General features: G+C 52.5%; 3 protein-coding genes across 3 annotated transcripts in view; all 3 read right to left on the bottom strand.

Annotated features, from left to right (window-relative positions):
* Positions 1 to 630, bottom strand: part of LOC127582261 (apical endosomal glycoprotein-like) — an 8,887-nt gene extending 8,257 nt beyond the window's left edge. The window contains exon 1 of the mRNA XM_052037427.1: positions 522 to 630. Coding sequence (XP_051893387.1) covers positions 522 to 599 — 78 coding nt within the window. The 5' untranslated portion in view covers positions 600 to 630. The remainder of the gene's footprint in view (positions 1 to 521) is intronic.
* Positions 631 to 4,822: 4,192 nt separating this feature from the next.
* LOC127582309 (apical endosomal glycoprotein-like) lies at positions 4,823 to 10,540 on the bottom strand. Its single transcript, XM_052037487.1, has 4 exons — positions 10,505 to 10,540; positions 7,651 to 7,741; positions 6,871 to 7,017; positions 4,823 to 5,001 (listed from the first exon to the last, which is right to left on the bottom strand). Exons 1-4 carry the CDS (start codon positions 10,517 to 10,519, stop codon positions 4,823 to 4,825), a joined length of 432 nt encoding a protein of 143 aa, XP_051893447.1. The 5' UTR covers positions 10,520 to 10,540.
* An 810-nt stretch (positions 10,541 to 11,350) lies between these two features.
* On the bottom strand, positions 11,351 to 33,565 carry LOC127582310 (apical endosomal glycoprotein-like). The gene is made up of 5 exons (XM_052037488.1): positions 33,484 to 33,565; positions 21,249 to 21,386; positions 20,438 to 20,572; positions 18,852 to 18,979; positions 11,351 to 11,614 (listed from the first exon to the last, which is right to left on the bottom strand). Exons 1-5 carry the CDS (start codon positions 33,563 to 33,565, stop codon positions 11,351 to 11,353), a joined length of 747 nt encoding a protein of 248 aa, XP_051893448.1.
* Between the last annotated feature and the right edge of the window lie 27,831 nt (positions 33,566 to 61,396).

Below are 61,396 nucleotides of genomic sequence, written 5' to 3' on the forward strand. Positions count from 1 at the left end.
GGCAGTACTGAGGAAGCACTGCACTGTTGCAGGGGCAGTACTGAGGGAGTGCTGCACTGTTGCAGGGGCAGTACTGAGGAAGCGCTGCACTGTTACAGGGGCAGTACTGAGGAAGCACTGCACTGTTGCAGAGGCAGCACTGAGGAAGCACTGCACTGTTGCAGAGGCAGCACTGAGGAAGCACTGCACGGTTGCAGAGGCAGCACTGAGGGAGCGCTGCACGGTTGCAGAGGCAGTACTGAGGGAGCGCTGCACTGTTGCAGAGGCAGCACTGAGTGAATGGATGCACAAATAAAGTGTACTTCAGGAGGAGACAATGTGGGGGAAAGGGTTGGGTAGATGGTGAGATGGGGGGCTGGGAAGAGGGTGGGTGGGGGGATTTGGTGGGTGGGGTTGGGGGAGATGGGGGGATGATGGGCTGGGTTGGGACGACAGACACATTGGACATATTTGTTCTGAGAATACGTTGTTTTATTCACTTAAAGACTTTGGGGAACATTTGGGGGAAAACCTGGCCTGACCTGGAACTCCATGGCACTGTCCACGGTTATGTTGACAACTCGCCATTCCTTCTGGTCATCCTTGGCCTCCCACAGCATGGACTCCCGATCAGGCACATACTGGACGACCTTCAACGGCCCGTGCACTGCAGACAATTCACACAATTCACAGGGATCGTCAATAGCACTGGCGAGGAGCTGGGGGCTCAGGGCAACAGGGGGATGGCTTCCTGTCTGATATTTACTTTTACAAATTTAGTTTCACTATTAGATTGTCATAAATTTTTTTCCCTACTTGCAGTGGTAAATAAGTTGCCTGGCAGGTAGTTAGATAAACAGTTACAGCTGGTTTGCTGAAGTCATTGTGTGTTTTAGCACAGCTTGCCCCAGGGGGGCTGTGTTGTGTAGGGTGGACTTTGGAGAGTGAGGGACTTTAATGAGAAAAGCACAATGTTGTGGCTTTATATCTAAAGGATTTATTAATACAGGCTTGGCAGGGCAGCTGATGTTTTGCAACTGTAGTAAACTCCATTGTGATTCATCATGTAGTGTCTGTGGCTCAGAGTTGATGAGCTGGAGCCCAAGATTCGGGCACTGTGATGCATCGGTGACAGTTGGAGGGGCAGTACCAAGGGAGCACCGGACTGTGGGAGGGGCAGTGCCCCTCAGTACTGCAGAACTGGTAGTCAAGAAGGGCAGGAGGTGTGACTGTGAGTCAGGCAAGAATGGAGTTCCAGAGGTAACATTTGGAGGAACCTCACCCCTTGCACCTGTCCAACCTGTGTGGATGAGAGCAGAGGACAGGGTGGATGAGATCCACGGTACAGGGGGTTGTTCTAAATGGGAGAGAGAAAAGGAATGAATGATAATAGGGGCAGTACAGTTAGGGAGGTAGCTCTCTGCAGCTGTGAGCAGGAGTCCTGAAGGTTGTGTTGCTTGCCTGGTCCCAGGATTAAAGACATCTCCTTAGGCTGGGGGAAATGACCATGTGGAAAGCACTGACATAGAAAGTACAAAGGAGGAGGCTCTGCTGAATGAATAGCAGCCGGCGTCCAATTTGTAAAGCTGAAACGTAAAGTTAATAATCTTTGGACTATTCCGTGAGCCCCATACAAGTTGGCCAAGGGTCAATAAGACCAGAGAGTTGAATGTGTGACTCAAAGATTGGTGCAGGAGAAATGGGTTTCAATTCGTGGGACACGGGTGCCAGTCCTGGGGAAAGAGGGAACTGGGATGGTTTTTTTTCTGGAATTGGACTGGGACCAGCTTCCTGACGAATTGAATAACTAGGGCTGTGGCTAAGGCTCTAAATAGTTGGGGGCTGGTCAAAGTAATAGGTAATGATAGCCAGAGTTTGTCGGGATGGGTCAGAGCATTCCCACAAGAGAGGATACCTCCAATGGGAATCAGAGCAGGGAAGAGGGTGCAATGGCCAAATTGAAAACACTTCATATGAATTTATGCAATATTTATAACAAGGCAGGTGAACAAATAGAAATAAATGGGTACATATACCCACTACAGGGACCTGGTCACAGTGACAAAGGCCAGGAATGAAATATCCTGGGATACTTAATGTTTAGAAGGAAAAGGCAACATGGAGGAAGAGCTCTGATAATGAAGAATGGTGGGGGGGTGGGGGGGGGGGGAGATCTGAGCTCAGGAAATCGAGGCAAAGGACAGAAAACACTGGTGGGAGTTCTCCATTAGCTTCAAGTAGCTGGTGGGGCACAGAATAACTCAGGGAACTGGAGATGCAGCTAACATGGGTAATACAATAATCACGGGAGACCTTAATCTGCAAATAGACTGTGTGGGTGTGTGGGTGTGTGGGCGGGGGGGAGGGGTGAATTCATGTAATATAGAAGAGGTGGCTTCCTATATCAGTATATCAAGGAACTATCAAGGGAACAGACATTTTCTTAGAGCTAATAATTGTGCAATGGAAAGGGTGAATTAATAGGAAAGGGGTAGTTCAGGGGCTTTAGGGGTGAGTGATCATAATATAATAGATTTTATATTAAGATTTAAAGTGATTTGGTTGAATATGAAACCAGGGTCTTAAATCTAAATAAAGCAAACTATAAATTGGATATGGTAGATTGGGAAATTCCACTCAACGTAAGCGAGCAATGGCTAACGTTTATAAATGCCTTTAAGGCACAAAGGCCCATCAGGGAAAGTGGCCCAGCCATGACTTTCAAGAGCATTAAAGACAGTATCAGGTCCATGGAGAAGGCTGATGATGTTGTCCATAAGCATAGGAAGCCTAAGGATTGGGAAGACCTCAGAACTTAGTAATGGGGGGCCAACGCTTTGATAAGGTAAGTAGACAGAGATAATGAGATCGATTGATAAAAACAGAACGTTGAAGCGTATGCGGAAATGGAAAATGGAAAAATTTGCAGAAGTTAGTGATGATCCCTTAGAAACCAAGATGGAAGAAATACGTATGTTGTGCCTGACTTCATGGAAGAAGACACAGTAAATTTCCTCGAACGAATAGGGAACCACAGGTCTAGAGTGAATGAGGAGCTCAAAGAAATGAGCATAAGTAAAAAGTTAGAGAAATTAATAGATCTAAAAGGCAATAATTCACCAGGACACTCTAAGTGGTTTACAAGGCAGTGGCTAGGGAGATTGTGGATGCTCTGGTTGTCCTTTCCAAAGCTCCACAGATTCTAGACTGGTCCAACAGAAGGAAACTGTTACCCCACCATTTAAGAAAGGAGAGGGAGGAATCAGTAAACTGCACACCAGTGAGCCTGGCATTAGGACAATGCTGGAATCTATTGTTAAGGAATTGCTACCAGGGCACTTAGAAAATAATAATAGGATTGGGCAGAGTCAACATGGATTCATGAAAGGGAAATGATGTTTGACAAATGTGAGAGTTTTAGAAGTTGTAACCAGCAGATTAGGTAGGATGAAGTGGTGTATCTGGATTTTCCGAAGGAGAGCACGTGGTGTCAGAGTTGGGGTGAGACACTGCTGTGGATTGAAAGTTGGTTAACATTCAGAAAACAGCATGAGAGAATGGGTAATTTTTGGGTTGGCAAGCTATTTGGATTAGGAACTGGTGCTGGACCCAGCAGTTCCCAATCTATATCTATGATGTGGATTAGGGAATCAAGTGTAATATATCCAAGTTGCAAAGCTGGCCGGCAGTGTGGGTTGTGAGGCGGAGGCAGAGAGGCGTGAACGCGACAGGATGTGCCAGATGCAGAAACATTCACCTGTCAAACACAGAGTTCAACTTCAGTGGAAAAAATAGAAAGCAGAATATGTTCTTAAATGCTGGGAAATTAAAAAGTGTTTGTGTTCAGAGGGACCTGAATGTCCCTGTATTCCCGTCACTGAACGTTTACATGCAGGTGGAGCAGGTTAAGAAGTCCTTCACTGCAAAGAGACTTGACTGCAACACTAGAGATTATTTACGGTCTGAGGAAACTGTCTACAGGTCCGGTGTCCCTTCCTAAGGAAGAGTGCAGCAAAGTTTCACCAGACTGATTCCTGGGTTGGCTGCTTGGTCCAATGAGTTCAGAAGAATGAGGGGTGATCTCACTGAAAAATGCAACATTCTTACAGGGTTTGACAGGGTGGGTGTGGGGATTATGTTTCCCCTGACTGGACTGTCTAGAACCTGGGGTCAGAGTCTCTAAATAAGGGGTCGACCATTCAGGAAGAAATGCCTTCTCACAGGACGTGGTGAAAGGGATTCTCTATCCAAGAGGAGCGGGGAGGCTGAAATACTGAGTATGTTCACCAAAGAGGCTGACAGACTTGCAGATATTGCAGGAATCAGGCGATATGAGGCTAGTGCGGGAAAATGATGCCGAGGGAAAGGAGCAGACATGATCGTACTGAAAGGCAGAGCGGGAGCAAGGGATCAAATCGACTCCTCCTGCTGGTGTTCTTACGTTCTTGCGCAGGTACACAGGCCATGAGCATCCAGATTGGATTATTCCCTGACCAGCTGCACTAACAAATGCATCAAAAAAAATGACAAGATACTTCCCCTCTTCACATCTGGAATAAGGGAAAACAGTCCCACACACACTGACCCTCACTGGGGTACAGTCCCCCACACACACTGACCCTCACTGGGGTACAGACCCACACACACTGACCCTCACTGGGGTACAGTCCCACACACACATTGACCCTCACTGGGGTACAGTCCCACACACACTGACCCTCACTGGGGTACAGTCCCCCACACGCACTGACCCTCACTGGGGTACAGTCCCACACACACACTGACCCTCACTGGGGTACAGACCCACACACACTGACGCTCAGGGTGTGGCAAGGATTAGTGCTCAGGGCTGCTGTCTGGTGAGAGCGAGGCCGTGCGGAGGGAACTCACTGAGCTGATTTTTGACGTTGGTGTGGTAGTGGAAGGTGAGGCAGGACCCCTTCGTCGGAGGCAGATGTTCACTCAGGAACCTGGTCCAGTTTTTAGCACTGATCACCTGAGTGTCCACAAACATGTAGTGACCTAGAAAGAAAGGAAGTCTTTTATTTATATTGAACCTTTCCCAACCCCAAGCACATCCCATTGAACCTCTGGGGCTACAAATATAGTAAGGAGTACGTGGTGTTAGCTCGTAGGAAAAGTGTCAACAGCCACATCCCACACAGAGCCGTGTGATAACAGCGGGAGCGCTGGCACTGGACACAGGACCTGTGTCTCCACCTCTCACTCAGTCTGCACAGGGTCTGGGTCCACGCACGAGGGCAGCCTGATCCCAGAAGACGGAGCGCCCCACAGCTCCCCAGACTCGGCAATGGCGGGTCAGGGTGAAGGGTGAGAGGGCTGAGGCTGTGACCCCCGAGGCTGACACCATGCATCCCACTGGCAGCAGTCCTGCTCTGGACCAGCTAGTGGGGGGACTCGGCAGGCACTGGAGCGACTGCCAGGATCGCTGTGGGCACAGGGGTCCGGCTGACCCTGACATCAACACATCGCCATGGCAGCTGTGTGTCAGCACCATCGCACCCGTTTCATCCCTCTATCCCCACCACACACTCCCCACCCTCTGGGAACATGCCCTTGCCCCTATCACTCCACCTCCCCGCACCGCCCCCCCCCCCACTCCACCACTCCTAAATATTCCTCCCTCAGCAATCAGCCTGAGAGAGAATCCCCCACTGACCCCGGCAGACTGTGACCCCCACTGACCCCCCAAGCAGACTGTGACCCCCACTGACCCTGAGCAGACTGTGACCCCCACTGACCCCCCAAGCAGACTGTGACCCCCACTGACCCCGGCAGACTGTGACCCCCACTGACCCCAAGCAGACTGTGACCCCCACTGACCCCGGCAGACTGTGACCCCCACTGACCCCGAGCAGACTGTGACCCCCACTGACCCCCCCCGAGCAGACTGTGACCCCCACTGACGCTGGCACACTGTGACCCCCCCCACTGACCCCTGCAGACTGACCTCCACTGACCCTGGCAGACTGTGACCCCCACTGACCCCCAAGCAGACTGTGGCCCCCACTGACCCTGAGCAGACTGTGACCCCCACTGACCCCCCAAGCAGACTGTGACCCCCACTGACCCTGGCAGACAGTGACCCCCACTGACCCCAAGCAGACTGTGACCCCCACTGACCCCGGCAGACTGTGACCCCCACTGACCCCGAGCAGACTGTGACCCCCACTGACCCCCCCCGAGCAGACTGTGACCCCCACTGACGCTGGCACACTGTGACCCCCCCCCACTGACCCCTGCAGACTGACCTCCACTGACCCTGGCAGACTGTGACCCCCACTGACCCCCAAGCAGACTGTGGCCCCCACTGACCCTGAGCAGACTGACCCTCACTGACCCCGAGCAGACTGCGACCCCCACTGGCCCCGGCAGACTGTGACCCCCATTGATCCCTGAGCAGACTGTGACCCCCAGTGACCCTGGCAGACTGTGATCCCAACTGACCACCAAGCAGACTGTGACCCCCACTGACCCCCCGAGCAGACTGTGACCATGAACACAGACTGCAACTCCCTCAGCGACTGTGGGCACAGACTGTGTATTGCTGGGCATGGACCGCATGTTGCTGGGCACGGACCGTGTGTTGCTGGGCACGGACCGCGTGTTGCTGGGCACGGACCGTGTGTTTCTGGGCACAGACCGCGTGTTGCTGGGCACGGACTGTGTGTTGCTGGGCACAGACCGCGTGTTGCTGGGCTCCAAGTGTCCCCACTGACCCTGGCAGCGACCCTGCTCATTGCCCTGCACTGCTCTCGCCACAGAGCTCTCCTGAGGTTGGATGGTGAAGAGGTTGAAGGAAGACGTCTCATCCAGGGGCCGGTGAGCCCTCTGCCAGCACCGTTGGCCACCCCACACCCACCCACCCACCTTCCGCGGTGCCCAGCGTGTGGTCAGTGGATGGGGCGGTGAAGTGGCTGGGTGCCTTCCCACTGCTCCAGGTCCAGTCCGTGACATCCTTGCTGGGGTCCAGCACGTTCCTCCAGCCACACAGGCCGTCCTCAAAGTTGCACGCACCTGCAAAAGGAGAGGGAGCCACTGACTCCCGACCCACCGCTGACCCGGTGTCTCCCCCCGACCCACCGCTGACCCAGTGTCTCCCCCCGACCCACCGCTGACCCAACCTGCTCCAGTGCCAACATCCTCATCGGTGCCCAGTGGGGCTCCAGCACCATCACAAAGAGGCAGGGCTGGTGCATCCCCTTCCACGGCTGACCCCACTACACTGCCCGTGTTTATACTCCTGGGGTGAGGTGGGGCCCCCACCCTGGTGTGCTGCCCCCACCCCACTTGGCTCTCTGTGTGCTGTGTCTCCTTCCAGCTCCCAGCAATGACCTTGAGCTGGTCGGAGCCAGCACGGGATCTGAGGTGGCTGCAGTTCCCAGAGCCCTGGGGAGGAAGGATGCTGGTTGTTCAGGGCCTGTCACTCCGAGGTGTGGGGGATCTTGCTGGGACATGTGGGGACCCCGAGGTGTGGGGGAGCCTCCTGGGACACGTGGGGACCCCGAGGTGTGGGGGAGCTAGCTGGGACACATGGGGACCCTGAGGTGTGCGGGAGCTTGCTGGGACATGTGGGGACCCCGAGGTGTGGGGGAGCTTGCTGGGACAGGAGCACGTCCATGGCTCACTCACCACTCTGGCATCACTCACCCATCCGCGGACACTCCGTGTGCATCAACATCACGTCATCGATCGCAATGTACGACGAGGATGATCCTCCGCCGACTGCTTCAAACACTAGCTATAGAGACAGAGCATCAGTGATCCCAGTGACACCCCTCCGAGTGACACCCCTCCCTCCAAGTAACACCCCTCCAAGTAACACCCTTCCCTCCGAGTAACACCCCTCCGAATAACACCCCTCCCTCCGAGTAACACCCCTCCGAGTAACACCCCTCCCTCCGAGTAACACCCCTCCGAGTAACACCACTCTGAGTAACACCCCTCTGAGTAACACCACTCCTGAGTAACATTATTCCCACCGAGAAACACCACTCCCACCAAGTAACAACCAACACACAGAGTAACAATATTCCCTCCAAGCATCACCACTCCCAGAGTAACAACTAAACCACCCCAGTAAACCAGTGAGAAGGTCAGGGCTCAGGGTGCTGGATCTGTTACCTTCCAGCTCTGAGCTGTGTGTATTCTCACTCTGCCGAGCCTCCATGTCAGTAGTGGGGCTATCACCGCACCCCAGACCAGCCGCTTCCCCTGCAAGTCTTCTTCCACATAGATATTCAAAGTACCTGTGACAGAAGGAGGCCAGGATGGGCAATGCAGAGGGAGCTCAACTCTGTAACAAATCCTCGTCTTGCTGCATCAGCAATATTGGGCAAGACAATGTAAAGGGAGGTTCAATCTAATCTAATCGCAGTTGAGATCTAACTTTATCTGCCTTGGGAATGTGTGACGGGACAGAGTACAGGGTGTTTTATTGTATTGAACCTGCACTGACAGTGAACCTGTGTCTAACCGGTTGTTTTTCTCTTATCTTTCTTTTTCAGTTTCCCAGTCAATCAGTTCTGTCCCGAGAGTGTGTGGCTGGACTGTTCAGGGGGAGATTCATTCTAACCCTCCGTCCCTGCCCTCCGAGTGTGTGAGGGAACAGTTTGGAGAGGGGTCTCACTCTGTGCCTAACCCTCCATCCCTGCCCTCTGAGTATGTGACAGGACAGGGTGGAGGGAGCTTCACTCTGTGTCTTACCCTGGGAGTGTGTGATGGGACAGTGTAGAGGGAGCTTCACTCTTTGTCTAATCCTGGGAGTGTGTGACGGGACAGTGTGGAGGGAGCTTCACTCTCTGTCTAACCCTGGGAGTGTGTGACGGGACAGTGTGGAGGGAGCTTCACTCTGTGTCAAACCCTGGGAGTGTGTGACGGGACAGTGTAGGGGGAGCTTCACTGTGTGCCTAACCCTGGGAGTGTGTGACGGGACAGTGTGGAGGGAGCTTCACTCTGTGTCTCAGTGTGTGGAAGTGGTGCACACTGGGGTGGAGCCTTGACATCCCAGGTGAAGCTGCCAGAACCACCTACAAATTCAGAGACCAGTTTTAATTCATTTGCAGACTAATCCTCTCCTCTGCTGAATCACTACCCCTCTCTGCCTAAACCCATGTACAGGACCAGTTACAGGTTCACTGTCAGCATTAGTGCCAACCTCCTGATCACTGCCTACCGTGTTCCCACCCTGCTGCTGTACTGCCTTAGAACCAGCTCTCCTCTAACTAGCGAATGTCATATAGCAAGCAAACCCAACTAACTGCTCGTAACTGTAACACTTTATTCTGCATTGTGTTATTGTTTTCCTTTGTACTACCTCGATGTACCGATGTAATGGAATAATCTGCATGGACGGCATGCAAAACAAAGCTTTTCACTGCACCTCGGTACATGTGACAATAATAAACCAAGTTAGTGATTTGTTTAGTGAGTTGCTCTAACCTAGTTCCCATTCTATAACCGGCTGTAACACTGACATGTACTTGCCCCGTGGGCCGCGTGCTCTGGTTCTACATGTGACGGTGACTGGGAAGAATGGGCTCAGGCTGATTCTCTTGCGTCCGGAGAAAACCCCCACCCCCACACCCTCCCCCATTCCTATCCCGTGCCGGGAGAGCTGAGGGGCAGCTGCCGTCCAAGCCTCAGGTCATGTCCTGCCACTGCCCCTCTGTACTCCTCCCTTAGACCCATCGCACAACCCCAGCCCACACCCCCTCACACTCCATCCCAGACACACCACCCACCATCCTGTCCCCCAAGTGTCATACTCAACCCCACCACACACCCTCAATCCCCATGCGCCTCACACACTCCCCCAGAGCAGGACCACACTCCCCATTCCCTGCATCCAAACCTACCCTACATCCACCCTCCCTCGCCTCCCCCTCCATCCCACCACAGCCTGGGGGGAGGGGAGTTGGACAGTCGGGCACCTGGGCCAAGCTCACCCCCTGCCCAGGCCCCAGCAAACAGCTGCCGCCCCATGCCAGGGCACAGTGGTGGCATCCTGAGGAGCGTGCACAGGATGCACAGGAGGGTCTGCTCTCCGAACTCTCCAGGTGAGGCGAGGCAGTTGGGCGGAGTCCCGTTGGGAATGGGACGAGGGAAAGCTGTGACCAATGGAAGCTGTGGGCTTCTGGGAGTCTCCTGTCAACGGCTCCATGGCTCATGAAGTGGGAGAAGGTAGTTGGCCACCTCTGGGCGAATGTAAAGGTGAGCAAGCAACACTGACATCTCCCACAGTGGGACTGACAGCGCCGGTCCGGGGATCCGCTGGCCGGGATTTGAAAGCTCATGCCCCTGGGCTTGGTTATGACGGTCCCTCAGTGACCAAGCCTCAGGTCTCTGACACCCCCTGCACCAAAACGCAGCGACAGGTTTCATGCACCGACAGACACGTGACCAAGAACACACTTGGAGTGAGGGGTGGGGGTCACAGGCGCGGCCTGGCCTGGGCCATGCTGGAAGGACGCAGAGGGAACGGGGGCTGGACACGATCCCTTACCTGAACTCTCGACATTCGCCTGCATCCAAAACTGAAGGCAAACTACGTCCCGCGGCACTTGGGACGGTGACACCAGGAGCACCGCCTGGCCCCTTGGGAGAGTTCCTTGACTGGTATCAGCCAGCATGTAGTGTCCTGCAACGACAGATCCAAAGACCCACATCTGATTAAGCAGCCACACAGACACTCTGACGACCAGAGCAGGTCAGTGGATGGCTGTGGCTGACACCCCAAGGCCACCTCACCCCCGACCAGGCACAAGTCAGGAGTGCAGTGGAACACTCTCCATCCATCTGGGTGAGATACTTCCCAGGACAAAGCAGCCCCTTGACTGGCAGCCCACCTTCCATTCTCTCCGTTCACTCCCTCTGTCAGTGGCACAGTGTGTACCATCCACACCGCTGCAGTTACCCAGTCAAGCTCCTCCTATAGCACCTCCCAAACCAGTGACCAAGAAGGACAAGGGCAGCGGGCACAGGGCAACACCACCTGCAGGTTCCCCTCCAAGTGTCCCACTGTCCCAGTGCGAGGACAGTGTGTGTCCCACTGTCCCAGTGTGTGTCCCAGTGTGAGGACAGCATGTGTCCCACTGTCCCAGTGTGTGTCCCAGTGTGAGGACAGCGTGTGTCCCAGTGCGAGGTCAGTGTGTGTCCCACTGTCCCAGTGTGTGTCCCAGTGTGAGGACAGCGTGTGTCCCAGTGCGAGGTCAGTGTGTGTCCCACTGTCCCAGTGTGTGTCCCAGTGTGAGGACAGTGTGTGTCCCAGTGTGAGGACAGTGTGCGTCCCAGTGTGTGACAGACAAATAGACTACCAATTCTTGGCCTTGTTTCAGGACGTGAAGAGTTGCTAACGCCGCGGGCACTGGGGACGGGTGAGTTTAGTGCTGTCACCTTGCCCCGTCTCTGTGGTGATGTCGATGGCCGGCCTGTTGGTGGTTTCCCCGGAGTGTCCCTGCTCTCGCCGCCAGGTCTGTGCCCCCGTCGAGGTGAACTCACAGCTGTTGGCTTCAAAGTTGCACATCTGCTGGGGCTCACAGGCCCCTCCCACAACGCTGATGTCATCGATGGCGATATCTCCGCCTCCGTCTGTCTGGCTTGCTTCAAATATTAGCTGCAACCACAGGAAAGGTCAGCTCAGCGTGTGAGCACTGGTTATGTGTCAGAGGTCAATCTAGGCCAATGACAGAATGAACACAGTCGCGGAATTGTCCCAGCACTGAAGGAGGCCATTCGGCCTGTCCAGTCCATGTTGGGCATTGGAGGAGCAATCCCATCAGCCCCTCTCCCAGACCCCAGCCTGACTTATGGGGATGCAGATACACTTTGGAGTAATTAGTAACCACGGGCCCTGATGGGGGTCACTGAACCAGTCGAGGATCAACATTACTCTTGCTATGAGTGATGGCACATCGGACTTGGTCGCATTGGCCCATTCACCCTGCACCCACAGCTCTGAACCCTCTGAACCCTCCTCTCTGAACCCTACACCATGGTCCCTGCAGCCTGGTCCCTGAACTGAACCCCACTCCCTGCCCTACACTGATCCCAGTTTCATTATCACAGTTTTAAAATTCCCACCCATGTTTCCCAATACCACCATGGACTTGGCTGCCTTACCTCCGAAATGGCCGCCTGCTCTCCTCCAACTCTGGTCCCTGCTCAACCCCAGGTTCAATCAGTTCAGCTGATGGGGCGCTAATTCTGGAATTCCCTCCCTCCCTCCTTCCCTCCTGTGTCCTTGGCTCAAGCACCTTCAGCTGCTTCATTACCTTCCTTCCATCATGAAGTGGGGATTTTCAATGATTGACCAATGTCCATGCACAACTCCTCAGTGAATAAAGCAGCCCATCCCTACAGCACATTCGAGACAACATTCACGCATGGGCTAATGAATGGCAAATAACAAAAGCACCAGGCAATGACCGTCTCCAACAAGTGAGAATCTAATGACCTACTCTTGATGTTCAGTGGTATTACCATGCTGGTGGGGATCACCATTGACCAGAAACTCAACTGGAACAGCCACATAGATACCGTGGTGACAAGAGTAGGTCAGGGGCTGGACGTCCTGCCATCTCCAAGTCACAAGTCAGGAGTGTAACTAGCCTCCATTTGCCTGGGTGAGCGCAGCGCCAACAACCCCAACACCATCCAGAACAAAGCAGCCTGGCACTTCATCAACCCACCTTAACACTCAGTCCCTCCACCACCGATGGACAGAATGCACGGCAGCTCCTCACCCAGGCTGTTCCCACGCTGGGACCTGCACAAGAGCAGCAGGCGCATGGGAACACCACCACCCGCAGGTTCCCCGCTAAGTTGCACACCATCCTGACGCGGAAATATATCGCTGGTCCTTCAATGTCACTGGGTCTGGGTCCTGGAACTCCTTCCCAACAGCACTGGCAGTATTTAGATGAATGCTTGAAATGCCAAGGCACAAAAGCCCCTGGTTGAGTGCTGGAAGATGCATTTAGTAGAGATGGGTACTTGGTGGCTGGAGCAGAGCGTTGCCATGCTGTACACCCTGTGGCTCAATGAGCACTTTGGGAACACCTTCACCAAAAGGGCTGCAGCAGTTGTACAGAGGCACTCAGCCATGGGCATCAAACAAAAAGGCAGTGCCCAAATGAGAAAAATAATTCAAAAATAACTTGTATAACTTGGTGTCAAATTTCACGCACTGTTATTTCTGTGAACTGACTTTACTTTGGTTAAGATGTCAAATAAATACAAGTTACTGTATAACTGGGACATGAGCAACACTGGGGAGGACAGAAGCCTACACACCCTCTGGAGTAGCTGTGCAGAGCTGATGAGATTCTCCAACCACATGTGTGTGGGGAAGGTTCACCCTCAGTGCAGTCTGTGTCAAGCTGTGTGACTCAGTGCCAAAGAAGTGTGGACTGCTGTTGGCGTGACTATAGGTATGTGGCTGCTGTTGATGGCATCCGATGCCCCGGGCAGGAGCTCAGTCCCCACTGCTTGCCTGTATTTTGATGGTGGGTACAGGCTCCTTCACTGCTGACATTTAGTGCAATTGCAGCTGGTCCTTAGGTATTGGTGTTTATAACACAGGTCCTGGATAACGCGCTCCCTCGGCACCACCCGTCCCTCAGCACCACCCCTCCAGTGTGACGATCCCTCAGCACTGCCCCTCCCACAGTGCGGTGCTCCCTCAGCACCGCCCCTTTTTTTTAACATATAAACGTTTATTCTGTAGCGGTTGCTACCGCGGAATAAAACAAGACTCTACTCGGAGGATTGCCAAACAGAACTGGTTTATTTTCCCGCCTTGCGCGGGCCCTTTAAGGGAGAATGTTCCCGCCCAAAACAACCGGCAATGACGTAAGTCCTACGTCATCAGGACTTTCCCGCGCGTGGGTTCTCCCCGTCGCTCGGAAAGCCGAGGCCCGCCGCCATCTTGGGCCTCGTCGCTCCGACGCCGTGCGACCCGACTGCCGAGCCGGTTCACCCGACTAGACGGTGAGTCGCCACACAACCCCCCCCCAGAACCGGCGAGACAGTCCCCAAGGTCCGTGGGCTGTGCCAGCTGCCGCTTAGGGGGGCGGCCTCTGCGTCGCGGCGTGGCAACCTCGACAGGCTGTTGCAGATCCGAATGGGCCGGTTTGAGGCGGTCCGCCGTGAAAACCTGTTCCCTGCCTCCAATGTCCAAAATAAAAGTGGATCCGTTATTCCGTATGACTCGGAATGGTCCCTCATATGGTCGTTGCAATGGCGCCCGAGGTGTGCCCCTGCGAACGAAAACAAACTTACAGTCCCGTAGTTCCTTGGGCTGGCAGGATGGGGCTTGACCGTGCCGTGAGGTGGGAATCGGGGCCAAGGCGCCAAGCTTCTCACGCAGTCTTTGTAGGACTGCTGGGGGTTGTTCCCCTTGGTCCCGAAGGACAGGTATGAAATCCCCGGGGACAACTAGTGGCGCCCCGTATACAAGCTCAGCTGACGAAGTGCGGAGGTCTTCTTTGGGGGCAGTGCGTATGCCGAGCAGGACCCAAGGCAGCTCGTCAACCCAGTTAGGACCCTTCAGGCGGGCCATCAAGGCCGATTTCAGATGGCGGTGAAAACCTTCCACCAACCCGTTTGATTGACGATGGTAGGCCGTGGTGGTGTGCAGCTGCGTCCCTAGCAGGTTCGCTAATGCAGCCCAGAGACTGGAAGTGAATTGGGTGCCTCTGTCTGAAGTTATGTGGGCCGGAACGCCAAAACGTGAGACCCAAGTTGTGAGCAGCGCCCGGGTGCAGGAATCAGTTGTGATGTCAGTCAGGGGGGTTGCCTCAGGCCACCTCGTGAACCGGTCCACGATGGTAAGGAGGTACCGGGCTCCTCTTGAAACCGGCAGAGGGCCCACGAGGTCGACGTGTATGTGGTCGAACCTCCTACGGGTAGGCTCGAACTGCTGTGGTGGGACCTTGGTGTGTCGCTGGATTTTTGACGTCTGGCAGTGCGGACAAGTCCTGGCCCACTCACTGACCTGTTTGCGCAGGCCATGCCAGACAAACTTGCTGGCGACCAGTCGGACAGTAGATCTGATGGACGGGTGCGCCAACCCATGTACCGAGTCAAAAGCGCGTCTCTGCCAGGCTGCAGGAACTATAGGGCGGGGCTGACCAGTCGCAACGTCGCAAAGTAGGGTCCGCTGACCTGGACCAACCAAGAAATCTCGGAGCTGCAGACCTGAGACTGCAGTTCTGTAGCTGGGCAGTTTGTCGTCGGCTTGCTGTGCGTCAGCTAGTGCCGTGTAGTCGACACCCAAGGATAGGTTGTGGATGGTTGGTCTGGAAAGTGCATCAGCAACGACATTATCCTTTCCGGAGACATGTTGGATGTCAGTTGTGAACTCGGAAATGTAGGATAAATGTCTCTGCTGACGAGCTGACCAGGGATCGGAGACTTTGGAGAAGGCAAAGGACAGAGGCTTATGATCGGTGAAAGCGGTGAAAGGCCTGCCTTCTAGAAAGTATCGGAAATGCCGGACTGCCAGATACAGCGCTAGAAGTTCCCGATCAAAAGCGCTGTACTTCAGTTCGGGCGGTCTAAGGTGCTTGCTGCAAAATGCCAAGGGTTACCAGCGGCCTTCGAGTAGCTGTTCCAGTACCCCACCCACCGCGGTGTTGGACGCGTCTACCGTGAGGGCAGTCGGGACGTCAGTCCTAGGGTGTACCAGCATCGTGGCATCTGCCAGGGCGTCTTTGGCCTTAACGAAAGCAGCCGCAGCCTCGTCAGTCCAGGTGATGTCCTTGCCCTTACCAGCCAGCAGCGAGAACAGAGGGCGCATGATACGGGCTGCTGCAGGGATGAAACGATGGTAAAAGTTGACCATCCCAAGGAATTCCTGTAGGCCTTTGACTGTGTCGGGGCGGGCAAAATGGCGGATAGCATCCACCTTGGCGGGTAGGGGTGTTGCCCCGTCGCTGGTGATTTTGTGGCCGAGGAAATCGATAGAGTCAAGTCCGAATTGGCACTTGGACGGGTTGATCGTGAGGCCGAAATCGCGGAGGCGGGAATACAGCTGGCGGAGGTGTTCCTGGCGGTTACGGCTGGTGATCAGTATGTCGTCCAAGTAAATGAACACGAAGTCCAGGTCTCGGCCTACCGCGTCCATCAGCCGCTGGAAGGTCTGCGCGGCGTTCTTAAGGCCGAACGGCATCCGAAGGAATTCGAACAGGCCGAATGGGGTGATAATCGCAGTTTTGGGGACGTCATCCGGATGGACCGGGATTTGGTGGTATCCCCTAACGAGGTCCACTTTGGAAAAGATGCGGGCCCCGTGTAAGTTCGCTGCGAAGTCCTGGATGTGAGGGATGGGATAGCGGTCTGGGGTGGTGGTGTCATTCAGCCTGCGGTAGTCGCCGCAGGGCCTCCACCCTCCGGTGGCTTTGGGGACCATGTGCAGGCGGGAGGCCCAGGGGCTGTCTGACCTGCGAACAATCCCCAGCTCCTCCATGTGACGGAACTCTTCCTTTGCCAGGCGGAGCTTGTCTGGAGGTAATCGTCGTGCTCGGGCATGAAGGGGTGGCCCTGTGGTAATGATGTGGTGTCGTACCCCGTGTGTGGGCCTAGAATTTGTAAACGAAGGTGCCAAAATCGATGGGAATTCGGCTAGGAGCTTGGCGAAATCGTCGCCAGAAAGAGAAATGGAGTCCAGGCGCGGGGCTGGTGGGCTGATTTCTCCCAGGGGGTAGGTCCGGAGAGTGCTAGAGTGGACTAACCGCTTCCTTCGCAGGTCGACTAACAGGTTGTGGGCCCGAAGGAAATCGGCTCCTAGGAGTGGTCGGGCAATGGTGGCAAGGGTAAAGGTCCAGGTAAAATGGCTGCCGCCAAAGTGTAATTGAAGCGTACGGGTGCCGAAAGACCGTATCGTTGTACCGTTGGCGGCATTGAGTAGAGGACCTGGTGGCCTGTCACGAGTGTCGCGGCCTGTCGGGGGCAAAATACTGACCTCCGCTCCAGTATCAACGAGGAAATGCCGTCCAGATTTCTTGTCCTGAACGAAGAGGAGGCTCTGTCGGCGGCCAGCCGCCGTAGCCATCAGCGGCGGCTGGCCCTGGCGTTTCCCTGAAACTTGCAGGGTGGGCGGCATCGACGGGCCTCCGCACCCCACCTCTGATGGTAGAAGCACAGCTGGTCACCCGTGTCTTCATCTGCGTTCCTGGGGCGTGGCTGCTCGGTTGCTGGGGCCGGGCAAGGCGGGCGTTGGGCTCGCGGCCTGGTAATTTGACTGACGGATGAACCGCCCTCGCGCTTGGCCCTCCACAGGACATCTGCCCGGGCGGCCACCTCACGGGGGTTGCTGAAGTTGGCGTCAGCTAACAACAAGTGGAAGTCATCGGGGAGCTGTTCGAGGAAGGCCTGTTCGAACATCAGGCATGGCTTGTGTCCCTCGGCCAATGCCAGCATCTCATTCATTAGGGCAGATGGGGATCTGTCCCCCAGGCCATCCAGATGAAGCAGGCGGGCGGCGCGCTCACGACGGGAGAAGCCGAAGGTCCGGATCAAAAGGTCTTTGAAAGCTGGGTATTTATCTTCCTCCGGAGGCGACTGGATGAAGTCTCCAACCTGGGTGGCTGTCTCCTGGTCCAGAGAGCTAACCACATGGTAGTACTTCGTGGAGTCGGAGGTGATCTGCCGAAGGTGGAATTGCGCTTCGGCCTGGTCAAACCAGACGCTGGGCCGAAGTGTCCAAAAGGTGGGCAGCTTGAGGGCCACTACGTTGGCTGCTGCGCTGTCGTCCATTTCGCGGGTCCAAAAGCCGTTTGGACCGTCGGGGTCACCAATGTAGCGGTTGCTACCGTGGAATAAAACAAGACTCTACTCGGAGGATTGCCAAACAGAACTGGTTTATTTTCCCGCCTTGCGCGGGCTCTTTAAGGGAGAATGTTCCCGCCCAAAACAACCGGCAATGACGTAAGTCCTACGTCATCAGGACTTTCCCGCGCGCGGGTTCTCCCTGTCGCTCGGAAAGACAAGGCCCGCCGCCATCTTGGGCCTCGTCGCTGCGACGCCGCGTGACCCGACTGCCAAGCCGGTTCGCCCGACTAGACGGTGAGTCGCCACAATTCGCTAAAAGCACTACAAAAGGACAAGTGTCAATACACAACATCTAACACAAAGAGAATAAGCAACGACATAACTACAGTAGATATAGCAAACTAATACTAACAAAACACACACGCAACACTACATCCGCTCACGCAACACTTCAAATAAGAATTGCATCCGTACTACCCACGACACACGCGATCCCCTGAGGGGCCCACTGAGCGCGGAACTCAGCCAGGGTGCCTGCGGAGACAGCGTGTTCCCTTTCCAAAGACACCAGCGCGCGCACGTAAGCACGGAAGACCGGCAGGCAGGCCAACCGGCCGGAACATTGGCCGCCCGCCGCTGCGTCCCATGGATGGCCAGCTTGGCCAGGCCCAGCAGGAGACTCACCAGGAGATCCTCCGCGTGCCCCGCCCCGTGCTGCACCGGGTGCCCGTAGACCAACAGCGCCGGGCTGAAGTGCAGCCAGAACTTAAGCAGCAGCCCCCACAGATACACAAAGAGGGGCTGCAACCTCTCGCACTCCGCGTACGCGTGGTACACCGTCTCCTCCTGGCTGCAGGAGTGACAGGCAGCTGGGGTGTCGGTGAACCGGCTCAGGAAACGGTTGCACGGCACCACCCGTCCCTCAGTGTGACCCACCCTCAGCACCGCCCCTCCCACGGCACCACCCTTCCCTCAGCACCGCCCCTCCCACAGCGCAGCGCTCCCTTGGCACTGCCCCTCCCTCAGCACCACCCCTCCCACAAGGAGCATGGTCTCCGAAGCGCGAGGGGATTCATTACCTGGAAGTGTTTGAGCTGCGAAGCGATGGTCTGGAACCCGCGCTTCCACTCGTTGCCTTGCGTTGCTGTCCTGGTCCACAGGAGCTCCTCCCTCCGGCCTTGTTGCCGCACCTTGAGACTCAGGTACCCTGTGGGGGAAGCTCAGTTTTATTCACAGACGCTCCCCTCCCGACGGGCTCCAGATTACCGGCGAGCAGAACACCAACACATACAGTAACCTTGTGCAACATGGCTGGTTGAGGGGGGTGGTGTGCAGGGTGGGGGACTGAGGAACAGTTTACGGGTTGTGGCGGGGAACTTGTCTGTGAGGGTCAGTGGATAACCTGCAGAGGGAGACACAAGGGACTGCAGATGCTGCAATCTGGAGCAACACACAAAAGCACTGGAGGAACCCAGCGGGACAGGCAGCACTTATGGAGGGAAATGGACAGTTGACGTTTCAGGCTGAGACCCTTCCTCTGGACCCAGAGTGTCCGGCTATCCATTTCTCTCCACAGATGCTGCCTGACCCGCCGAGTTCCTCCAGCACCTTTGGGTATTGAAGCTGCAGAGGGAGTGGGTTTCCAAGGTTCACGTCCAGCACCGTTGCAATGGCTAGCCCAGCCGGATGTCACGGAGAGGGGCTTTCCTCGATGACCCAGGCTCAGAAAGCCCTAGTCCCCACGACAGCCAGGGGCTGCAGAGCGAGGTGGCCCCGAGGGCACAGGAGCGGCGGGGTCTGAGTAGCAGACTGGGTCAGCCCGCAGGCCATTAATGTGCCAACAGGTCACACAGTCACACTAAGACTCAGCTCCCAATCAACGTTCACTCAGAGACCACACAGCCCAACAGGTCCTGACACAGGAGCCCTGGGAAGGGGAGGGGTCAGCAGGGGGCAGACGGGGCTGACACTGAGCAGGAGGAAAGGACAAAGCACAGAAAAATCCTCCTCTCCCAACTCAGCAAAAACAGACCAATCCCTTCCTACAGATCTGGAGCAACATTCATAGATCCTCACCCCAACTCACAGTCAGTGTGTGTGGGACTGAATCCCAGTGAGGGTCGGTGTGTGTGTGACTGTAACCCAGTGAGGGTCAGTGTGTGTGGGACTGTCCTCTGGTGAGGGTCAGTGTGTGTGGTACTGTACCCGAGTGAGGGTCAGTATGTGTGGGACTGTCCCCCAGTGAGGGTCGTGTGTGTGGGACTGTCCCCCAGTGAGGGTCAGTGTGTGTGGGACTGTCCCCCAGTGAGGGTCAGTGTGTGTGGGACTGAATCCCAGTGAGGGTCAGTGTGTGTGGGACTGTCCCCCTATGAGGGTCATGTGTTGGGACTGTACCCCGGTGAGGGTCGGTGTGTGTGGGACTGTACCCCGGTGAGGGTCGGTGTGTGTGGGACTGTAGCCCAGTGAGGGTCGGTACGTGTGGGACTGTACCCCAATGAGGGTCGTGTGTGTGGGACTGTACCCCAGTGAGGGTCAGTGTGTGTGGGACTGTACCCCAGTGAGGGTCAGTGTGTGTGGGAATGTACCCCGGTGAGGGTCTGGAAACTGAATACCACCTATTGATTGAAGTGCAGTTACTGAATGAGGCAACTTATTGCTGACTTACCGATCTTTGGGCCGCACATGTGGTACCAAAAGGAGAAGCATTGGTCACAGGCGGTGGCTGTCTGTAGTATGGAGGTGAGCCGTGCAGGACCCTTGCTGCCACCCGATGGTGCAGGGCTAACGAACAGGTAGTGACCTGCAACGGGGGGAATGCTGCCTGAGTGAGTGGCTGGCAAAATGAGGCTAGGCAGGATGTTGCAATCCTAACTAACTAGTGCAGAGTAACTCTCCAACAACCTGTCTAGACAGCTCCTCCCAGACTATCCAATGGTCTGGATTGGGAGATCCTTTATTCCATTTTCTTCACTTTACCAATGATTTATTTATTCTTTGGTGGTTTCTAAAACTCTCTCAATCCTCAGCATCCTTTGTGTATCATAACCCTTTCCTTTCAATCTCAATCCACTTTTACCTCCGTGGTTAATAGTGGACAGATCAGTTTGCTTGTGCACTCTTCATTTGTCAATAGAATATATTCAAGTATTTCTACACAAGTCCTCCACCGACTTAACGTTTAACTTCTGTTTCCACTTCCATTTATACCTTTGAACCTGCCTTTAAGACCCTAGCTTTACACTGTTTGTCTTTCTGCAATTGAATGTGAAATTCTGTCACACTGTGATCACTCTTCCCAAAGAATGGTTTACCATAATAACACTAATTAACAGAAGGCCCTTCCATGACTGGTATTTCACCCTGTAAAATCTGCTTTGCTACTCGGGGGAATGATTTACCCAGTAAATTTGCTCTGACCTCAGCTGGAGAGCCTCTGATTGTTTATAACGGAGCCTGGGCTGGGTCCTCCAGCTTACCTCTCTGATTGATGGTGTGATCGTACATCAGGCCCTGGTTGGTTGAGTTTGGGCCTTTCCAACTGCCCTGAATCCATTGAGGACCAACCATTCCATTTTCCCATTCACACAAATCGATTTCAAAATTGCAGGAGATTGCTGCAAGTCAACGGGAACAAGAGCTTTAGTGCATACTTAGTACATGTCAGTCCTCGTAGAGTGCCCACTGCTCAGTGTACACACTCCTCCGTGTGTATATCCTTCAATGTACACACTCCTCAGTGTACACACTCCTCAGAATCCTCAGTCCTCAGTGTACACACTCTTCAGAGTACAAGTATACACTCCATGGTGTACGCACCCCTCAGTGTACACACTCCTCAGAGTACAGAGTATGCACCCCTCGGTGTACGCAGACAGTGTACGCAGCCCTCAGTGTACGCACACCTCAGTGTACACACTCCTCTGTGTACACACTCCTCAGAGACTATACACTCCTCAGTGTGTGCACGCTTCAATATACGCACCCCTCAGTGTACACACTCAGTGTACAGAGTACACACCCCTCAGTGTACGCACTCCTCGGTGTATGCACTCCTTAGAGTAGAGTATACACTCCTCAGTATACGCACCCCTCAGTGTAAAGAGTACACACCCCTCGGTGTACACGTTCCTCAGTGAACGCAGTCTTCAAGTGTACACACTCCTCAGTGTACTGTATGCGTCCCTCAGAGCGCCAGCTCCACTGTGCTAATTGTTCACCTGACGAATGAACATGTGTGTCCCGTTATAGCTTAACGGGCGGCTGTTTATCTGCCTATCACGTGCTCTGGATCTGTGAGACCTGCACACATTCTGTCTTGCACACCAGTCACAGAAACAGGCCCTTTGGCCCAACTGGTCCATGCCGACCAAGATTCCCATTTAAACTAGTCCCACGTTTGACCCATATCCCTCTAAACAATTCCTAACCACATACCTGTCCAAATACCTTTTCAATGTTGTTCATGTACCTGTCTCAACCACTTCCTCTGGCAGCTCATTCCATATATGGACAACCCTCTGGGTGAAAAAGTTGCCCCTCAGGTTCCTATTAAACCTCTCCACTCTCACCTTAAACCCATGCCCTCTGGTTCTTGATTCCCCAACCCTGGGAAAAAGACTGTGCACTCACGCTATCTACACCCCTCATGATTTTATACACCTCTATACCCTATCTATACACCCCTCATTCTCCTACACTCCAAGGAATAAAGTCCTGGCCTGCCCAACCTCTCCCTACCTTTTTTGACTTCCCAAAATGCAACACCTCACACTTATCTGAACTGAATTCCATTTGCCATTCCTGGGCCCACTGACCCAGCTGATCAAGATCTCGCTGGAATTCTTGATAACCTTCTTCACTGTCGATAATACCACCCATTTTAGTGTCATATTCAATCTTAGTAATCATGCCTTGTACGTTCTAACCCAAATCATTGATGTAGACGACAAGAAGCAATGGGCCCAGCACCGAGCACTGAGGCACACCACGAGTCACGGGACTCCATTCCGAGAAACGAGCTTCCACCATCACCCTCTGCCTCCTACCTTCAAGCCAATTCTGTATCCAGTTAGCCAGCTGTCCCTGGATCCCATGCGATCTCACCTTCCAGAGTAGCCTGCTGTGTGAAACCTTATCAAAGACCTTACTGAAATCCATATAGACCACATCTACCACACTGCCCTCATCAACCTTGGTTACTTCTTCAAAAAACTCACTCAAATTCGTGAGACTTGATCTTTGACACACAAAGCAGTACTCACTATCCCTAATCAATCTCACTCTTTCCAAATGTGTGTATATCTTATCCCTCAGAATCCTCTCCAATAACTTGCCTACCACAGATGTTAGGCTTATTGCTCTACAGTTCCCAGGTTCTTCTTTCCAGCACTTCTTAAAGGCACAACATTAGCCACCCTCCAGTCTTCCAGCACCTCACCCGCCACTGATGATGATGTGTATATCTCAGCCAGGGCCCCCGCAATTTCTTCTCTAGCCTCCCACAGTGTTCTTGGATATACCTGGTCAAGCCCTGGAGATTTCTCTACCTTCATAAGCTTTAAGACGTCCAGCACCTCCAATGCGGACTATCCCCAAGACCTCCCCATTTACTTTCCCTAGTTCTGAAGTCTTCATGCCTTTCTCCACTGTAAAATCAGAGGAGAAATTCTCATTAAGTACCTTGCCCATCTTCTGCAGCTCCACAGAAAGGTGTCCACCTTGGTCTTTGAGGGGCCCTATACTCTCCCTGGTTACTCTTTTCCCCTTAGTATACATAAAATCTCTTTAGATTCTCCTTAATCTTCTGCGTTAAAGCTATTTCATGCCCTCTTTTTGCCCTCCTGATTTCCTTCTTAAGTATGTTCCTGGATCCCCTTAACTCCTCCAGGGATTCACTTGTTCCAGCTGCCTGTACCTGAACCAAGCCTTGTTCTTTTTCCTGACCAGAGCCTCAATATTTCTTGTCATCCAGGGTTCCCTACTCCTGCCAGCCTTGCCCGTCACTCTAACAGAAACACGCAGACTTTGAACTTTGACTATCTCACTTCCACTTACTGGAAATCCCTTTGCCAGCAAACAAGCTACTCCAATCAACCTCTGCAAGTTTCTGTCTAATACCAGCAAAATTCACCTTGCCCTAGTTTAGATTTGAACTTGTGGACCAGTTCTGTCTTTTTCCATAACCATTTAAAACTAATAGAACGATGGTCACTGGTCCCAAGGTGCTCCCCCACTGACACCTCAGTCATATGCCCTGCCTACTTCCCAAGAGTAGGTCAAGCTTTGTCCTCTCCCTCGTATTGCCTGAGGAAACACACTTAACAAATTCCCCCTCATCTAAGCCCTTAGCGCTATGGTAGTCCCACTCTACTATGATAAACCTATTATTCTTCCAACTCTTCGCAATCTCCCTACATATTTGTCCCTCTAATTTTTATTGACTATTTGGGGGCCTCTAATTCCAACCAGATCCAGTCTCCAGAATTGATTAATCACGAGAGCATGGATTGCAGAGTGTAGTAACACCAGCATGGAACTTAAAACTGCCCAGCTGTAATATGAGGTGACACAATAAACAGGGTCTGGGGTTGGTTCAATAGGTCCCCACCTTGCCCATGAACTACATGGGCACAACTAAGTGAGAGTAACAAACACAACAAACATATCAACCCTTCCCCACTTCAAGGTAACCCCCAACATTATTGTGTCTTCACTCCACTGCCTCGGGTTCAGCCACTCTGGGTTACTTCTGTCAGCAGATCTTGAGTCCCCTATGACCCAGAAGAATTTGCACCTACAGAAACTCCAGGTAAACACACCAAGAGTCAACAGAGGACTCTTGCTGGTGTTGTCTGGACCACTGGATACACCAAGTCTTGTTAAATGTGCCAGCTGTGTGACTATCCACCTGACAGATCAGGGCTGGGCTCTGGGCACAGGGTTTTACATAGTGTCAAGCACCACTCAACAGAATGTAACACATGAAAGCAACTCAAGATTGCACAGACTTGCAGATTGTGAAGGAAGCTTCCAATGTCTGCTGGAAAGTTGCTTTCCATCACCTGTTTGGGAATGGCGACCAGACCAGAACTTGCCACAAGGAGTAATTCCCCATCCTGCCTCCGGCTCTTTACCCATTTCCCTCCATTGGTGTCCTCTGCTGACCAAATCTCTCACCACCGGGAAGCTTCTCTTCATTTATTCTATCAAAACCTGTTACAATTCTGAGTATTTTCATTCATTTATTGATGGGATCTGGGTCCTGTTAACAAGACATTTGTTGCCCTTGGAGGTGGTGGTGAGCCACAGCAGTCCTTCTGGGGAAGGTGCTCCCACACTTCCAGGATTCAGACCCAGCGACGATGAAGGAACTTCCCCCTCAGATCCATTCTAAACCTCCTATCACTCACTTGAACCTATGTCCTCTTGTCTTAAGACACACCCACCATGGGAAAAAGATTTTTACTATCTACCCTATCTATGCCTTTCATAAGTTTATGTACCCCTATCAGATCCCCCCTCAGCCTCCTTCACTGAAGGGAAAACAAATCCAGCTTATCCAGATTCTCCTTATAACCATATTGCTCCAAGCCAGGCAACACCCTGTTAAATCTCCTCTGCACTCTCTCCAGCGCAATAATATCCTTCCTATAGTGTGGTGACCAGAACTGCACACAGTACTCCAGGTGCAGCTGAACCAATGTTTTATAAAGCTGTGACATTGTCTGACTCCTGTACCCATCCTAGTACTTCAGTGTACAGGAGACCAGCACTGAAGGGGCAGCAGGACTGTGATGCCTCACGTTGGATGTGGGAGCTGTGGTCCACGATGGCCACGTCTGCAGTAAGTGCTTGAGGCTGGAGGAACTTCGGCTCACAATTGATGAGCTGGAGTTGCAGTTTCAAACACTGCGGAGCATCAGGGAGGGAGAGAGTTACGTAGATACTGTACATCAGGAGACAGTCACCCCCCCTTAGAGCAGGTACTTCTGGAGTCCAGGAAGTAGATAGAAGGGTGACTGTCAGGGGAGGGAAAAGGAAGAAGAAAACGAACAGGCAGATAGTGCAGAGGACCCCGGAGGCTGTTCCCCTCAGTAACAGGTTTCCTGCTTTGGAGGCTGTTGAGGGGAATGACTTGCAGGAATCAAGCAGCAGTAGCCAGGTCTCTGGCACTGGGACCAGTCCTCCTGCTCAGAAGGGAAGGGAGGAGAAGAGGAGGGCAGTAGTGATAGGGGACTCGATAGTCAGGGAAACAGATAGGAGGTTCTGTGGCAGTGAGAATGAATCCCGGATGGTATGTTGCCTCCCAGGTGCCAGGGTCCGGGATGTCTCTGATCAGGTCCATGGGATTCTTGAGTGGGAGGGAGAACAGCCAGAAGTCGTGGTTCATGTTGGTACCAATGATATTGGTAGGAAGAGGGATGAGGTCCTGAAAAGTGAGTTTAGGGAACTAGGCAGAAGGCTGAAGAACAGGACCTCAAGGGTAACAATCTCAGGATTGCTGCCAGTGCCACACGATAGTGAAGGTAGGAATAGGAGGAGATGGCAAACAAATGCGTGGCTGAGAAGTTGGTGCAGGAGGGAAGGTTTTAAATTTTTGGATCATTGGGATCTCTTCTGGGGAAGGTGGGACCTGTACAGAGAGGACGGGTTACACCCAAACCTGAGCGGGGGGCTAATATCCTTGCAGCCAGGTTTGCTAGGTTGGTTCGGGAGGGTTTAAACTAGATTGTGAGGGGGAAGGGAACCGGAGAAGGAGGTCAGAGGAAGAAGGGGATGGGGAAAAGTCAGATCTAACAGGTAGAGAGGCTTTGAGGAAGGAGAAGCAGAGTACAGGCTATAAAAGTAGTAAGGTGGATGGGCTAAAGTGCATTTACTCAAATGCAAGAAGCATCAGGAATAAGGGCAATGAACTGAGAGCTTGGATAAGTACATGGGACTACGATATTGTGGCTATCACAGATCATGGCTGACATCAGGGCAGGAATGGATACTGAATATTCCTGGTTTTCAGTGTTTTAAAAGGGATAGGGAGGGGGGGAGAAGAGGAGGAGGGGTGGCGATACTGGTCAGGGACATTATTACAGCTGCAGAAGGGGTAGATAATGTAGAAGGATCCTCCCTAGAGTCAGTATGGGTGGAAGTTAGGAACAAGAAAGGAGCGGTTACTCTACTGGGAGTATTCTATAGGCCCCCTGGTAGCAGTAGGGATACTGAGGAGCAGATTGAGAGGCAGATTTTGGAAAGATGCAATAATAACAGGGTTATTATCGTGGGAGACTTCAACTTCCCAAATATTGATTGGCAACTGCTTAGTGCCAAAGGTTTAGACGGGGCGGAGTTTATTAAGTGTATACAGGACAGATTCCTGTCACAGTATGTTGACAGGCCGACTAGAGGGGATGCCATATTACATCTAGTTTTAGGTAATGAACCGGGTCAGGTGACAGATCTCTCGGTGGATGAGCATTTGGGGAACAGCGACCACTGCTCCATAACCTTTAGCATTGTCATGGACAGGGATAGGAGCAAAGAGGACGGGAAGATATTTAATTGAGGAAAGGCCAATTATGAGGCTATAAGGCGAGAACTTGAGAGTGTAAATTGGGATGACATTTTTGAAGGGAAATGTACTGTGGAGATGTGGTCGGTGTTCAGGGATCTTTTGCAGGATGTTAGGGATAAATTTGTCCCGGTGAGGCAGAGAAGGAATGGCAGGGTGAAGGAACCGTGGGTGACGAGAGAGGTGGAACAACTAGTTAGGAAGAAGAAGGCAGCATACATAAGGTGTAAGCAGCAAGGATCAGACAGGGCTCGTGAGGAATATAGAGTTGCAAGGAAGGAACTTAAGAAGGGGCTGAGGAGAACGAGAAGGGGACATGAAAAGGCTTTGGCGAGTAGGGTTAAGGAGAATCCCAAGGCTTTTTTCTCGTACTGAAGAGCAGAAGGATGGCTAGAGTAAAGGTAGGTCCGATTAAAGACAAAGGTGGGAAGATGTGCCTGGAAGCTGTGGAAGTGGGTGAGGTTCTCAATGAATACTTCTCTTCAGCATTCCCCAAGGAGAGGGGTCTTGATGATGCTGAGGACAGTGTTGGTAAGGGTAATGTTCTAGAGTATGTAGATATCAAGAGAGAGGATGTGTTGGAGCTGTTAGAAAATATTAGGACAGGTAAGTCCCCGGGGCCTGACGGAATATTCCCGGGCTGCTTCATGAGGCGAGGGAGGAGATTGCTGAACCGTTGCCTAGGATCTTTGAGTCCTCGTTGTCCACAGGGATGGTACCGGAGGATTGGAGGGTGGCGAATGATGTCCCCTTATTCAAAAAAGGTAGTAGGGATAGTCCAGGGAATTACAGACCAGTGAGCCTTACGTCTGTGGTGGGTAAGCTGTTAGAAAGGATTCTAAGAGATAGGATCTATGAGCATTTGGAGAAACATGGACTGATTAGGGACAGCCAGCATGGCTTTGTAAAGGGAAGATCTTGCCTCACAAGCCTGATAGGGTTCTTTGAGGAGGTGACCAGGAAGATTGATGAGGGTAGTGCAGTAGATGTGGTCTACATGGATTTTAGTAAGGCGTTTGACAAGGTTCCGCATGGTAGGCTTCTTCAGAAGGTCAGAGGCCAAGAGATCCAGGGAGGCTTGGCCATGTCGATTCAGAATTGGCTTGCCTGTAGAAAGCAGAGGGTTGTGGTGGATGGAATGCATTCGGATTGGAGGGCTGTGACTAGTGGTGTCCCGCAGGGATCGGTTCTGGGACCTCTACATTTTGTGATATTTATTAATGACTTAGATGAGGGTGTGGAAGGGTGGGTTAGCAAGTTTGCAGATGACACAAAGATCGGTGGTGTTGTGGGTAGTGTGGAGGGCTGTCGAAGCTTACAGAGGGATATTGATAGGATGCAGAGCTGGGCTGACAAGTGGCAGATGGAGTTCAATCTGGAGAAGTATGAGGTGGTACACTTTGGAAGGACAAACTCCAAGGCGGAGTACAAGGTAAATGGCAGGATTCTGGGCAGTGTGGAGGAGCGGAGGGATCTGGGGGTTCATATCCACAGATCACTGAAAGTTGCCTCACAGGTGGATAGGGTAGTTAAGAAAGCATATGGGATGTTAGCTCTCATAAGTCGTGGGATCGAGTTTAAGAGCCGCGAAGTAATGATGCAGCTTTACAAAACTCTGGTTAGACCACACTTAGAGTACTGTGTCCAGTTCTGGTCGCCTCATTATAGGAAGGATGTGGAGGTGTTGGAGAGGGTGCAGAGGAGATTTACCAGGATGCTGCCTGGATTAGAGAGCATGGATTATGAGGAGAAACTATAGGAGCTAGGGCTTTGCTCATTGGAGAGAAGGAGGATGAGGGGAGACATGATAGAGGTATACAAAATATTAAGAGGAATAGGTAGAGTGGACAGCCAGCGTCCCTTTCCCAGGGCGCCAACGCTCAATACAAGAGGGAATGGCTTTAAGGTAACGGGTGGGAAGTTCAAGGGAGACGTCAGAGGGAGGTTTTTCACCCAGAGAGTGGTTGGTGCATGGAATGCGCTGCGTGGGGTGGTGGTGGAGGCTGATACATTGGTCAAGTTCAAGAGATTGTTAGATAAGCATATGGAGGAATTTAAGATAGAGGGATATATGGGAGGAAGGGGTTAGATAGTCTTAGGTGTGGTTGAAGGTCGGCACAACATGGTGGGCCGAAGGGCCTGTATTGTGCTTTTTTTTATATACAAAATAAACTTTACTCATAATAAAATAAACTATATACAATAATAAAACTGTTCAAACCTTTACATTCGTGTACAGTTCAATTCTTAGTCTTACCTTTTTATATATAAAAAAACACAGCACCGATGCCACTCATGTGGCTCCCTGAGGTGATACCCCAATCCCATATTTACAACCTTTGAGCGGCTTCCTCGCCTGACCGCGCCCCTCCTTCTCCAGTGGCAGAAGAACCCTGAACTGTCGTCCTTCCTCACCGAGCCCTTACGTTGGCTGCACCCAGCTTCAGTGCGTCCCTCAGCACGTACTCCTGCAGCCTGGAATGTGCCAGCCGGCAGCGTTCCCCTACGGACATCTCGCGGCGCTGGGAGACCAACAAGTTTCAGGCAGACCAAAGGGCATCTTTCACCAAGTTGATGACCTTCCAGCAGCAGTTGATGTCCGTCTCTGTGTGTGTCCCCGGGAACAGCCCGTAGATCAGAGAATCCTCTGTTACACAGCTGCTGGGGATGAACCGTGACAAGGACCCCTGCATCTTTCGCCTCACTCTCCTCGCAAACCCACAGCCCGCAAAGAGGTGGGTGACTGTCTCGTCCCCAGCACAAGTCCTCCCAGGGGCAGCACGCGCTGGGGGTGATGCCCCAACTGTGCAGGACGGATCTTACTGGGAGGGCCCCTCTCACCGCCAGCCAAGCGAGGTCTTGGTGCTTGTTGGTGAGTTCTGGCAATGAGGCATTCTGCCAGATGGTCTGGACAGTCTGCTCAGGGAACCACCCCACGGTGTCCATTGAGTCCTTCTCCTGCAGTGTCTGCAGGATGTTCCGTGCTGACCACTGCCTGATGGACTTATGGTCCAAGGGATTGGTCCGGAAGAACTTTTCCACGAAGGACAGGTAGTGCGGCAACATCCAGCTGACTAGGACGCCGTGTGGCCACGGGGCCAGGCCCATCCTTCACAACAGCCGGAACAGGTAGAACCTCGGTGCATAGTGACACTTGGTGCCCACGTACTTGGGTTCCACGCAGAGCCTGATGCAGCCACAGACGAAGGTGGTCATCAGCATGAGGGCGACACTGGGGACACCTTTACCCCCATTGTCCAGGGACTTGTGCGTGGTGACCCGTCGGACCCGCTCCATCTTGGATCCCCAGACGAACCGGAAAACGGCACGGGTGATTTCCAAGCCGGAGGAGCGAGGAACAGGCCACACCTGCGCCAAGTACAGCAACCTTGAGAGCACCTCACGCCTGATGACCAGGTTCTTCCCAGTTATCGATAGGGAGCGCCGTTCCCACAGTCCCAGTTTCTGCTTCACCTTCCCAATCCGCTCCCACCAATTTTTGTTGCACACCCCAGCTCCTCCGAACCAGATCCCCAGCACCTTCAGATAGTCAGGCCTGATGGTGAAAGGGATGTTGGATCGGTCGGGCCACTTGCCGAAGAGCATGGCCTCTCTCTTTGCGCGGTTGACTCTGGCCCCTGATGCCGACTCAAACCGGTCGCAGATGCTGATCAATCTGCCAACTGACCTCGGGTCCGAGCAGAAGATGGCGACGTCGTCCATGTACAGGGAGGTTTTCACCTGGGTGCCCCCGCTGCTTGGCAATGTCACCCCTCTGATGCTCTCATCCTTCCTGATGGATTCGGCAAAGGGTTCTATACAGCACACAAACAAGACAGGGGAGAGAGGGCAGCCCTGCCTGACCCCAGACTTGATGGGGAAGCTGCCTGTTTCCCGCCCATTGATTTGGACTGCGCTACGGATGTCTGTGTAGAGCAGTTGGATCCAATTCCTGATTCCCTCCCCAAAGCCCATTTTGGAGAGCACGTCCAACATGTATGTGTGTGATATCCTGTCGAAGGCCTTCTCCTGGTCCAAGCTGACCAGGCAGGTGTCCACCCCTCTGTCCTGCATGTAGGCGATCGTATCTCTGAGCAGCATTGTTCCACGGATGGAACAGGTCTGTTACCCTGGCATGTCAGGGTGCCCATTAGTGGAGGAGAGCTTGATTCAAAGGTCCTCTCTCACAGGTGGTGATGCAACCACTGAGCCTGGTTGTAGTGTAATATTAATTTCAATAATTGTTCCTTTACTTGTACAAACCTTTTTAGATTTGAAAATGATCCATGGTGACCTATTGGCCTGTTAGCTAACGTTACTGCCCAATTGATGTCCATAATTCCGTATCTCACTGCACACTGCCACTCCCACTCCCATTCATATCCCTCACCATCTCCTCACATTAAACAGTGCCCTCAGGCTCCTGTATCACCAGGCTCAAGGACAGCTTCTGTCCCACTGTTATAAGACTATTGAACAGTTCCCTTATACGAGATGGACTCTTGACCTCACAATCTACCTTGTTATGACCTTTGTACCTGCACTGCACTTCCTCTGTAGCTGTGACACTTTACTCTGCATTCTGTTATTGTTTTACCCTGTACTGCCTCACTGCACTGTGTAATGAATTGATCTGTACGAACAGTATGCAAGACAAGTTTTTCACTGTACCTCGGTACAAGTGACAATAATAAACCAATACCAATACCAAACCACAATTCACTGCCCTGTTCTCATTATTGTCCTGTTTCTCATGTGCCAATATTAAATTCAGCGCAGTTTCATTCCACAGTGGCATGATCTCGTCCTGGGCCTCTTCTGAAAAGTGTAGATCACCTTTTACCACAAACTTTACACCAGTAGATAGCTGAAACTTCCGAAATGATTGTTATTGCCAAAGAATCTGCAAGTCTCCCTCTATTCAATCAGCACTGTCTGAGAGCCCATAATTGATACCAGGGACTGCTCCCTTTCTCTTCCCATTCCTTAACTTTATCCATATTGGTTTTGTTTTAATGCAACAACTATTACAACTTTCATTTAAGATAGTCATTCTTCAAAAGCATTGTTAAAAATGCCTGACCACCCCAAGCCACCAAGGGGCTATTAGGTGAGGTGGTCAAAAGCCTGAACGGAGAGAGAGAGGCTCGGAGTGAGGCACACTCGCTGGTGCTGGAGGAAGTGGAATCATAGATTCCCTTGGACATCCTGAAATTGAACACTGCTGATCCAGCCCCACTTTTCCTCTGTAATATTTACAAAATAGTCAGTTGATGTTACTAAAACTGGCCTTAAGCTTGCAAAGGAAGAGCTGGCAGGAGTAGGGTGCCAGTCTGAGGGCAGCAGAGCCGTTGCCCCTCCTGACTTTGTTATTCTCATGACCTGGAATTATCAGCCTCGCTGGTACATTGATCTGGCCCAAGTCTTCATTCCTTTAGCTCAATCACCCTTATCCACCCAGACTGGAGTTATGCTGAGAGTTTCTGGCTGATCAGCATTCATTCTCCAGGCAAGCAAACAGTTCCAATCATGTTTCTGCAGACATCCCAAAAAAGCTTCAACTCTCGAGCTTTATGCACCTGCCCAGTCTAATTATCAACATTGAACTAACTGGCACAATCCTACTGACTACAGTTTAGTAACATTATGACCACTTTGATCACTTTGCACTAAAAAGGACTATTTTTTGTTCTAATTGTGTTCTTTCCTATAAAAATTGTGTATTATTTGATTAATTTATGTTTTTCCTGCGAATGCTGCCTATATGATGCTCCTGCAAGTAAGTTTTTCATTGCACCTGTACATATGACAAACTCAACTCTTGATGTGATTTCTGCCTCAACTATGAACTCCGACAGTGGACTCACAGCCTCAGTTGTTTTTCCTGTCTGCTGTACTAAAGCTTTTACATTTAATCTATTATCTACTGTCACCCCAGACCTTTCAGCTGCAGGGAACAACCTGCTACGGTTTATCTTAATAACTTTAAACACCCCCATTATATCGCACTGCAATCAGTGTTGTACAAACAATAATATACACAACTTTCAAGTCCTTCTCTAGCAAGCAGCAAGCTAATGACTCTGTATTATACCCTCCTGAAACCCAGCGGAGGGGAAAAGTGACTTAAAAATTGACGTACAACTTACCCAGGAGGCTACGTGGGAGCAGGAGCAGCGACAGAAGAATGGGGAGACACATTAGGAACCTCTCACTGTGTAATGACTGCATCTCCAAGCAAGCAGAGAACAGAACAGAATGCACTTCGATAAGTTTTGGACTTTAATCATCCTCCTATCAACAATTCCCTAATATCCCCATATTTCTCAATTGCTTTCAGCCTGGTTTTATGAGCCTTTGCAATAACTTTAACCTGTAATTGCACTGACAGCTGTAATCTCAAGGTGGCCTTTAAAAGATTTTTTAATTCACTTTTCAACATCTGAGTGTCAGAGACAAGGCCAGCAATTATTCCCCATCCTTGAGGTGGTGACCTGCTGCCTTGAACAGCTGCAGTTCTTCTGGAGAAGGCGCTCCCAAGGTGGCACCTCCTGCTGTTGGCTATTTAATTGTCCACCACCATTGATGACTGGATGTGGTAGGACTGCAGAGCTTTAATCTGATCCATCAGTGTGAGATCCCTTATGTTGCAGCCTCACTTGGCTGGGACCTCATCATTTTTGGTGGACTTGATGCTGCTCCTGGTATGTCCTTCCTCACTGAACCAGGGTCAGTCTCCTGGCTCAGTGCTAATGGTGGAGTAAGGGAAGGGTGAGGCAGGGAGTTCCAGGACTTCAACCCAGCACAGTGAAGGGCTGTTGGGCAGCAGAGTGGTGCAGCTGGTAGAGCTACCTCATGGGTCCAGCGACAGAGTAGTACAGCCAGTAGAGCTACCTCATGGCTCCAGCGATCCAGGTTCCATCCTGACCTCCTGTGGAGAATGCACTTTCTCCCTGTTACAGTATGGGTTTTCTCTGGGTGCTCTGGATTCCTCCCATATCCCAAAGACATGGGGTTTGGTGAATTAATTGGCCACACTAAATTACCCCTAGTGTAGGTGAGTGGTAGAATCTGGGGGGAGTTGATGGGAATGTGTGGAGAATAAAACAGGATTAATGGAAATGGATGCTCGATGGTCAGCGTGTTTCCCTGCTGTGATCCTCTATGATCAGAGGTATATTTCCAAGTCATGGTGATGTGCGACCTGCAGGTGGTGGCATTCCACATGCCTGCTACACTTCTTCTTAGAGGTAGAGCCGGGTGTTTGAGAGATGCCCGAAGCCACAGTACACTGGTGCTAGTGGAGGGAATCAATGTTTGGGTGTTTGACGGGGGCTAATCAAAAGGGCTGCTTTGTCCTGGAGGGTGTTGAGCTTCTCAAGAGTTGTTGGAGCTGCAGCCATCCAGGCAAGTGCAGCCATCCAGGTGTGTGCTCCACCACACACCCACTTTGTGTCATGTAGAAGGTGGAAAGTTCTTGGGATATCAGGAGGTGAGTTGTTCACCACAGGACACCCAGCCTTGAAGCTTGTGGACATGCCGTTTCTATCCCACGGTGATAAGACTATTGAACGAATCCCTTATATGATGAGATGGACCCTTGACCTCACAAAATACCTTGTTATGACCTTGCACCTTGTTGTCTACCTGCACTGCACTTCCTCTGTAGCTGTGACACTTTACTCTGTATTCTGCTATTGTTTTACCTTGTACTGCCTCAATGCACTGTGTAATGAGTTGATCTGTATGATCGGTATGCAAGACAAGTTTTTCACCGTACCTCGGTACTAGTGACAATAATAAACCAATACGAATATGTTGCTGGTCTATTTGAGTGTCTGGTCCAGTTGAAGTTGACCCCAAGATGTTGGAGGACAGTGACAGTAATACCACTGAATGTTAAGGATAGGTGGTTAGATGCTCTCTTGATTGAGACGGTCATTGTGCAGCACTTTTATGACACAACAGTTTTTGATATTTATCAGCCCCTGTCTGAATGCTGTCTTGGTCTTGCTGCATTTGCTGAGGAGTTGCCAATCAAATTGAACATTGTGCGCTCATCAGTAAATATCCTGACTTCTGGCCTCATGATGGAGGGAAGGTCATTGATGAAGCAGCCTCAAGGAACTCCTGCAATGATGTCCTGAGGCTGGGATGATTTACCTCCAACCACAACCTTTGTGTGAGGTATTACTCCATCCATTGGAGTGTTTTCCCCTTGATGCCCACGGACATTATTGTATTTATATTTTCACATTTCACTCCGATATTGGAGGCCATTCAGCCCATGAGTCTATGCCAACTCGCTGAACAATCTCATGATCCCATTCCCCCACATTACCCTGTAACTTATTCTCTCACATATGCCCACTAACATTCCAACCACCTCCCACCATACCATCCCGACACCTCTCCTGCCATCCACCTACACCAGGCGTAGTTGACATCAGATAATTAAACTATCAACCAGAACTTGGGATGTGGGATGAATCTGGAGCACTTGGGGGAAACCCGTGTGGTTACGGGAAAAAGGGCAAATTCCAAATGGACGTCACCAGAGGTCAGGATTGAACCTGAGTCACTGACGTGTGAAGCCAACTGCACCTCGTGGGGTACCACTGTGCACCCACACTAGGGTGCCTCGATGCCACACTTGGTCAAAGGCTGCTTTGATGTCAAGAACAGTCACTCTCACCTCACCCCTGGAATCAACGCTCTGACAAAGACTGTAATAGTCAGTATGTTATTGGTGAGTGTGCTTCTTTCTAGCACTGTTGATGACACATCCTTCATCAATTTGCTGATGACAGAGTAGACTGATTGAAACAATTGGAATTGTCCTGCTTTTTTGTGAACAGAATATACCCGGGCAACTATCTATGTTGTCAAATAACTCTACTGGAACAGCTTGGCTTGAGGTGCAGTTAGCTCTAGAGCACAGGTCTTCAGTCCTACAGCTGGGATGCTATCAGCCATTTCTTGATATCATATTGGCTGAGACTGACTTCTGTGACAGTGGGAATTGCGGGACGAAGCTGAGATGTATCATCCACTCTGCACTTCTGATTGAACACGGTTGTGAGTGCAACTTTATTTAGCACACCAGGTACTGCCACGTTGAGGACGGGGATTTTCTTGGCGCCTCCTCCTGTTGGCTGTTTAATTATCCACCACCATTTATGACTGGATGTGATAGGACTGCAGAGCTTAGATCTGATCCATCGGTGTGAGATCCCTTGTGTTGCAGCTTCACTTGGCTGGGACCTCATCATTTGCTGCTGCTCCTGGCACGTCTTTCCTCGCTGAACCAGGGCCTATCTCCTGACTCGGTGCTAGTGGTAGAGCGAGGGATATGTTTGCTGGGCAGGAAAACAAGGGAAGATCTGCACCTACACAGCACATCCCACAAAGCCCAGATGGCCCCAAGGCCTTTACCAGTCCCCAGGCAGTTCTAAAATGTAGTCACTGCTGTGATGCAGGTGTAGGGCAGTTAGTCTGAGCTCCAGGCACATGGTGCCGGCACATAACGTCTCTCAGTGATGTTTGTTTGGGGGGGGGGGTGGTAAACACTGTCTCAGATACTGCAGGGAACTCATTCACCCTTCCGCATTGTGGTGGGAGGGCAGACCTGGCCTCATTCCAACATCTGGAACATCTGCAGTGTGCATACAGAGTTGTACAGTATGTGTGCAGTGTGCATACAGTTTTGTACAGTATGTGTGAAGTGTGCCTTCCACCAAACCAACTTTTGGTCCAATTTGCTATCTCACCCTGGAACCTATGTATTCAACCTTCTGGACCTGCCTACTATGAGGGACCTTGACAAAGGTCTTGCTAAAATCCATGTAGACAACATCCACAACCCTGCCCCCATCAATCCTCTTGGTCACTTCCTCAAAAAACTCAATCAAATTTGTGAGACATTTCCCCACACACAAAGCCATGCTGACTATACCTAATCAGTCCTCGCCTTTCCAAATACAGATAGATCCTGTCTCTCAGAATCCCTTCCAATAACTTTCCCCACCACTGATGTGAGGCTCACCGGCCTGTGGTTCCCTGGCTTGTCCTTGCATCCCTTCTTAAATAAAGGCACATCAGCCACCCTCTAGTCTTCCAGTACCTCACCCATGGCCAAAATCTCTGCCTGGGCACCAGCAATCTCCTCCCTTGTTTCTACAATGTCCTAGGATATTCCTGGTCAGGCCCCAGCTTAAAACACTAACACCTCCTCCTTCATAATGTTAATATGCTTCAGGATATCACTGCTCCCTGAACTCACTCGCTTCCATGTCCCTTTCCATGGTAAATATTCATTTAAGACCTCACCTATCTTCTGTAGTTCCACACATAGGTTACCACCGATTATCTCCCCAGCTACCCTCTTACTCTTAATATATTTATAAAATCTGTTAGGACTCTCTTTTATCTTATCTGTCAGGGACATCTCATCTCCACTTTTAGAAAGGACACTAGGAGGTCAAAGTGTACTCCCATATCCCTTATATTCAAGGGATTCTCTTGATCCCAGCTGTTTATACCTGACATATGCCCCCTCCCATTTTCCTGCCCGGAGCCGGAATATCCCTCGTGAACCAAGGTTTCCCAATCCTGCCAGCTTTGCACTTCACTCTAACAGGAACACATCTGCCCTGAACTCTCCCTGTCTCACTTTTAAAAGCCTCTCACTTGCCAGACGTCCCTTTACCTGCAAACAGCCTCTCCCCATCAACCTTTGCAAATTCCTGTCTAATACAATCAAAATTAGCCTTGCCCCAATTTAGGATTAAGTTGTGGACCAGCCCTATCATTTTCCATAATTACCTTGAAAGTAACAGAGTTATGGTCACTGGTCCCAAAGTGCTCCCGCACTGACACATCAGCCGCTTGCCCAGCCTCATTTCCCAAGAGGAGGTTGAGTATAGTCCCTTCTCTAGTAGGGCCATCTACATTTTGCTTGAGAAAACATTCCTGGACACACTTAACGATTCTGTGTCTGGGGTGTGGGGTACATGTGTGTGTCTACCCTATGGTTGACAGATTGGAGCCCAAACTCTCCAGTCACAGCACAGAGCACAGGGAAGGAGGGCAATGCAGTGCACTACTCCTGGACATAGTCACTGCGTTTTGAATAATCGCATCCCATCTTGGTCTTACATGTCTTCATCGAAGATCAAATACTGAGTTGCTGGCTATCTTTGTTTAAGCAAAGCAAAATGTAGGATCAATCTGTAACATGAAGATTTACAATCAGCAGGCTTTATCTGGCCTTAATACCTTGTGTTGTGGATGGCTGGCCAAAGTTTAGTTGTAAAACAGCAGATAACCTGAGAGTCGCATGATCATCAATGCTCACCACAGAACTGCAACAATCCCACTGCAGGACACACAGCTGAGACAACAGGCCTGGTGCCCAAAGCCCTGGTACTCTGAGCCACTGGTGCTGGAGGTCCTGGCACTGAAAGCCCTGGCACCTGAGGCTTGGTACCTGATACCCTAGTATAAAGCACCCAAGTCACATTTCCACTGCACCTTTCACTAGTTCAGGATAGCCATTATAGGCCACCACCAACAAAGTTTTGTTGTAGCCAATACATGTACAGCAAGACCCCAGTAAAAAGATGGACCCCTACAATAAGATCTGGCACCCTTGAGACATGGAAAAATCCACTTAGGTGCTGTCACAGGAAAACTGTCCGTGTATCGAGGGGGGAGAAGGAATTGGATACGATGCCTCCTGAAATGAATATCACACTGAAGCTGGGCACATATGACTGAAGTGCCAGTGTAGGCAGAGTCTGATGGACTATACATAATGAGTCAGCATCTTCAGGAGAGGAGAGGTGAGCTGAAACGCTACTGTGCTATGTTGAATGAATATTTTTCTAATAAAGAGTTTCCATCACAATTTTCATTTCTTTGTAAATGCAAGAATCCTCCAGCAAAGTGCACTGCTGGTCATGAAGTGCTCAGGGCTTTCTGACATTGAACACCCAAATGCAGTTAACCAAATGCAAATTCTGCAATCTTGTACCCACGTCAACAACACGGTGAGCAATGCTCATGACGTTCAGTGTGTTGCTCTATAACTGGAATCTGCCCCACAGTAGGAGTTCTGGGCTGCTGTGTGGCACACACTCATCTTCCTGAGCCTTTTACTCACATTTTCAGTATATTTAGCACAGAGAGGTGTTAATACTGGAGACAGTGCATTTTCTAATTCAGGCTCCCAGTATTACGTTGTCACACATCTCAGATCAGCTGTACTACAGGTCAGACATAGGGTAATGTTCTTGCTACACTGTTCCGTCAAATATTCCCAGCACGATCAGGTACGAAGCTCCTTCTATGCTGTCAAAATAGGTGTGGCACAGGAAGATGCAGAGGAAACTCCCTCTCCATTGTTCCAACTTCTATCAGCCTGAACAGCAACCTCCTACGTTCACTGTTGTGTTTCCTTGCACACGTCAGCCGTCCTGCTTACAGGAAACTGCTAATTAGAGCAAAACGCCTATAGAGTGAGAGGACAGTTCAACTTTGTCTTTATGTCCTATACTGTTTAAAAATGGTTAAGTTTGCTGCGCTCTACTGATGCACCTCCAGCATCTATCGGGCACTTGCATACCCAAGTTTGCTGATACAAAGCTGGGTGGCAGTCAGGGCTGTCCGGAGGCGGCAGCAAGTCGTCAAAGAGTTAGAGTTGTACAGCACAGAAACAGGCCCTTCAGCCCACCATGTACATACCCGTCTACACTAATCTCACAGCCTGCATTAGCTCAGTCTCCTTCAATGCCTTGCCTGTTTAAGAGCTTGTCTCTTAAACATAGTGACCGTATCTGATTCCACCCACCTCCTCTGGCAGCACATTCCAGATATCAACCTCTGTGTAAAAACTTAACCCTCAAATCCCTTTTAAAACTCCTTTCTCTCACCTTAGACCTATATCCTCTTGTTTTGACATCCTTACTGTGGGACAAAGAGTCTTACTACCTACCCCACCAATGCCTCCTAATTTCATATACCTCTATCAAGTCAGCCTTCAACCTCCTCCACTCCAGGGAAAGCAAGCCCAGCCTATCCAATCTCTCCCCATGATTAAAGTCCTCCAGTCCAGGGAACATCCTGGTGAATCTCCTCTGCACTCTCTCCAGCACAGACACATCCTTCCTACAGAGTGGCAACCAAAACTGCATAGACTGCTCCAAGTGTGATCTAACCAATGTTTTGTAAAGTTGCAACACAACTTCCCAACTCTTATATTCCAATCTTCAGGGAGGTACAGAAAGGCTAAATGAATGTGGCAGATGGAACAGAATGTGGAAAATGTGAAGTCATTTACATTGGCAGAACATATAAAAGCAGAGCATTTCTTAAATGGTGTGTGATTGAAAGGTGTTGGTTTTCAGAGGGATCTGGGTGTCCTTGTACACATTTCACAGGTACAGCAAGTAATTAAGGGAAATGTATATCAGCTTTGTTTGCAAGAGGATTTCAGTACAAGAGTAAAAACATCTTACAGCTTAAAGGGTTACTGGTGAGACCACACCAAACATATCGTGTACAGGTCTGGTCTGCCTAACCAAGGCTAGAATTTTTTTTTAAAACTGCAGATGCTGGAAACTTCAAAGTTCTGACAAAGGGTCACAGACCCAAAATGTCTTTTTCTCTTTCTACAGATGTTGTCCGACTTGCATTTTCCATTTTTGTTGAGGAAGAATAGACTTGCAACAGAGGGAGTGCAGCAGAAGTCCACCAGATTGATTCCTGTGATGGGGGCAAGGGGGTTGTTCTACAAAGAGAGAATTAAGCAGCTTCTCTCAAGTTTGAGCCACCGTTGACTTTGGTTGAATGAATGTGATCGCAATGAAACATATCAAAATGCTTATGGTTTAGCACAGTGGATGCAAGTGATTGTTCCACTGACCAGGTGTCTAGAACACAAGGTCAGCTGTTCAGACTTTTTTTTAAAAATGTATTCATTTTTTGGGATTTGGCAAAACCAGTATTTATTGCCCTTGAGGAGGTGATGGTGTTACTTGCTTGAATTGCATCAGGACTAGTGAAGGTCCTCCCCCAGTGCTGTTGGGGAGGGAGATCCAGGATTCAGACCGGTGATATATTTCCAAATCTGGATGGTGTGGGACTTGTTGGGAAACTTCCAGGCAGTGGTTTTTGCAGGGACCTGATGCCCCTGTCCTTCTCGGTGGTAGAAGTTGTGGGCTTGGGAGGTGCTGCTGGAGTAGCCTGGGTGAGTAACAGCAGGGCATTCTGTTGATGGTACACATGTTTAGGGAAGTGGACAGGATGTGCCAATCCAACAGGCCACTGTTCGAGAATTGTCGGAGCTGCATTCATGGAGGCAAGTGGAGAGTACTCCGTCAGGTGCCCAACGTGGCTTTTCGATGGTGAAAAGTCCTTGAGGCGTCACGAGGTGAATCTCCCGTGTGGGATACCCAGCCTCTGACTTGCTCTCATTGACTGGTCCAGTAAAGATGAGAAGAAACTTTTTTGGTACAGAGCAGAGCTTCCTCTGACATGCCCCTGGTCTGAGTATCGCTGCTGGAAGCCACAGGGTGAAGGAACTGCAAGGTGACTGCGGTCAGGTTTCACAACAGGTTTCAACTCAGTAACCCTGTGTGTATTTATCAGCAATTATACCAGTCCATGGCAGTGCACTCAGCAATTCTGTTTGAATTGGCTCCTGATGGAAACTTGCTGTAAGATGTGCTTAAGGTGTTTGTAGATAAACTTAGCACAGATAAACACATTCCTTCCATCTGATTACATGAAGATATTTCAGAGATTGCTGTGGAATCCAGCTGCTGACATCTGAGGAATGATTCTTAAAAGGGCTGCATCTGAAGGGCAATGAATGGGAAACAGCAGTCTGTCTTCCATCAAAAGTACTGAGGGGGAAATCCGTGTAATTTATTGCAATATTTGGTGAGTAGATCTGTACATATTTTGTAGCTACTGCAATGATAATTAACGTGAAGTATAAATGCTATAATGGAGCCACAGGTTGAATAAGAAAGCAAGAAATGGAAGCGGGAGGAGGCCATTCAGCCCCTTGTGGCTGCTGAATCATTCAATATGATGGCTGATCTTTTACCTCAGCACCACTTCCCCACACTGATCCTATATCCCTTGATTTTCTTAATATCCAACAATTTTTCACTGCCTTGGAGTATGTCAGTGACTGAACCTTCACAGCCCTCTTGTTAGGGAACTCAAAGGATTCATTACCCTTGTGGCAAAGAAATTTCTTCTCATCTTTACTGGACCAGTCAACAAGAGCAGGTCAAAGGCTGGGTATCCCACACAGGAGATTCACTTCGTGACGCCTCAAAGACTTTTCACCATCGAAAAGCCACGTCGGGCACCTGACGGAGTACTCTCCACTTGCCTGCATGAATGCAGCTCTGACAATTCTCGAGCAGTGGCCTGTTTGATTGGCACATCCCGTCCACTTCCCTTCACTACAGGTGCACAGTGGCTGCCATGTGTACCATCAACAGAATGCACTGCCGTTACTCATGCAGGCTAGTACCTTAGGGTTTAGGGTTAGGGTTCCAGTTCCTCAACAAACTGAAGCTCCCCCACCGTAAATATCTACCGCAGATGCAGTCATCTTGAACAGAAACGTCCACAAGCTCCTATATATTGCAGGACCAATACATCTCCGTCTTCCCGTTATTTAGAGAGTCCTCTCACCGTTGGAGAGGAACTTGGTGGGAAGGTGAAAATCCAATCGCTAATGTGCAATGGTACCAACAACATACAAAGGGCAAAGAAAGAAGTTCTGCTGAAGGGAGGTGAACAGTTAGGGTCCAAATTAAAAACCACAGATGTAATAATCTCTGGATTACTATCTGAGCCACGTGCAAACTGGTATAGGATCAATAAGATCAGAGGGTTGAACCTGCGGCTAAAAGTTTGGTGTGGGAGAAATGTGTTTCAATTCGTGAGGCACAAGTACTAGTGGGTAAAGAGCTGTTCCACTGGGACAGCCTTCACTCGAGTCAGGTTGAGAACAGCGTCCAAGCAAATCAAATTACTTCAGCTGATGACACATTAAACATAATAGTTGTGCGGGGGTAGGGGGGAGAAGGACAGGGGCTGGTGCGTGGGCTTTGGTGAGCAAAAATTTAGAAAGTTAAAGGACAGGCAAAAGTACAGGGCAGTAAAATGGGCAATGATAACTATTGTGACAAGTAGGCACAGAACATAGGAACACATGAGCAAATAGTCAGAGTTGGGAATGTGTAATAATACAAAATTAAAGACACGTTATCTGAATACACAGAGCCTTCACAGGGTAATGTGAACTGTTGATATAAATATAAACAAATGAATATGAAATAATTGGCATTTGAGAGAGATTGCTATAAAATGACTAAGCTATGAACCGAATGTCCTAGAGTACTTGACATTTCAGAAAGTTCGGCTGAAAGGCAAAGGTAAGATGTCTCTGTTAATAAAGGGTCAGCAGAACACTTCAAAATGATCTTGGCTCACTTTGGGTAGAGATAAGAAATAGTAAGGGAATAGGTCATTGATGGGCATGATACAACTAAAGACTAGGCCTGCAAGAATAATCATGGATGACCTGATGTATCATAATGATTGGACAATCAAACTGACAAAGGCAGCCTTCAACCTAAACACAAGGAGTGTATTTAGGATGGTTTAATAGAAGAATACAGCATTGAACCGTCCAGTAAACAGGCTACTTTACATCTGGTCATGGGTAATAATGCAGGATTAATTATTGATCTCATAGTTCTCCAGGGAAGAGGGAAAATAAAATGAATTTCATACTGAGTTTGAGAGTGAGAAAGCTTGTCTGAAATGAATATCTTGAACTACATTATGAAGGCAGAGTTGACTGATATGGATTGGGAAGGTGATTAAAAGGGAAGAGGGTAGATAAGCAGCGACAGACATCTGGGGTCACTCTTAACATGAACATATTCCATTGAGAAGTAAAGCCTCAATGAAAAGGATGATTCATCCATAGCTAACTAACGTCAAGGACAATACCAAATTGAAAGAAAAGGCATGCAAATGTTATGAAAACTGATGAAGGCCAGAAAACTGGGAAAATTTTAAAAGCCAGTAAAGGATGACTAAAACAAAAAGAGGGAAGAAAATAGATGAACAGAGCACGTTAGCAAGAAACATAAAAACAGAGTTACAGTTTCTACAAGTATATAAAAAGGAATGATGTAGCAAAGGTAAAGATTGGTGCCTCACAAGATGAAACCAGAGGACTAATAATGGAAAATAAGGAAATGACACATACTTTGAACAAATGTTTTCTATCTATACTTACCACTAAAGCAGGCCTACAATAGAAAATCAGGGAATAAAGGAGATAAATCATCATCACAAGAGAAAAAAGTACTGGCTAAACAAATGGCAATGAAAGTTAAGTCCAGGGGATGTAGAACCTGATGGCCCGAACCAAGGGTCTTATAAGAAATAGTAGGTACAAAGCTAGTGGAAGCATTGGTTGCAGTCTTTCAAGTTGCCTGGATTCTGGAAAGGTCCCAGATAATTGGAAATCTGCAGATGTCCCCCTTCTCCCCTTCCCCTCCACCCAACCCCACTGTTCAAGGAGGGAGACAGAAAGGAGGAAGTAATTGGCTAGTAAACCTGACATCAGTCGTTGGAGAAAATGCTGGAATCCATTAATGAAAAGGCAAAAGCAGGACATTTAGAAAATAACACAATCAAGCAGAGTCAACTTGGCTTAATGAAAGGGAGATCACATTTGACAAATTTATTAGAATTTTGAGAATGGGTAATAAGCAGGGTAGATAAAGATGAACACGTGGATGTAGTGTATTTGGGTTTCCAAAAAGCATTTGATAAAGTGACAGCTCATGGTATTGGGGGTAATATACTGCCATGGATAAAGGACTGGCTAACTAATAGAAAGCAGATAAATGGGTCACTTTCAGGTTGGCAAACTGTAACAAATGGGGTGCAGCAGGGATCAGTGCTAGGGCCTCAAATGTTTAGATTCAATATTATGCAGATGAAAAGAACGTTGTTGGTGATACAACCAAGAAAGCAAGCAGTGAGGACACAGAGTCTGTAATGGGATAAGTGAGTGGATGAAAAATTGGAACACAGATGTAGGGAAATGTGAGCCTATCCATTTTAATAGAAAAACAGAATATTGTTTGAATGGGGAGACAACAGAATGTTGCTGTTCAGAGGTTTCCTTGCACATGAAACATTTCTCCATCTACTATACTTGCATGGTAAAAAAAAAATGTGGGGTGGTCTTGCTGCAGCTTCACTGAACATCAGTGGGACCATAGTACAGTACGGTGTATATTATCAGTCTCCTTATTCAAAGTGGGACATACTGCATTGGAGGTACGGCAAAGGCAGCTCATTAAGTTGATTTCAGAGAGAAGATAGTCTTATGATGAAGGTTTAAGGCAGGTTGGGTCCATACTCAAGAGCTTAGAAAAACAAGAAGTGATCTCAGTGAAACATGTAAGATGCTTCTCCTCGTGGAGAATCTAGAATAAGGAGGTATAATTTCAGTCATGTAAGATGGAGAAGGAATTTCTTCATTCAGAATATTGTGAATCTTAACAATTCTCCCACCCAGAGAGCTGTGGAGGCCACATCATTGAATACATTCACAGCTAACAGATTTGTCACTATTGGTATGTCAAGGATTACAGGAACAGGAGGGAAGTGATGTTGAGGCCAAGATCAGATCAGCAACGATCACATTGAGTCGTGAATCAGGCCTGAGGTATACTCATGCTCTTAAATAGGAATAAAGGACAATCATTCAATCTAGGTGTGTGAACCATCAATTCGTTTCTGCCTGGATTATAACAAATGCACCTACCCACACGCACAGATCTAATAAATTTAGCTTTAATATTTCAACTGAGCAGATTTCCGGGAGAGGGGATTCCACATTTCCCTTGTGCTTTCCAACATCAACCCTAATCCTAAGGTTTTGTCCTCTCAGTTTGGACTTTTACACCATGGGAGGTATCGACTTACCTTCTGAAATCTTAATCATCTGAAACACTTCAATTACACCACCCTTAAATCTTTCACACACAGGGAAAATCATTAGACTCCAACTTAATGGCACATTGGGGGACTCAGCAAAGCACACCCTCCAAGCTGAATGGCGGGAGAATCGAATTGAGACAAGGCATATGAGCACCAGAAATTCATAGCAAACGAGACAAAGAGAAAGATCTCCCACCATTGAGGACCAATCATAGTTTAGCATAGGTCACAGCACACATCATCAGTTGATCAGGCAGTGCAGGTCCAGCAAAAACTTCCAGTCTAAATGAGTTGAGTTGCCTTTACATCAGGAGGCCTTGGCCCAAAGGCGAGAAGCCTTTAACACTGGGATAGTCCCACGGTACCAGCCCCGAGGTGGAGTGTGTCCGCAGCCATCTCAGTAGCCTTCATCTGCCCAGGTTACAGCATAGTCTGGGTACCTGGCCTTCAGGATCTGTGTTGTTATTTCATGCTTTGCCCGACCAAAGCCCTGCGGGGAATGAAAAAAAAATGATCAGAAGAATTGCAACCTCCAGGAATAAAGGCAGCAAACGCTCAGTCCCCACAGCCACCAAGCATCAAGTGAGCATAGAGATGACAGATGGAATTTGATGCGAGAAATGAGGTTATCCACTTTGGCATGAACAGTAGAATATCCAATTAAATGGAGACTGAGGACGAACAGAATGCTGGGATGCTGAGGGATCTGGCTGTGCCTGTACATGAAACACAGAATGCTAACGTGCAGGCAGAGCTGGTAATTAGGAAGGCAAATTGAAGCCTTGATTACAAAGGGGATGGAGTTCAAAAATAGGAAAGTCATGCTACAATCGTACAGGGTATTGGTGAGACTGCAGCTTGAGCTGCTTCCGAGAAGGGATGTATTTGATAAGGTCGATTCCTGGAATAAAGGAGTGTCTTGGGAGAAAACACTGAGCAGGGCCTGTGTAAATTCAGTGGAGAATGAGGGGTGATCTTCCAATCATATTAAAACACTTAAGATTCAGAGAGAGAGGTTGACAGGAGAGATGCTGACAGTTTGTTTCCCTCAGTGGGGAATCTATAAACTCAGAGGTAGGGTTTCAGAATAAGAGGGCAATCCGTTTAAGGTGGAGCTGAGGAAGAATTTCTTCTTTCAGAAAGTCATGAATCTTTGCAATCTCTCCCTCAGAGAGCTCTGGAGATGCAGTCATTGAAGAGTCAGATTTTTAGATCGTAGAGGAGTCAGGGTTATGGGTAAAGGGTAGAGAAGTGGAGCCGAGGCCAGACATGATCACCCTGAATGGCACACCAGGCTCAGGCTCCAGGCGACTTCTGATCCTATTTCTCAAGTTGCTTTACTGGATCACAATCATAATAGAGCCTCATTTCCTGGAGCAAGTTGTAATAAAGTGAGTGCGCATATACTGCCAGCAGTAAACTCAAGGACTCCTGTCAATGTTTGTGCAGATGAGAGTAATTGCAAGGTTAATGTTCAGCCCGGGCAGTGGATGGGCTGAACTCCCAGCCACACGAGAAGCAGTCCAATGTTCACAGTGCCACTGGTACTGAAGGCCCAATGCTGACAAATTTACCACACAGTTTCAACAGGAAAGAATGGAACACAACAGAATCAGCGGTGCTGACAGATTAACCTTGCAGAGCAGAGCTCCTTCCTGCCTCAGGACTATTGGAATTGACACTAGCACGCCAATTGCGTCACCCTGTAACAGTCTGAGCAACCCTGCACCAACATCTTCATAGAAAGCTCTGTGGAGACCAGATGTCCCTGTGATTAGTTGTATTAATCAGGACAGATGGCTAAAGAGGAGAATTGCTCAATATTACCCAAAGGATCTTCTGATTTATGCAAGGACAGGGCTGTGATGCCCTGTGTAGTCCAACAGAGTATCAGCAATCCCCTTAGAGGCCTCAGCAACTTCCAGAAGATTCCTCCATGAATAGCAGCAGAAGCCACACTGTTCCACACTGGATGTGAACTCCATGCACCACCTCCCAGCAAGGGTGTGGAGAGGGGGAGGCCTGCCTGATTTAACCAAGGCCTTTTCTAGATCAAACCCACTCATTCTGCACAAGCCAAGGGTGGAGACAGCAGCTTGACAACCAGGCTGCACACTGGCTGTAGTCATAGAGTCGTACCGCACGGAAACAAGCCCTGCGGCCTAACTCGCCCATGTCCACCGTGGTGTCCACCAAGCTAGTCCCATTTGACCGTGTTTGACCCATATCCCTCTAAACGCCTCCTACCCACGCACATCCAAATGTCTTTTAAATGTTGTTAATAGTACCTGCCTTAACTTCTTCTGGCAGCTCATTCCATATACATACCACCCTCTGTGTGAGGAAGTTGATCCCCAATGTGACCATCTCCTTCTTGTTTCTAAGTTCTACCCTCACTGATGATCCCCCAGGAATATCCTCTGTAAGCACTGTTATGGCCCCACATCAGAAAGGCAAATCCCCTCCTCTTACCTGTACCTGTCAGGCCTGATAGCATCTGTACCCTGAATTACTAAGCTGCCAGTCCTGCCCTTCTCTCAGCCATGTTTCTGTAATATCCTAGTCCCCAGAGCTAATCCATGCCTTGAGTTCATCCGCCTTACTCACTAAGACTCTCATATTGAAATAAGTAGTTCAAACTAGCAGTCTTTCCTCTCCTTTTACTGTGCTCCTGGCTATCCTGACTACCAAACTTTCTTTCGCTACAGTATTTTCTCCCAATTCCTCATCAGCCTCTCTATTGTTCAGGGTCCCACCTCTATGCCAATCTGGTTTAAACCCTCCTGAGGAACACCAGCGAATCTCCCTGCCAGGATATTCGTCGCCTGCTAGTTCAGGTACAACCTGTCCCTCTTGTACCGGTCACCTCTACCCCAGAAGAGATCCTCATGACCCAAGAACCTGAATCCTCGCCCCCCTCCACCAGCTCCTCAGCCACGCATTCATCTGGCCTATCTTTCTATTCCTGCCCTCATGAGCAAGTGGCACTGGGAGTAATCCAGAGATCACTACCCTTGAGGTCCTGCTTTTTAACTTCTTGTCACCCAAACTGAAGAGGGGATGGAGTCTGGAGCTGTCACAATACATTTTACCTCAACAGTTTAGTAACCAATTTCCCAACCATTACACCTCCACACTCACCATGGAGTATCCGTACACATGTATCTTCTTCTCTGCATTATCATGCCTGATTCGACCTCCACCCTGGCACTCACAGTAAAGGCCCTGCTTCTCGATCTCCGCAGACACCTGGTCGTAGATATCCGCTGTTACAGGAAGATACAAAACATTTTCAGCACTAAGGACACCTAATCAACCAATGCACCAAAAGCATGCCCAATGCAGGTCAGAAGCCCCTTCACTGTAACACACACAAAGTTATCTCACCATACAGGTAGATCACAGGTCATGTATATGTTGAAGCTTCCCTCCGCTGTCCTGTCACACACACCCACAGCAGCGACGATACAGGTTAGGTGCAGAATAAACCTCCCTCCAAAATGTCCCGTCACAGGCACATCCACAGTGCAGACAGGACGAGTTAGACACACACTGAAGCTCGTCTGCACTATCCCTTCAAGCACTGTCAGAGCAGGGCCAGCACTAGTTACTTAGTAGCCCCGCATTGTCCTGACAAACACTCGCAGAACAAGGGTTAGATAGAGAGTGAAGTGCTCTCCTTGCCCCATCACAACACTCCTAAGGCAGGGTTTTCTGTCTGGACTGTTCCTGCACAGTTTCCATGTTTCTATGTTCTTGCCCTCATCTGCTGTCTGGATATGCTGTGGCAGTCTGTTCTGTCGTTTGGCACTGAGGGACTGTTGATGCAGGAATCCTTTCCCTTTATAATCGAGGACCTAGGTTGCAAAGTACCACATGGAGCAGTCCAACGCAAGAGGTTTTTAAGTTGGTTTATGGACTCCCAGGCCACCTGCCATTTCAACAGTCTGGTGGGATCCATTTTCCATGTTTATGCAAAATGAGAGCATTTGGAGTCTGCAAATCTTCTGGATCTATTTGAGGAGCTTTGGGTGGAAATGTCTGTGGTTTGATAAGTAACTTTGCTGACATGAAGATCACTGGAATTGTAGATAGCGAGGATGGTTACCCAAGGATACAGAGTAACAAAGATCAGCTGGAAAGTTGGGCAGAGTGGCAGCAGATGTAATTTAATCCAGACAGGTGTGAAGTAATGCATTTTGGGTCGTCTAATAATTGATTGGACTTGTACAGCAAACAGCAGGGACCTTGGAAGTGTTGATGTACCGAGTGACCTTGGGTGCAAGTTCATAGCTCCCTGAAAATGGCGACAAAGATGGATAGGGTAGCGAAGGAGACGTTTAGCTCGTTTGCCTTCATGGGCAGGGGAATTGAGTAGAAGAGTTGGGGCATCATGTTGCAGCTGTACAAGACATTGGTTCGGCCACACTTGGAATACTGTGCGCAGTTCTGGTCACCACACTATAGAAAGGATGTGGTAGCAACAGAGAGAGTGCAGAAGAGACTCACCAGGATGTTGCCTGGAATGCAGGGCTTTAGTTACAAGGAGAGATTGGATAGACTGGGATTGTTCTCTCTGGAGTGTAGGAGGCTGAGGGGTTACTTTATAGAAGTTTATAAAATTATGAGCTACATAGATAGAAGACTGACTATTTGCTCTAAGCACAGCGGAGTCTAAAACCAGAGGAGAGGAGGGGGGGGAATATTTAAAGGAGGTGTGAGGGGCAGGTTTTTCACACAGAGGGTAGAGGGTACCTGAAACAAACTGCCAGAGGTGGTGGTAGAGGGAGGTATGATCACAACATTTTAAAGCACTGGACAGGTACATGGATAGGAAAGGAATAGAGGAATATGGGATCAGCGGAGTTTGGCATCTCAGTCAGGATGGTCGAGTTGGGTCAAAGGGCCTGTTTATGACACATCACCATGGTCTTGATCTTTGAACACCTGGTGAGGAAGGCAGCAAGTCAGTTCAGAGACCTCCTCATTGAGCTCTGGTGGCCATTTGCAGGTCCAGCCACTAGGACACTGAGGGGTCTGACTGAGCCGACTGCCTGTCCGTCTTCAGAGGTTCATGCCACAGTCTTCCTGGAGAGAGCACCTGGTGCCCTCTGGCTCGCTGTAGATCTTCAGGCACCAATGGCACCAGTGACTGCCGGGCTCCCAGTTGTGCTGAGTCTGCATGAACCATCACAACCTAATGAAGGTAAGACAAATGAATGTGTGGCTGAAGAGCTGATGCAGGCAGGAGGGATTCAGCTACTTGGATCTCTTCCAGGGCAGAGGTGACCTGTACAAGAGGGATGGGTTGCATCTGAACTGGAGGGGAACCACCATCTTGGTGGGGAGATTTGCTGAAGCTACTCGGGAGGGTAAGCTGAGACCCAAAGTAACTGTGTGTCAGATGAGAAAGCAGCAGCAAATATAGAGGTTAAAAACAAGCAAGTCCAGTCGGCAGGACAGGGAGCAAGGAAGATCTGGCAGGCCAGACTGCATTTACTTTAATGCAAGAAGCTTCATGGATAAGAGAGATGAACTCAGGGCATGGATCGGAACATGGGATTGTGGTATTACAGCTATTGTGGATGGGTGGGACTGGCAGCTCAATCTTCTGGGGTGACTCATGTGGAGGTAAGAGAGGAGGGGGAGTTACATTACTGATTAGGGAGAACATCCCTAGAGAGGGTATCCTGGGGGGAGCGTCCAGCAAAGCCATACGGATAGAAGTTGGAAATAAAAAAGGGGAAATCACCTTGATAGGATTATCCTACAGACCACCCCACCAACAGTCAGGGGGAATTAGAGCATATGTAGGGAACTCACAGCTGGGTGTAGCAATGATAGTAAGTGATGTTGACTTCCATAACATTGATTGGAACTGCCTTAGTGTTAAGGGATTAGAATGTGTTATGCAGTACTCCAGGTGCAGTCTTACCAGCAGCAAAACTTCCCTACCCCTTGCAATACACACCAAGATTCCAATAATATTCCAAATGACTTGCTGTACCTCTGTACCAACCCTTTCTGTTTCATGTACTGGGACCCCCAGATCTCGAGAGCTAGTCATTGACTTCAGGAAAGGGGGGCAGTGCACGTTCTCCTGTTGACATCAAAAGTGCTGAGGTTGAGAGGGTTGAGAGCTTCAAGCTCTGAGGAGTGAACATCACCAATGGCCTTTACTGGTCCAACCACGTAGACACCATGGCCAACTGGTGAGTAAAGCTCACCAGCGCCTCTACTTCCTCAGGAGGCTTAAGAAATTTGGCATGTCCCCTTTGACCTTCACCAATTTTTAATTGATGCATCATAGAAAGCATCCTATCCAGATGCATCACGGCTTGGCACAGCAACTGCTCTGTCCATGACTGTTAGAAACTGCAGAGAGTTGTGGACACAGCACCCCACATCACAGAAACCAGCTTCCCCTCCATGGACTCTGTCTATACTTCTTGCTGCCTAAGTAAAACAGCCAGAATAATCAAAGACCTCACCTACCCTGGACATTCTCTCTTCTCCCCTCTCCCATCGGGCAGAAGATACAAAAGTCTGAAAGCACATACCACCAGGCTCAAGGACAGCTTCTATCTTGCTATACAAACTATTGAATGGTTCCCGAGTATGATAAGATGGACCCTTGACCTCACAGTCTACCTCATTATGACTTTGCACCTTATTGTCTACATGCACTGCACTCTCTCTGTAACTGCAACACTTTATTCTGCATTCTGATATTGCTTTACCTGGTACTACCTCAATGCACTGATGTAATGAATTAATCTGCATGAACAGTATGCCAGACAAGTTTTTCACTGTACCTCGGTACATGTGACAATAATAAACCAACTTACCAATTCACAAATAAGACCATAAGACAAAGGAGCAGAATCAAACCATTCGGCCTATTGAGTCTGCTCCACCATTGGATCATGGCTGATTTATTACTCCCTCTCAACCCCATTCTTCTGCCCTCTCCCCGTAACCTTTGATGCCCTTACTAATCAAGAACCTATCAACTTCCACTTTAAATATACCCAATGACTTGGCCTCCACAGCTGTCTGTGGTAATGTATTCCACAGATTCACCACCCTCTGGCTAAAGAAATTCCTCTTCTTCTCAGTTCTGAAGAGATCTCCTTTTATTCTGAGGCTGTGCCCTCTGGCCTTAGGCTCTCCCACTACTGGAAAGATCCTCTTCACGCCCACACTATCAACACCTCTCAATATTCGGTAGGTTTCAATGAGATCCCCCCTCATCCTTCTAAAATCCAGCGAATACAGGCCCTGAGCCATCAAACGCTCCTCGTACGTTAATCCTTTCATACCCAGGATCATTCTCGTAAACCTCTTCAACGCCAGCACATCCTTGCTTGGACATGGAGCCCAAAAGTGCTCACAATACTCCAAATGTGGTCTGACCAATGCCTAATAGAGCCTCAGCATTACATCCTTGCTTTTAGATTCAAGTCCTCACCACCCCACCCAATCACATCCACCCTCACTCCTCCCCAAACCGCAGACCATCCTCTGCTCCCTCATCTCATATTCACCCCCTCCCATCCCCCATCCCTCACCCTCTCCCATCCTCTCCCCATCCCCCTCCCCCAGCACCCCCACTCCCCAAACCCTCTCCCCTTCACCTACCCCTCCCCCAACCCCCCTCCACTCCCCAACCACCCCCCTCCACTCCCCCTCCCCAACCCCCTCCCCTCTCCTCTCCCCCCTCCCCAACCCCCTCCCCTCTCCCCCCACCCCCTCCCCCACCCCCTCCCTCAGCACCCCCACTCCCCAAACCCTCTCCCCTTCACCTACCCCTCCCCCAACCCCAACCCCCCTCCACTCCCCCTCCCCAACCCCCTCCCCTCTCCTCTCCCCAACCCCCTCCCCTCTCCCCCCACCCCTCCCCTCTCCCCTCCTCGCCCCCCCCAACCCCCTCCCCTCCTCTCCCCCTCCACAAACCCCTCCCCTCCTCTCCCCCCCTCCCCTACCCCCCTCCCCAACCCCCTCCCCTCTAACCCTCCCCTCCCCTCTAACCCTCCCCCCTCCCCAACCCCCTCCCCTCTAACCCTCCACCCTCCCCAATCCCCTCCCCTCTAACCTTCCCCCCTCCCGAACCCCCTCCCCTCTAACCCTCCCCCCTCCCCAACCCCCTCCCCTCCCCAACCGCCCCCACTCCCCCTCCCCTCCCCAACCCCCCTCTCCCCAACCCCCCTCCACTCTCCTCTCCCACTCCCCTCCCCAACCCCCCTCCACTCTCCTCTCCCCCTCCTCTCCCCAACCCCCCTCCACTCTCCTCTCGCCCTCCCCTCCCCAACCCCCCTCCACTCTCCTCTCCCCCTCCCCTCCCCCCCTCCACTCTCCTCTCCCCCTCCCCTCCCCCCTCCACTCTCCTCTCCCCTCCCCAACCCCCCTCCACTCTCCTCTCCCCCTCCCCTCCCCAACCCCCCTCCACGCTCCTCTCCCCCTCCCCTCCCCAACCCCCCTCCACGCTCCTCTCCCCCTCCCCTCCCCAACCGCCCTCCACTCTCCTCTCCCCCTCCCCTCCCCAACCCCCCTCCACTCTCCTCTCGCCCTCCCCTCCCCAACCCCCCTCCACTCTCCTCTCCCCCTCCCCTCTCCAACCCCACTCCCCAACCCCCCTCCACTCTCCTCTCCCCCTCCCCAACCCCCCTCCACTCTCCTCTGCCCCTCCCCTCCCCAACCCCCCTCCACTCTCCTCTCCCCCCTCCCTCTCCCCTCCACTCTCCTCTCCCCCCTCCCATCTCCCCTCCACTCTCCTCTCCCCCCCTCCCCTCCACTCTCCTCTCCCCCCCCTCCACTCTCCTCTCCCCCCTCTCCCCTCCACTCTCCTCTCCCCCCCTCTCCCCTCCACTCTCCTCTCCCCCCCTCTCCCCTCCACTCTCCTCTCCCCCCTTCTCCCCTCCACTCTCCTCTCCCCCCTCTCCCCTCCACTCTCCTCTCCCCCCTCTCCCCTCCACTCTCCTCTCCCCCCTCTCCCCTCCACTCTCCTCTCCCCCCTTCTCCCCTCCCCTCTCCCCCCTTCTCCCCTCCCCTCTCCCCCCCTCTCCCCTCCACTCTCCTCTCCCCCCTTCTCCCCTCCCCTCTCCTCTCCCCCCTCTCCCCCTCCACTCTCCTCTCCCCCCTCCCCCAATCCCCTCTCTCTTCCTCCCCCCCCACTCCCCATCCCAACTCCCTTCCCCATCCCCCTCCCCTCCTCTCCCCCACTCCCCAACCCCCCTCCCCTCCTCCCCCCACTCCCCATCCCAACCCCCTTCCCCTCCCCCTCCCCTCCTCCCCCCCACTCCCCATCCCAACCCCCTTCCCCTCCCCCCCCCCACTCCCCATCCCAACCCCCTTCCCCTCCCCCCCCACTCCCCATCCCAACCCCCTTCCCCTCCCCCCCACTCCCCATCCCAACCCCCTTCCCCTCCCCCCCACTCCCCATCCCAACTCCCTTCCCCTCCCCAACCCCCTCCACTCTAACCCTCCCCCTCCCCAACCCCCTCCCCTCTCCCCAACCCCCTCCCCACTAACCCTCCCCCTCCCCAACCCCCTCCCCTCTAACCCTCCCGCCTCCCCCACCCCCTCCCCTCTAACCCTCCCCCCAACCCCCTCCCCTCTAACCCTCCCCCTCCCCAACCCCCTCCCCTCTAACCCTCCCCCATCCCCAACCCCCTCCCCTCTAACACTCCCCCTCCCCAACCCCCTCCCCTCCCCAACACTCTCCTCTCCCCCTCCCCTCCCCAACCGCCCCACCCCAACACCCCCCCACTCCCCCTCCCCTCCCCAACCCCCCTCCACTCTCCTCTCCCCCTCCACTCCCCAACCCCCCTCCACTCTCCTCTCCCCCTCCCCTCCCCAACCCCCCTCCACTCTCCTCTCCCCCTCCCCTCCCCAACCCCCTCCACTCTCCTCTCCCCCTCCCCTCCCCAACCCCCTCCACTCTCCTCTCCCCCTCCCCTCCCCAACCCCCCTCCACTCTCCTCTCCCCCTCCCCTCCCCAACCCCCCTCCACTCTCCTCTCGCCCTCCCCTCCCCAACCCCCCTCCACTCTCCTCTCCCCCTCCCCTCTCCAACCCCACTCCCCAACCCCCCCTCCACTCTCCTCTCCCCCTCCCCAACCCCCCTCCACTCTCCTCTGCCCCTCCCCTCCCCAACCCCCCTCCACTCTCCTCTCCCACCTCCCTCTCCCCTCCACTCTCCTCTCCCCCCCTCCCCTCCACTCTCCTCTCCCCCCCTCCCCTCCACTCACCTCTCCCCCCCTCCCCTCCACTCTCCTCTCCCCCCTCTCCCCTCCACTCTCCTCTCCCCCTTCTCCCCTCCACTCTCCTCTCCCCCCTCTCCCCTCCACTCTCCTCTCCCCCCCTCTCCCCTCCACTCTCCTCTCCCCCCTTCTCCCCTCCCCTCTCCCCCCTTCTCCCCTCCCCTCTCCCCTCCACTCTCCTCTCCCCCCTTCTCCCCTCCACTCTCCTCTCCCCCCTCTCCCCCTCCACTCTCCTCTCCCCCCTCCCCCAATCCCCTCTCTCTTCCTCCCCCCCCACTCCCCATCCCAACTCCCTTCCCCATCCCCTCCCCTCCTCTCCCCCACTCCCCATCCCCCTCACCTCCTCCCCCCACTCCCCATTCCCCTCCCCTCCTCCCCCCACTCCCCATCCCAACCCCCTTCCCCTCCCCCTCCCCTCCTCCCCCCCACTCCCCATCCCAACCCCCTTCCCCTCCCCCCCCACTCCCCATCCCAACCCCCTTCCCCTCCCCCCCCACTCCCCATCCCAACCCCCTTCCCCTCCCCCCCACTCCCCATCCCAACCCCCTTCCCGTCCCACCCACTCCCCATCCCAACTCCCTTCCCCTCCCCAACCCCCTCCACTCTAACCCTCCCCCTCCCCAACCCAATCCCCTCTCCCCAACCCCCTCCCCACTAACCCTCCCCCTCCCCAACCCCCTCCCCTCTAACCCTCCCGCCTCCCCAACCCCCTCCCCTCTAACCCTCCCCCCAACCCCCTCCCCTCTAACCCTCCCCCCTCCCCAACCCCCTCCCCTCTAACACTCCCCCTCCCCAACCCCCTCCCCTCCCCAACACTCTCCTCTCCCCCCCTCCCCTCCCCAACACGCCCTCTCCCCGCCCCCTCCCCAACACCCCCCACTCCCCCTCCCTCCCAACACCCCCCACTCCCCCTCCCCTCCCCAACCCCCCTCCACTCTCCTCTCCCCTCCCCTCCCCAACCCCCCTCCACTCTCCTCTCCCCCTCCCCTCCCCAACCCCCCTCCACTCTCCTCTCCCCCTCCCCTCCCCCCCTCCACTCTCCTCTCCCCCTCCCCTCCCCCCCTCCACTCTCCTCTCCCCCTCCCCTCCCCAACCCCCCTCCACTCTCCTCTCCCCCTCCCCTCCCCAACCCCCCTCCACGCTCCTCTCCCCCTCCCCTCCCCAACCCCCCTCCACTCTCCTCTCCCCCTCCCCTCCCCAACCGCCCTCCACTCTCCTCTCCCCCTCCCCTCCCAACCCCCCTCCACTCTCCTCTCGCCCTCCCCTCCCCAACCCCCCTCCACTCTCCTCTCCCCCTCCCCTCTCCAACCCCACTCCCAACCCCCCTCCACTCTCCTCTCCCCCTCCCCAACCCCCCTCCACTCTCCTCTGCCCCTCCCCTCCCCAACCCCCCTCCACTCTCCTCTCCCCCCTCCCTCTCCCCTCCACTCTCCTCTCCCCCCTCCCTCTCCCCTCCACTCTCCTCTCCCCCCCTCCCCTCCACTCTCCTCTCCCCCCCTCCCCTCCACTCTCCTCTCCCCCCCTCTCCCTCCACTCTCCTCTCCCCCCTTCTCCCTCCACTCTCCTCTCCCCCCTCTCCCCTCCACTCTCCTCTCCCCCCTCTCCCCTCCACTCTCCTCTCCCCCCTTCTCCCCTCCCCTCTCTCCCCCCTTCTCCCCTCCCCTCTCCCCCCCTCTCCCCTCCACTCTCCTCTCCCCCTTCTCCCTCCCCCTCTCCTCTCCCCCCTCTGCCCATCCACTCTCCTCTCCCCCCTCCCCAATCCCCTCTCTCTTCTCCCCCCCACTCCCCATCCCAACTCCCTTCCCATCCCCTCCCCTCCTCTCCCCCACTCCCCATCCCCCTCCCCTCCTCCCCCACTCCCCATCCCAACCCCCTTCCCCTCCCCTCCCTCCTCCCCCACTCCCATCCCAACCCCCTTCCCTCTCCCCCCCACTCCCCATCCCAACCCCCTTCCCCTCCCCCCCCACTCCCCATCCCAACCCCTTCCCCTCCCCCCACTCCCCATCCAACCCCCTTCCCCGTCCCACCCACTCCCCATCCCAACTCCCTTCCCCTCCCCAACCCCCTCCACTCTAACCCTCCCCCTCCCCAACCCAATCCCCTCTCCCCAACCCCTCCCCACTAACCCTCCCCCTCCCCAACCCCCTCCCCTCTAACCCTCCCGCCTCCCCAACCCCTCCCCTCTAACCCTCCCCCAACCCCCTCCCCTCTACCCTCCCCCCTCCCCAACCCCCATCCCCCTCTAACACTCCCCCTCCCACCCCCTCCCCTCCCCAACACTCTCCTCTCCCCCTCCCCTCCCCAACCGCCCCACGCCCCTCCCCAACACCCCCACTCCCCCTCCCCTCCCCAACCCCCCTCCACTCTCCTCTCCCCCTCCCCTCCCCAACCCCCCTCCACTCTCCTCTCCCCCTCCCCTCCCCAACCCCCCTCCACTCTCCTCTCCCCTCCCCTTCCCAACCCCCTCCACTCTCCTCTCCCCCTCCCTCCCCAACCCCCCTCCACTCTCTCCTCTCCCCCTCCCCTCCCCAACCCCCCTCCACTCTCACTCTCCCCTCCCGTCGGTCCACTCCCCCTCCCTCCCCAACCCCCTCCACTCTCCTCTCCCTCCCCAACCCCCTCCACTCTCCTCTCCCCCATCCCCAACCCCCCTCCACTCTCCTCTCCCCCTCCCCTCCCCAACCCCCCTCCACTCTCCTCTCCCCCTCCCCAACCCCCCTCCACTCTCCTCTCCCCCATCAACCCTCTCCCACCCCCCTCCACTCTCCTCTCGCCCCTCCCTCCCCACCCCCCTCCACTCTCCTCTCCCCCTCCCCTCCCCAACCCCCCTCCACTCTCCCTCCCTCCCCTCTCCAACCCCACTCCCCAACCCCCCTCCACTCTCCTCTCCCCCTCCCCAACCCCCACTCCACTTCTCCTCTGCCCCTCCCCTCCCCAACCCCCCTCCACTCTCCTCTCTCCCCCTCCCTCTCCCCTCCACTCTCCTCTCCCCCCTCCCTCTCCCCTCCACTCTCCTCTCCCCCCCTCCCCTCCACTCTCCCTCTCCCCCCCTCCCCTCCACTCTCCTCTCCCCCCCTCTCCCCTCCACTCTCCTCTCCCCCTTCTCCCCTCCACTCTCCTCTCCCCCCTCTCCCCTCCACTCTCCTCTCCCCCCTCTCCCCCTCCACTCTCCTCTCCCCCCTTCTCCCCTCCCCTCTCCCCCCTTCTCCCTCCCCTCTCCCCCCTCTCCCCTCCACTCTCCTCTCCCCCCTTCTCCCCTCCCCTCTCCTCTCCCCCCTCTGCTCCTCCACTCTCCTCTCCTCCCTTCCCCCAATCCCCTCTCTCTTCCTCCCCCCCCACTCCCCATCCCAACTCCCTTCCCCATCCCCCTCCCCTCCTCTCCCCCACTCCCCATCCCCCTCCCCTCCTCCCCCCACTCCCCATCCAACCCCTTCCCCTCCCCTCCTCCCCCCCACTCCCCATCCCAACCCCCTTCCCCTCTCCCCCCCACTCCCCATCCCAACCCCCTTCCCCTCCCCCCCACTCCCCATCCCAACCCCCTTCCCCTCCCCCCACTCCCCATCCCAACCCCCTTCCCGTCCCCCCCACTCCCATCCCAACTCCCTTCCCCTCCCCAACCCCCTCCACTCTAACCCTCCCCCTCCCCAACCCCTCCCCTCATCCCCAACCCCCTCCCCACTAACCCTCCCCCGCCCCAACCCCCTCCCCTCTAACCCTCACGCCTCCCCAACCCCCTCCCCTCTAAACCCTCCCCCCAACCCCTCCCCTCTAACCCTCCCCCCTCCCCAACCCCCTCCCCTCTAACCCTCCCCCCTCCCCAACCCCCTCCCCTCTAACACTCCCCCTCCCCAACCCCTCCCCTCCCCAACACTCTCATCTCCCCTCCCCCTCCCCACCGCCCCCACCCCAACACCCCCCACTCCCCCTCCCCTCCCCAACCCCCCTCCACTCTCCTCTCCCCCTCCCCTCCCCAACCCCCCTCCACTCTCCTCTCCCCCTCCCCTCCCCAACCCCCTCCACTCTCCTCTCCCCCTCCCCTCCCCAACCCCCTCCACTCTCCTCTCCCCCTCCCCTCCCAACCCCCTCCACTCTCCTCTCCCCCTCCCCTCCCCAACCCCCCTCCACTCTCCTCTCCCCCTCCCCTCCCCAACCCCCCTCCACTCTCCTCTCCCCTCCCCTCTCCTCTCCCCCTCCCCTCCCCAACCCCCTCCACTCTCCCTCTCCCCTCCCCACCCCTCACTCTCCTCTCCCCCTACCCTCCCCAACCCCCTCCACTCTCCTCTCCCCCTCCCCTCCCCAACCCCCTCCACTCTCCTCTCCCCCTCCCCTCCCCAACCCCCCTCCACTCTCCTCTCCCCCTCCCCTCCCCCAACCCCCCTCCACTCTCCTCTCCCCCTCCCCTCTCCAACCCCCACTCCTCCAACCCCCCTCCCTCTCCTCTCCCACCATCCCCAACCCACCTCCACTCTCCTCTGTCCCCTCCCACCCCACCCCCCTCCACTCTCCTCTCCCCCTCCCTCTCCCCTCCACTCTCCTCTCCCCCCCTCCCCTCCACTCTCCTCTCCCCCCCTCCCCTCCACTCTCCTCTCCCCCCCTCCCCTCCACTCTCCTCTCCCCCCCTCCCCTCCACTCTCCTCTCCCCCCTCTCCCCTCCACTCTCCTCTCCCCCTTCTCCCCTCCACTCTCCTCTCCCCCTCTCCCCTCCACTCTCCTCTCCCCCTCTCCCCTCCACTCTCCTCTCCCCC

This window comes from Pristis pectinata, chromosome 23 (genome assembly GCF_009764475.1).
Source record: "Pristis pectinata isolate sPriPec2 chromosome 23, sPriPec2.1.pri, whole genome shotgun sequence".
NCBI classification, from domain to species: Eukaryota; Metazoa; Chordata; class Chondrichthyes; order Rhinopristiformes; family Pristidae; genus Pristis; species Pristis pectinata.

What these genes read in the sequence shown, in the direction of transcription:
- LOC127582310 (XM_052037488.1), bottom strand. Translation starts at nt 33,565, where the DNA reads ATGCAGTCATTACACAGTGAGAGGTTCCTAATGTGTCTCCCCATTCTT. An exon ending in CATGTGCGGCCCAAAGATCG is followed by an intron (nt 18,980 to 20,437) that starts GTAAGTCAGCAA and finishes CTTCCCCCACAG; the next exon opens with GGTACCTGAGTCTCAAGGTG. An exon ending in CGCAGCTCAAACACTTCCAG is followed by an intron (nt 11,615 to 18,851) that starts GTAATGAATCCC and finishes CTGTGGTTGCAG; the next exon opens with CTAATATTTGAAGCAAGCCA.
- LOC127582309 (XM_052037487.1), bottom strand. An exon ending in CACGGAGTGTCCGCGGATGG is followed by an intron (nt 7,018 to 7,650) that starts GTGAGTGATGCC and finishes CTCCTTTTGCAG; the next exon opens with GTGCGTGCAACTTTGAGGAC. An exon ending in CACGCTGGGCACCGCGGAAG is followed by an intron (nt 5,002 to 6,870) that starts GTGGGTGGGTGG and finishes CTTTCTTTCTAG; the next exon opens with GTCACTACATGTTTGTGGAC.